Here is a 72,089-nt window from a genome sequence, read left to right as displayed (position 1 = left end):
CCACACCCAAAGTACCAAGTGGCATGCCTTCGATGCTGCTCCTTCCTTTCTCCTCTGCTCAGTTGAACTGGCGTGCCACGCCTTCGACCTGGAGTGCTACGCCCAGCATCGGAGATAGAACTGGCCTACCACGCCCCTTGAAATTCTTCAAAGATCCTTCTTTGGCCAGAATACTTAGCGTGCCACGCCCATTGTAAAGCCTTGGGATTCCCCTCTAAAAAGTGTAGTTGGCGTGCCACGCCCAGCATTGGTGTACCATGCCCACTGTAAAGCTTATCCATCCATGTTCTGGGAAAGATAACTGGCATGCCACGCCTGGCCTTGGTGTGCCACGCCCATTCTAGCTCTTTATGGAGTCTCTTCTGGAAACTGTAACTGGCGTGCCATGCCTAGCCTTGGCGTGCCACGTCCATTGAATTTCTTCATGGACCCTCTCTGGGAAGTATAGTTGGTGTGCCACGCCCATATTAATCCTTCCTATTTTGCTCCCTTGAAATAATAGCTGGTGTGCCACGCCCAGTCAAAATGGTGGCGTTTGCACCAAGTGGCATGTCCAGCACACACGCCCAGCTCCTTTTTATTGCTTTCTTCCTCTTTTGTTGCTCTTTTCACCTGAAATTCAAGCAAGACTCATTTCAAAGCAATGTCCCATAAATTTATCATATAGTTCATGTCATTGCATCAATTGAATGAGAATTCACTAATTCTATGGTCCTTTTAGATGAGAAAAAGAGGTAGATGATGCAAGTCATCAATCACATTCTTTTATTTCAGTAACTGTTGCACGTGAGTTGGGATTAGTTTTCTCTAAACTGAGTTTTGACCTAGTTGTTAACACACCCACCTCACATAAAGCATTGACAATCCTTATGTGTCGATAGGTAGCCTTCAGTATTGAAGGTAAATCTTTCTTGTATGACCTAATCTGTTTAGCTTTGTTTGGTTTAGACATTATCTTAGGGCTTGATTGGTTATCTAAGCATCATATTCTTCTTGACTATTTTGACAAAACTATTATCTTTCCTTCTGATAATGTGTACTGGATCAGTAATTTCTCATGCTTTATACCTAGATTCTATGAGAGTTACCTATAATGGGAGTGAATGTGAGGGGTGCATTCTATTAGCGGCTAGCTCGAGTGTCGGCAAAGTAAACTTAGAACAAATCTGAGTAGTACGAGATTTCTCCAACATGTTTTCTGAATACATACCTGAGTTTTTTCCTCGAAGAGAGATTGAGTTCGACATCGACTTGGTACCTGGAGCTGGACCAATTTCGATAGCATCCTACTGTATGTCTCCATTGGAACTAACAGAACTGAAGAAGTAGTTGAAAGAACTGTTAGATAAAGGTTTTGTTCATCTGAGTGTGTCACCTTGGGGAGCCCTAGTGTTACTAGTAAAGAAGGATGGAGGAATGAGACCATGCGTAGACTACCGATAGCTGATCAAGGCTACAGTTAAGAACAAGTACCCACTTCCTTGGAGAGAAGATCTAATGGATCAGCTGAAAGGTGTGGCAGTATTTTCAAAATTTGATTTGCGATCGGGTTATCATCAGATTTGGGTAAAGAAATCGAATATACGGTTATGTCGTTTGGACTAACTAATGCTTCGGCGATATTCATGGACTACATGAACCACATTTTTTGACCATATCTAGACCAATTCATGGTTGTGTTCATAGATGATATCCTCGTTTATTCCAAGACTAAGGAAGAGCATGAAGAGTATCTAAGGACGGTGTTGCAATTACTAAGAGAACGGAAGCTGTATGCGAATTTGTCAAAGTGTGAATTCTGGACAAATAAAGTGGCATTCTTAGGACACGTGATTTCTCAAGAAGGAATAGTGTTAGATCCCTCAAAGATTGAAGTAGTGGTTCAGTGGAAGCAGCTTGAGACAATCACAGAAGTTTGAAATTTTCTAGGTTTGGCTGGTTATTACCAGCAATTCATAAAGGGATTTTATCATATCGCCCTACCACTCACTCGCCTCACTCGAAAAGAAGTAACGTTCGTATGGACATAAAACTATGAAAGAAGTTTTAAGATGCTAAAGAGCAAACTAACAACTGCATCGGTATTGACACTACCAGATTTTCGGGAACCTTTTGAGGTATACTGTGATGCTTCTTTGAAAGGATTAGGATGCATGCTGATGTAACATAAGAATGTGGTAGCATATGCATCATGGCAGTTAAGACTCCATGATAAGAATTGCAATACTCATGATCTTGAGTTGGCAGCGCTGGTGTTTGCACTTAAGATATGGAGACATTATTTATAAAGGGGTTAGTTAGAAGTTTTTTTTTTATCATAAGAATTTAAAGTACATCTTTGAACAGAAGGACCTTAACATGAGACAGTGACGATGGACGGAATTTTTGAAGGATTATGATTTCAAGATGAGTTATCATCCAGGAAAGGCGAACGTAGTTGTGAACGCTCTAAGTCGTAAGAGCTTGAGTATTTCTTGGATGATGATGAAAGAAGACGAGTTAATTTCAACCTTTGCCAGTTTGAGGCTGGGAATGAAGGAAATATCAGGAGGAGTCGTCATGGCACATCTATACTTGACTTCAGATTTTAAGACAACCATTCGACAAGCTCAATTTAGAAATTCAGAAATGTCAGAACTGTTGGCCAGATTAGAGGTGGATAAACCAGGAGAAGTACGACAAGACAATGATGGATTGTGGAGGCTCAAGAATAGAGCTTGTGTATCTGACCAAGGAAGATTGTGTCAAGAGATTTTGACAAAGGCCCATTAGAGTAAATTTTCGATGCATTCAGGCACGGCCAAGATGTACCAAGATTTAAAGAATATGTTCTAGTGGCCGGGACTAAAGAGGGATGTGACAGAATATGTATCTAAATGCCTGACTTGTCAAAAGATTAAGGCAGAACATCAGAAACCCTCAGGAAGACTACAGCCTTTAGAAGTGCCTCAATGGAAATGGGAGAGAATCACCATGGATTTTGTCATGGGATGACCAAGGATGTCAGCTGTGCATGATGCCATATGGGTTATAGTGGATAGATTGACAAAGTCAACTCATTTTCTTCCGATCAGAACTAACTATACATTGGAAAAGCTTGCGCGTTTGTACATTTAAGAAGTGGTGCAACTGCATGGAATACCTTCTTTAATTGTGTCCAACAGAGATCCAAGGTTTACATCAAGGTTTTGGAGAGCTTTTTAGAAAACTTTTGGCATAGAGCTGTATCTATGTACAACTTATCACCCACAGACAGATGGACAGTCAAAACAAACAATTCAGGCATTAAAAGATATGCTGAGATCATGTGTAATGGAACAACAGGAAACTGGGACAAGCAATTGTTGTTGATGGAATTTACCTACAACAACAGTTATCAACAGAGTATTGGAATGGCCCCCTATGAACCTCTTTATAGATGATGGTGTCAATCTCCGCTGTGTTGGCACCAAGGAGAAAAATATAGTGCGTTGGGTCAGGATTTAGTGCAGGAAACAACCACTTAGATCAAGAAGATTCGCGAGAAGATTCAGATGGCACAGAGTTGACAAAAGAGCTATGCCAAAAATAGACATAAGCCTTTTGAATTTCGGGAAAATGAACATGTTTTCTTAAAAGCAAGTCCTACCACCAGTATAGGTCGCACCCTTAGAACCAAAAAGCTAGACGCTAGGTACGTTGGTCCTTTTCAAATCCTTAGGAAAGTCGATCCAGTCGCGTATCAAATCGCTCTTGCACCTTCCCTGTCCAACCGTCATGATGTTTTCCTTGTCTCTCAGCTTAAGAAATATAATCCCAATGAGAGTCATGTCTTGCAACCCAAAACAGTACAATTGCAGAATGATCTATCATATCCGGCAACCCCGGTTGAGATCGTCAATGAGAGCGATAAGCAGCTACGAGGCAAAATAGTTTCTTTGGTCAAAGTAGTATGGGGATCCAACGCTGAACCTAGACATACCTGGGAACTAGAAGACGAGATGAGGGCAGACTATCCTCACTTGTTTACAGGTAAAGGAAATTTTGAGGACAAAATTTTCTTTAAGGGGGGTAGAATGTAACATCCTGGTTTTCGCGTTAGAGTCACGTTTGCAGGTTTTACGTTTTATTCCCGTAACGTATATGATAAATTTTTTGCAATCTTTAAATAAAATGAATAATAATTTAATATTAATATTATGTTATTATTTAATTTATTTGACGAAGGACGGTCACTTGATATTTGGTTCGGAAGATTTAAAAAGCTCGACTTTACTAATGTCATTTACAATAGTAATTTATCCAATCTTTATTCTAATTAAATACCACCAACTGAGATCATTATTTGAGTTTTTACCATGTCTAATTACCTTAATTACCTTTTAAGATATTTTAAAAATTTAACCTCGCTGACTCAGCGGCTCAAAATCGCGACACGCAATGCCTAATGCGCCACGTGTCGCGACACATGCCTTCCCCTTTTAATTATGTGACATTAGTCACTAATTATACATTATATAAGGCACAAAAATCTTCTCTCTCTCCTCTAGTTTCAGCCAAGCCACGCATGGAAAAAGGGGAGGTTTTGTTAATTTTCTAACTTTTCGAGATCGATTTCTTGAGATTTGTGACCCCCACAAAAATTCTGATCCAATAGAAGTGACAGTATCTTCATCTTCTACACGGTGACGCATGTTTTGTTTGGTGAAATCGTGAGGTGGAGCTATCTCTGCCAGAAACCAGTTTGGCCAAACTAAAGGAGGGGAGAAACCACCGAGTTTTCAATATTTTTGCTCTATTTGACCGATCAGAAACCTCCTCTAGTATCTTGTTTGTGTTTTGTGCTTCACAGAGGTAGGGTTTGACTCTTTAATTGGTTAAAGTTATGAATTAATTAATATATGTGGTTGGATTATTGTTTGTTGATGTCTGTTGCTTAAATTTGTGATTGTTGGCTATTGAAATTTTAGCTAAATTGCTGCTGGATTTGTTGCTATGTTTCGGCCATAATGAGAAATTAGGCACTAAGATGTTTAATAATTGGCTAGAATTTGAATTATATAATATTTTGCAGCTGAGTTCTAATGGTTGGATTTTGATTTGGAATTAATTATAACTAAATGAGTATTTTGAATGGAGGTTTAGAGTAAAAAGGAGCAGAGGCTTGGATTTTGAGAAAGATTTAATGAATAAAATTATTTATTTATAAATATATGAATTTTATTGAAATTAATTGAGTTTGATTTTTGAAGAAAAATAATGGGTTGCAATAAAGAGTTTAAAGCGGAAGACAGTTTTAGAAGAAATATGATTTTAATTGAACAAAAAAGGTTTTATTTTGAAAACAGAAGTACTGTGCCCAATTTACTTATTTTTAATGAAGTTTTGGGTGTTTGAAAATTTATAAATATTTTGAATAATTTACAAAGTAACTAGTGAAGACTGGATCTCTTTTATAAAAGTTCAGAGTTATTGAGAGTAATTTTAAAATACGTCAATTTAATTAAAGTAACTTACAGAATATGCCATTTTTCAAAGTTTAAGCATATTTATGTATTTTATTCCCGTGGGCAGAATTTAATAATAACTCTGAGATATTTGAAAAAGTGATTCTAAAGTTCAATCTCATGACCTGCTCTGTTTTAGTTTATTATTTTGGAGAAATTGTGGTATTATGGATAAAGAATTATTATATCTTGAAATGTATTTGATTATGTGATGAGATGATTAAGGTTTAAAAAGACAACAACAATGACTCTTCTTGTCATCGATTTATCCAGCGGATTGCCAAAGAGCGGTATGGGCGTTATACCCCAAGAGTGTGACCTGTCACTTTAATCGTGGGAGCAGTACAGGAGCTATAGCCCAAGAGCGTGTACCGGGCGCTATAATCCAAGAGTGTACTGGGCACTATATCCCGAAGCGATGACAACGAGAGACAACGTCCGTAAGGATGTAATGTCAGACGCGGGGTAAAAACTGATGGATGAGCTCATTACCTACACTAGGGCTAGACATGCATCATACTTGTTTCTGCATATTTCTTGTGTGTTTTAAATCCGTTCTTGTGGTTGTATGTTATTTGCTATTTTCTCTTGATTGTTTTTTGCCCTATGTTCCTTTGTTGTGGCCTGATTGATCTGGGACACGTGGCCGATTTATGAAAAGCAATGAAGAACTGAAGATTGATGGTTTAGAAGTTGTAATAAATACTTGTTGTAAGTATAGTTACTAAACCAAGCAATCAACCTTTCTTACAAACGTTTTGGTTGTCACAAGTAACAAACCCCTTTTAAAATTGATAACCGAGTATTTAAACCTCGGGTCGTCTTCTCAAGGAATTGCAGGGAGGTATGTTCTTATTATTGGTTATGAGTTTGTAAATTAGGGGTTTTAGAAATTAGGGAGCAGTATGTTGCATAAGAAGAATAAAATAAATAAATAACTATAAAATAAACTCTTGGCAAGGTATGAAAACAGGAATTCCTATCCTGGTTATCCTTATCAATTGTAATGAGAATTGGATTTTTCTCCCACTTTGTTGACCTCTAACTATGAAGGTAAGTTAAGTGGATGAATTAATTTTTATTCCTCATGTCCTAGTCTTTCCTTGGGAAAAGTTAGAGTTATTGGAACTTAAATTAATTCTTAAAGAATTCCAATTTTTAATCAACAATGAGTTTGATAACTCAAGTGTCTCCAACGACTCAACCAAAGCCAAAAGAAAAAAATCTAAATTATTTATATAAATAAAAGAAAGCAATCATAATTCTGAAATACCTCAAATTATATTAAATAAAGAAATCAATTCTAACATGGAGTTCATAAGCCAATTAGGCAACATAACTAATACAAGCATTAAAGCATCTGAAAGTAGAAGAGAAATACAAAATAAAAGGAATATTGAACTGTGACTGAAGATGAGTTGAACTAAACTAATAGAAATCCTAAAATCATAATCCTAAGTGAGAGGAGAGAACCTCTCTCTCTAAAAACTATATCTAAATCCTAAAATTGTGAATATGAAAGCTTATGATTATGAATGAATGGATTCTCCCACTTTATAGCCTCTAATCTGTGCTTTCTGGGTCAAAAACTGGGTCAGAAACAGCCCAGAAATCGCTGGTTGCAAAATCTGCCACGCTGGTTTTTTGTCACTGCGACGCGTCTGCGTGGAGCACATGTTTGCGTCACCTAGCGTCAGGGAAACTATGATATATTATATATTAAATCGAAGCCCCGGACGTTAGCTTTCCAATGCAACTGGAACCGCGTCATTTAGACCTATGTAGCTCAAGTTATGGTCGTTTTAGTGCGAGAGGGTCAAACTAGACAGCTTAGCAATTTCTCCAACTTCTTGTATTCCTTCCACTTTTGCATGCTTTCTTTCCATCCTCTGAGTCATTCCTGCCCTGTAATCTCTGAAATCACTTAACACACATATCAAGGCATCTAATGGTAATAAGAAAGGATTAAACATAGGGAACTTAAGGCCAAAGAAGCATGTTTTCAATCGAAGCACATAATTAGGAAGGCAGATGTAAAACCATGCAAATAGTATGAATAAGTGGGTAAAGAGTTGATAAAAATCACTCAATTGAGCACAAGATAAACCATAAAATAGTGGTTTATCAAGCAACTTCACTTATTTCACCCCTACCCTACTAAGAACTTCCAAGTTCTTACTCCCTATCTTCCTACCCCCCCCCCCCTTCAGATGGAGATGGATGTCTTTTCCTATGAGCTCGAGCAACCTTATGTGTACTAGGATCTTGTCCTTCAAAGCTTCTATATGGTGACCGCGGAGCCTCGAGTCTGTAAATACGTAGTTAAAGACCATCCTTTTCAGCACTTGCTAGCTTCACCCTTTGATCTTGATGCACTGTATGCTTTTCCACTGTCGTGGTTACATCTCGATTGTGTCTACCATCCTTTTGACTTCATGCATGGAGGTCCTATTCCAGCACAGCAGGATGGTCAGACAGTGCCTGAGTCTGGCCTTGTCGTCAATAACTGATGCACGGAAAATCTGTATCACTACAAATTTTCTTCGGCAAGTATACCGAATTGTCGTCAAGTAAAAACTCACAGTAGAGTAAGGTCGAATCCCACAGGGATTGATTGGTTGAGCAACTTTAATTAGAGTTGTGTTCTAGTTGAACTAAGCAGAATTGAATTGGAATTTTGCAGAAATTAAAATGGCGGGAAATGTAAATTGCAAGAAACATAAATAACGGAAGGTAAATGGCAGAATGTAAATTGCAGAAAGCAAATTGCAGAAAATTAAATGGGAATGGGGGTGATGAGCATAAATGTAAAATAGCAGAATATAGAGAATGGGGAGATCAGAAATGGGAGGCTCATTGGGCTCAGGAGATATTGTATTCTCCGGATCAAGTTCATTCTCATCTCTTCCTCAATCCATGCAACTCATTGATCTCTTGGAAATCTTAGGTGATTGAATCCCAATTCCTTGGCAATTCAATCTCTCTAAGCTTGAACAATTATCCAATTCCTTGATCTAATTGTTCATGGGAAGAGATGAAGTGCGATCACTAATTATACCACATGTTTTCCTAGATCGAAGTATTGGGAGGATTATATGTCACTATATCCATCCAACCCCCAATCCAGTCCAACATGAGAAAGTATTTCTAGCATGATTTCCTCATTCCTCTTCCAAGGTTCAGAGGAAACCCAAGTATGAGCAATTTCTCTTCCGAGACAATTGCTCAATTGGATGAAGAGCGAAAGCTTTCAAGTAAATCAAAGAGAATGGAAAGAAGAAGAAGAATAAGAACTATAATTGATCCATTGAATTACAACAAAGCTCCCTAACCCAATGAAGGTGGGTTTAGTTGTTCATAGCTCTGGGAATGGAAGATGGAAAAGTAAAATACATTCTGAAAGTAAAATTGAATTACAGAGAAAAGTAAATACAGAGTGTTTACAATCCTGGATCCCCAGGTCCCAATCTCCCTTCTAGTTCGAAACTACCCCTATATATACTACTTCTCTGATCTTCAGTTATCTTTGCAAGTCTCTGGATGTGGGCCTTTGAGCTTAGATGAAGCAGTTACAATCTCAGTGGGCTTTCTCAGCTTGCTTGGAAGAGTTTAAGTTGGGTATCATTCACGTTAGTCAGGCTGTTAGTGTGGTTAACATCAAGTGCAAATTCCTAGTTCGAAGATGTTAGTGGCACTAACTTGGTCACTAACGTCCCCAACCTCTTTGAGTCACGTTAACCCCACCGTTAGTGGCACTAACGTGGCCACTAATGTAGCCTTTCCTAACTTTGATCATGTTAATGGTGTTAACTTCACCATTAACGTCCAATTCATCCTTTTCTCCACGTTAATGGCCCACGTTAGTGGCATTAACGTGGCCATTAACGTGGGTATACCCTAGCTTCGAACACGTTAGTGGTGCTAACTTCACCACTAACGTTGCAAACTCCCCTTTGTTCCAGGTTAGTGTCCACGTTAGTGGCACTAACGTGGGCTTCTTTGGCCATTCCTCATGTTAGTGGTGCTAACTTCACCACTAACGTTGCAAATTCTTCTTTGTTCCACGTTAGTGCCTACATTAGTGGCACTAACGGGGCCACTAACGTGAACATAATTGACCTTCGAACACGTTAGTGGTGCTAACTTTACCACTAACGTTGCAAGCTATCCCCTCTTCCACGTTAATGGCCACGTTAGTGGCACTAACGTGGCCACTAACGTGGCTCTTCTCTACTTCTTCTTACCTAAAATCAATCAAACAAAGTGCATCAAAGTCTTGCTCTTAATCATGAGATGATGCATCATTCATTCTATCATCAATCCTTGCATTATTCTCATGAAATTGTTTAGAATTCACAATGTTTGCTTGAATCAAGATATGAATGCATATTCAGCCAAATACTTGCTTATTGCCTAAGAAAATGCATGAAACTAACCTAAAACTTACTAAAAATGGCTTCTGAAACTAGCCAAGATGCCCTGGCGTCAATAACTACATCCCTGAGTCTCCTCCAGTGGATTTGGACCTGTTGATAGAGTCTCTTTCTACTCACTCCTCTGACCCTTTCACCATAGAGCCTATCGGGACTTCAGCCGCAGCTTTTGGTCTTCTTTCAGCAGTTGAGCAGATTTTTTCTAGTGGTACAGCTTTTGTAGGCGACAGCAGTGATGGTAGTCCCCAAAGTACATCAGAGGTGATCATTATTTCTGATGATGAGGACATCAAGGAGATAGAGGTTGTGGATTTAACTTCTGGGGACGATGAGGATCCTGAGATGGATATAGAGATAGTGGACTTGACTATTGACAACGAGGTAGCGACATCAGCATCTTCTTTTGGCATCTCTCTGGTTTAGTGTTCTTTTTACACTCTCACTTTTGTTTCTTGAGAGACAAAGTTAGAAGACTAGGCTAGTCTGGGTGTGGTGCACAAAATTGTGATCTCAATGGCGCCAACAACTTGGTACGCACAATCGTAATCTCAATTCTTTGTCACAACTTCGCATAACTGACCAGCAAGTGCACTGGGTCGTCCAAGTAATAAACCTTACGTCAGTAAGGGTCGATCCCACGGAGATTGTCGGCTTGAAGCAAGTTATGGTCACCTTGTAAATCTCAATCAGGCGGATTCAATTGGTTATAGAGTTTTGATAATTAAAAGATAAATAAAACATAAAATAAAGATAAAGATACTTATGTAATTCATTGGTGAGAATTTCAGATAAGCGTATGGAGTTGCTTTGTTCCTTCTGAATCTCCGCTTTCCTACTGCTTTCATCCAGTCCTTTCTACTCCTTTCCATGGCAAGTTTTATGTAGGGCATCACCGTTGTCAATGGCTACATCCTGTCCTCTCAGTGAAAATGGTCCAAAATGCGCTGTCACCACATGGCTAATCATCTGTCGGTTCTCGATCATGCTGGAATAGGATCCAGTAATCCTTTTGCGTCTGTCACTACGCCCAGCACTCGCGAGTTTGAAGCTCGTCACAGCCATCCCTTCCCAGATCCTACTCGGAATACCACAGACAAGGTTTAGACTTTCCGGATCTCAAGAATGGCCGCTAATAATTCTAGCCTATACCACGAAAACTCTGATCGTAGATCAGAAGGCTAAGAGATACACATTCAAGCTTGTTTACATGTAGAACGGAAGTGTTTGTCAAGCATGCGTTCATAAGTGAGAATGATGATGAGCGTCACATAATCATCACATTCATCATGTTCTTGTGTGTGAATGAATATCTTAGAGAAGAAATAGGCTTGAATTGAATAGAAAAACAATAGTACTTTGCATTAATTCATGAGGAACAGCAGAGCTCCACACCTTAATCTATGGTGTGTAGAAACTCTACCGTTGAAAATACATAAGTGATGAAGGTCCAGGCATGGCCGAATGGCCAGCCCCCTAAACGTGATCAAAGGATCAAAAGATAATCCAAAGATGAACAAAAGATGTAAATACAATAGTAAAAAGTTCTATTTATACTAAACTAGTTACTAGGGTTACAGAAATGAGTAAATGATGCAGAAATCTACTTCTGAGCCCACTTGGTGTGTGCTTGGGCTGAGCATTGAAGCTTTCACATGTAGAGGTCTTCCTTGGAGTTAAACGCCTGTTTGTAACCTGTTTCTAGCGTTTAACTCTAGAATAGGGCAGAGAGCTAGAGTTGAACGCCAGTTTGCGTCATCTAAACTCGGGAAAAGTATGAACTATTATATATTGCTGGAAAGTCCTGGATGTCTACTTTCCAACGCAATTGAGAGCGCGCCATTTGGACTTCTGTAGCTCCAGAAAATTCACTTTGAGTGCAGGGAGGTCAGAATCCAACAGCATCTGTAGTCCTTCTTCAACCTCTGAATCTGATTTTTGCTCAAGTCCCTCAATTTCAGCCAAAAAATATCTGAAATCACAGAAAAACACACAAACTCATAGTAAAGTCCAGAAATGTGAATTTTATTTAAAAACTAATAAAAATATACTAAAAGCTAACTAAATCATACTAAAAACTATGTAAAAACAATGCCAAAAAGCGTATAAATTATCCGCTCATCACAACACCAAACTTAAATTGTTGCTTGTCCCCAAGCAACTAAAAATCAAATAGGATAAAAAGAAGAGAATATACTATAAATTCTAAAATATCAATGAAACTTAGCTCTAATCAGATGAGCGGGACTAGTAGCTTTTTGCCTCTTGAATAGTTTTGGCATCTCACTTTATCCATTGAAGTTCAGAATGATTGGCATCTATAGGAACTTAGAATTTAGATAGTGTTATTGATTCTCCTAGTTCAGTATGTTGATTCTTGAACACATCTACTTTATGAGTCTTGGTCGTGGCCCTAAGCACTTTGTTTTCCAGTATTACCACCGAATACATAAATGCCACAGACACATAACTGGGTGAACCTTTTCAGATTGTGACTCAGCTTTGCTAAAGTCCCCAATTAGAGGTGTCCAGGGTTCTTAAGCACACTCTTTTTTTTTTTGCTTTGGACCTTGACTTTAACCGCTCAGTCTCAAGTTTTCACTTGACACCTTCACGTCACAAGCACATGGTTAGGGACAGCTTGGTTTAGCCACTTAGGCCAGGATTTTATTCCTTTAGGCCCTCCTATCCACTGATGCTCAAAGCCTTGGATCCTTTTTATTACCCTTGCCTTTTCGTTTTAAGGGCTATTGGCTTTTTGCTCTTGCCTTTTGGTTTAAAGAGCTTTTGGCTTTTTCTGCTTGCTTTTTCTTTTTCTTTCTTTTTTTTCGCCATTTTTCTTTTCTCTTCTCTTTTTTTTCACAAGCTTTTGTATTCACTACTTTTTCTTGCTTCAAGAATCAATTTTATGATTTTTCAGATTATCAATAACATTTCTCCTTTTTCATCATTCTTTCAAGAGCCAACATATTTAACATTCATAAACCACAATATCAAAAGACATATGCACTGTTCAAGCATTCATTCAGAAAACAAAAAGTATTGTCACCACATCAAAATAATTAAACTAGTTTCAAGGATGAATTCAAAACCATGTACTTCTTGTTCTTTTGTAATTAAAAGAGTTTTCATTTAAGAGAGGTGATGGATTCATAGGACATTCATAGCTTTAAGACATAGACATTTAAACACTAATGATCATATAGTAAAGACACAAACATAAATAAAACATAAGGCTCAAAAACCGAAAAACAGGAAAATAAGAACAAGGAGATTAAGGAACGGGTCCACCTTAGTGAGGGTGGCGTCTTCCTCTTCTTGAAGAACCAATGGTGCTCTTGAGCTCCTCTATGTCTCTTCCTTGTCTTTGTTGCTCCTCCCTCATAGCTCTTTGATCTTCTCTAATCTCATGGAGGATGATGGAGTGCTCTTGGTGCTCCATCCTTAGTTGTCCCATATTGGAGCTTAATTCTCCTAGGAAAGTGTTGATTTGCTCCCAATAGTTTTGTGGAGGAAAGTGCATCCCCTGAGGCATCTCAGGGATTTTATGGTGAGGAATTTCCTCATGCTCTTGTTGAGGTCCATAATTGGGCTCTCTTGATGTGCAGTCAAATGCCCTACTATTGAGCTATGGACCCTTGAGATGAATCTCTCCATCTCTCATAACTCGGAGGTGGAAGCTTTTGCCTTCCCTTTCCTCTTTCTAGAGGTTTCTCCGGCCTTAGGTGCCATAAATGGTTATGGAAAAACAAAAAGCAATGTTTTTACCACACTAAACTTAAAAGGTTTGCTCGTCCTCGAGCAAAAGAAGAAAGAGCGGGGTAGATGGGGATCCTGTGGGGTCCACAGATCCAGAGGGGTCAAGGATGTATCATCCCTGCTTCTATTGGGCATGTAAACACCCTTGCAGTGCAATCCTGGCGTTTAACGCCAGACTGCTGCCTGTTTTTGGCGTTAAATGCCCAAATGTAGCCTGTTTTTGGCGTTTAACGCCAGGTTGATGCTTATTTCTGGCGTTAAACGCCAGCTTAGTGCTTGTTTCTGGCGTTTAAATGCCAGAATGCTCTTCCTCCAGGGTGTGCTATTTCTTCTGCTGTTTTTGATTCTATTTTTAATTTTTCAGTTGTTCTTGTGACTTCACATGATCCTCAACCTAATAAAACACGAAATAACAATAAAAATAAAATAGATATAATTAAATAACATTGGGTTACCTCCCAACAAGCGCTTCTTTAATGTCAATAGCTTGACAGTGAGCTCTCATGGAGCCTCACAGATTTTCAGAGCATTGTTGGGACCTCCCAACACTAAACTTAGAGTTTGACTGTGGGGGCTTTAGTTGACTCTGCAGTGAGAGAAGCTTTTCATGCTTACTCTCCATGGTTACAGAAGGAGATCCTTGAGTTTTAAACACAAGGTTGTCCTCATTCAATTGAAGGACCAATTCTCCTCTATCCACATCAATCACAGCTCTTGCTGTGGCTAGGAAGGGTCTTCCAAGGATAATGGATTCATCCTCATCCTTCCCAGTGTCTAGGATTATGAAATCAGCAGGGATGTAAAGGCCTTCAACCTTTACTAACACGTCCTCTACTAGTCCATAAGCATGTTTTCTTGAGTTATCTGCCATCTCTAATGAGATTCTGGCAGCTTGCACCTCAAAGATCCCAAGTTTCTCTATTACAGAGAGTGGCATTAAGTTTATTCCTGACCCCAGGTCATACAGAACCTTCTCAAAGGTCATGGTGCCTATGTTACAGGGAATTAGGAATTTACCAGGATCCTATTTCTTTTGAGGTAATTTTTGCCTATCCAATGCATTCAGTTCATTGGTGAGCAAGGGAGGTTCATCTTCCCAAGTCTCATTACCAAATAATTTGGCATTCAGCTTCATGATTGCACCAAGGTACTTAGCAACTTACTCTTCAGTAATGTCTTCATCTTCTTCAGAGGAAGAATAGTCATCAGAGCTCATGAATGGTAAAAGGAGGTTCAATGGAATCTCTATGGTCTCTAGATGAGCCTCAGATTCCTTTGGTTCCGCAAAGGAAAACTCCTTATTGGTCAGTGAACGTCCCAGGAGGTCTTCCTCACTAGGATTCACGTTCTCCTCCTCCTCTTTGGGTTCGGCCACACCAAGTAAGGTAATGGCCTTGCACTCTCTTTTTGGATTCTCTTCTGTATTGCTTGGGAGAGTACTAAGAGGGGTTTCAGTGACTGTTTTACTCAGCTGGCCTACTTGTGCCTTCAAATTTCTAATGGAGGACCTTGTTTCATTCATGAAACTTAAAGTGGCCTTAGATAGATCAGAGACTATATTTTCTAAGCTAGATGGATTCTGCTCAGAATTCTCTGTCTATTGCTGAGTGGATGATGGAAAAGGCTTGCTATTGCTAAACCTGTTTCTTCCACCATTATTAAAGCCTTGTTGAGGCTTTTGTTGATCCTTCTATGAGAAATTTGGATGATTTCTCCATGAGAGATTATAGGTATTTCCATAGGGTTCCCCATGTAATTCACCTCTGCTATTGCAGGGTTCTCAGGATCATAAGCTTCTTCTTCAGAAGATGCCTCTTGAGTACTGTTGGAAGCAGCTTGCAATCTATTCAGACTCTAAGAAATCATATTGACTTGCTGAGTCAATATTTTATTCTGAGCCAATATGGCATTCAGAGTATCAATTTCAAGAACTCCCTTCCTCTGAGGCGTCCCATTACTCACAGGATTCCTTTCAGAAGTGTACATGAACTGGTTATTTGTAACCATGTCAATGAGTTCTTGAGCTTCTGTAGGCGTTTTCTTTAGGTGTAGTGAATGGATCCACCTGCAGAATGGTCCAATGACATCTTTGATAATTTAGACAGACCATCATAGAATATATCCAGGATGGTCCATTCTGAAAGCATGTCAGAAGGACACTTTTTGGTCAGTTGCTTATATCTCTCCCAAGCTTCATAGAGGGATTCACCTTCTTTCTGTTTGAAGGTTTGAACATCCACTCTAAACTTGCTAAGCTTTTGAGGAGGAAAGAACTTGGCTAAGAAAGCGGTGACCAGCTTATCCCAAGAGTTCAGGCTATCTTTAGGTTGAGAGTCCAACCATATTCTAGCTCTGTCTCTTACAGCAAACGGGAAAAGCATAAGCCTATAGACCTCAGAGTCAACCCCATTAGTCTTAACAGTATCACAGATCTGCAAGAATTCAGTTAAGAATTGAAAAGGATCTTCTGATGGAAGTCCATGAAACTTGCAGTTCTGTTGCATCAGAGAAACTAATTGAGACTTTAGCTCAAAATTGTTTGCTCCAATTGTAGGGATTGAGATGCTTCTTTCATGTAAATTGGAATTTGGTGCAGTAAAGTCACCAAGCATCTTCCTTGCATTGTTATTATTTTCGGCCATGTCTCCTTCTTTTTCAAAAATTTCTGTCAGATTTTCTCCAGAGGGTTGTGCTTTAGCTTCCCTTAGCTTCCTCTTCAGAGTCCTTTCAGGTTCAAGATCAGCCTCAACAAGAATGTTCTTATTCTTGTTCCTGCTCATATGAAAAAAGAAGAAAACAGAAAAGAAAATATGGAATCCTCTATGTCACAGTATAGAGATTCCTTTATGTGAGTAGAAGAAGAAAAGAATAAAAGAAGAGAAATTCGAACACCAAGAGGAAGAAATGGTTCGAATTTTGAGATGAAGAGAAGTGTTAGTAAATAAATAAATAATTAGAAGGAGATGAGAGATGGAAGAATTTTCAAAAATCATTGAAAAGAAAAGAAAAATATTTTTGTTTTTAATTTAAAATTAAAGTTAAAATTTGAAAATTTTAAAAATAAAAATTAAATTAAATTAAATTAAAATTTAAAACAATTAGTTAATTAAAAAGAAATTTTGAAAAAGAGGAAGGTGATTTTCGAAAATTAGAGAGAGAATTAGTTAGGTAGTTTTGAAAAAGATAAGAATCAAACAAAAAGATAAGATTAATTGAAAAATATTTGAAAATAAATTTTGAAAAGATAAGAAGTTAGAAAAGATTTTGAAATTGATTTTGAAAAAGATGTGATTGACATTTGTTTTGAAAAAGATTAAAAAAAGAAATTAAAAAGATTTGATTTTTGAAAATTAAAGTTGATTACTTGACTAACAAGAAACTAAAAGATAGGATTTTAAAATTTCAAGAATGAACCTTTCTTAATAGGCAAGTAACAATTTAAAAATTTTTGAATCAATCACATTAATTGTTAGCATTAATTTCAAAAATATGAAATAGAAATAAGAAAAAGATTTTGAAAATAAAATTTCAAAATTTCAAAATTATGAAAGAAAAAATGAAAAAGATTTGATTTTTGAAAAAGATTTGAAAAAGATAGAATTTTTAAATTAAAAATTTGATTTGACTCATAAGAAACAACTAAATTTTAAAAAATTTTGAAAAAGTCAACTCAAATTTTCGAAAATTTATGACAGAAAAATGGAAAGATATTTTTTTTATTTTTGAATTTTTAATGATGCAAGAGAAAAACAATGAAAAGACTCAATGAACAAAAATTTTGGATCAAAACAAATGATGCATGCAAGAACACTTATGAATGCCAAGATGAACACCAAGAACACTTTGAATGTCAAGATGAACACCAAGAACTTATTTTTGAAATTTTTTAAGAAAAGAAAAACATGCAAGACACCAAACTTAAAAAATTTTTAATGTTGAGACACTAACAAATTGAAAATGCATATGGAAAACAAGAAAAGACACAAAACAAGAAAATATAAAGATCAAACAAAAAGACTTGTCAAGAACAACTTGAAGATCATGAAGAACAAGAAAGAAACTCAATGCATGTGTTCTTCGAAAATTTAAAGAAAAATTAAAAATATGCAATTGACACCAAACTTAAAAATTGACACTAGACTCAAACAAGAAACACTATATTTTTGGTTTTTATGATTTTATTAAAAAAATTTTTGAATTTTTCGAAAATTAATTAGAAAAGAAAAATAAGGATTTCAAAATTTTTAATGAGAATTCCAGGAATCATGCAATGTTAGTCTAAAGCTCCGGTCCAGGAATTAGACATGGCTTGCTAGCCAGCCAAGCTTTCAGTGAAAGCTCCGGTCCAAAATACTAGACATGGCCAATGGCCAGCCAAGCTTCAGCAGATACAAATCAGACATATAACAGCTGATTAGATGAGAATCCAAGGACTCTTGTGATGATAAGTTGAAATCTCGGTCCAAAGGATTAGACATGGCTTTACAGCCAGCCAGAATTCAACAGATCATCGTGAAACTCTAGAATTCATTCTTAAAAATTCTGAAGCCATAGAATAATTTATTTTTGAAAAAAAAAATTTTTTCTTTTTTTTTTTTTTGAAAAGTTTTTTTCGAAAATAAAAAGAATAAAAGCAAAAACTTAAAATTAAAATAAAATTACCTAATCTGAGCAACAAGATGAACCGTCAGTTGTCCAAACTCGAACAATCCCCGGCAACGGCGCCAAAAACTTGGTGCACGAAATTGTGATCTCAATGGTGCCAACAACTTGGTACGCACAATCGTAATCTCAATTCTTTGTCACAACTTCGCACAACTAACCAGCAAGTGCACTGGGTCGTCCAAGTAATAAATCTTACGTGAGTAAGGGTCGATCCCATGGAGATTGTCGGCTTGAAGCAAGCTATGGTCACCTTGTAAATCTCAGTCAGGCGGATTCAATTGGTTATAGAGTTTTGATAATTAAAAGATAAATAAAACATAAAATAAAGATAAAGATACTTATGTAATTCATTGGTGAGAATTTCAGATAAGCGTATGGAGTTGCTTTGTTCCTTCTGAATCTTCGCTTTCCTACTGCTTTCATTCAGTCCTTCCTACTCCTTTCCATGGCAAGCTTTATGTAGGGCATCACCATTGTCAATGGCTACATCCCATCCTCTCAGTGAAAATGGTCCAAAATGCGCTGTCACCGCACGGCTAATCATCTGTCGGTTCTCGATCATGCTGGAATAGGATCCAGTAATCCTTTTGCGTCTGTCACTACGCCCAGCACTCGCGAGTTTGAAGCTCGTCACAGCCATCCCTTCCCAGATCCTACTCGGAATACCACAGACAAGGTTTAGACTTTCCGGATCTCAAGAATGGCCACCAATAATTCTATCCTATACCACGAAGACTCTGATCGTAGATCAGAAGGCTAAGAGATACACATTCAAGCTTGTTTACATGTAGAACGGAAGTGTTTGTCAGGCACGCGTTCATAAGTGAGAATGATGATGAGCGTCACATAATCATCACATTCATCATGTTCTTGTGTGTGAATGAATATCTTATAGAATAAATAGGCTTGAATTGAATAGAAAAACAATAGTACTTTGCATTAATTCATGAGGAACAGCAGAGCTCCACACCTTAATCTATGGTGTGTAGAAACTCTACCGTTGAAAATACATAAGTGATGAAGGTCCAGGCATGGCCGAATGGCCAGCCCCCTAAACGTGATCAAAGGATCAAAAGATAATCCAAAGATGAACAAAAGATGTAAATACAATAGTAAAAAGTTCTATTTATACTAAACTAGTTACTAGGGTTACAGAAATGAGTAAATGATGCAGAAATCCACTTCCGGGCCCACTTGGTGTGTGCTTGGGCTTAGCATTGAAGCTTTTACGTGTAGAGGTCTTCCTTGGAGTTAAATGCCAGTTTGTAACCTGTTTCTGGCGTTTAACTCTGCTTTGCAACCTGTTTCTGGCGTTTAACTCCAGAATAGGGCAGAGAGCTGGCGTTGAACGCCAGTTTTCATCATCTAAACTCGGGCAAAGTATGGACTATTATATATTGCTGGAAAGCCCTGGATGTCTACTTTCTAACTAAATTGAGAGCGCACTATTTGGACTCCTGTAGCTCCAGAAAATCCACTTTGAGTGCAGGGAGGTCAGAATCCAACAGCATCTGCAGTCCTTCTTCAACCTCTGAATCTGATTTTTGCTCAAGTCCCTCAATTTCAGCCAGAAAATACCTGAAATCACTGAAAAATACACAAAATCATAGTAAAGTCTAGAAATGTGAATTTTATTTAAAAACTAATAAAAATATACTAAAAACTATCTAAATCATACTAAAACTATGTAAAAATAATGCCAAAAAGCGTATAAATTATCTGCTCATCAGGGTGTCAGATTAGAGGCTTCCTATATGGGTCAGATCTCGAAGATGTTTTGAGTTGTGTGTGTGTGTGTGTGTGTGTTTGTGAGTTAGTTCCTCTCTTATTGCACGAAAATTGGATAAAAAGTTGAGGAGTCTCTTCAATTCAATTTTCAAACTATGATGTAGACAAATTAGGTTGAGGAATTCCTTTCTTGTTGCATCAAGAAACTGGATAGAAAGTAGAGTGATTCTCTTTGTATTCAATTTCAACCTATGTTTTTGTTTCTATTTCAATTACAATTTATCTTTTCTATTCAATTTCAATTTTTATCTTGTTTATCCTTCATTTTCTTATCAACAATGTAAAACCCCGTAAAATACTAAATAAATAATTAACAACTAATAAATAAATCAAACAAGAGCGAAAAAGGATTAGAGAATTTATATTTATAATTTGAAGGAATAAAAATATTTAAGATGCGAATTAAAATACTTATATTAAAGGTTTTGACCCAAAATTGAGTCAACAGATTAAAACAAATGAACCAGGTCCAAGTGGGTCCAAACCCACACATATAACCCTCCATTACTTCACAAAATTTATAAGTTTCACATTGAGAGAGAGAGGGAGGCGGACAAGAGAAGAGAAGAGAGAAAAGATAGTGAAACCCTAGCCACCCTCACCTTCAAACCTCCATAAATTTTGCTATGGAGCTCCAATGGTCGCACCGTTTGTGGCCACGTGAAGCTTGTCTCCTCCTCTTCATTTCTATTTAATAGTCTGGTGAGTAACTCAAAATTCCAGTCCTAGTTTCTCATTCAAAGCTAAAATTGCATTTTTGGTTTGGGTATTGAGGAGTTTTAGTGATTTTGATGTTATAGGAGTTTTTTAACTTATGTTCTTGGTGGTATCCATCATTAATTTTAGTGGGTAAAGATAAAGAACCTTTTTCTCCTCTTAGTTCATCAATTTATGAAAATTCTAGTTTTTAATATTGTGTCAAATTGTATAATATGATGTTAGATTGAGTAATTGGAAGTTTGACTTGGTGAAACTTTGAAAAGAAAAGTTTGGAAGTTTGGAATTACGATATTAAGGTACAGATGATAGTTTTGAGTAGGCTTTATATAAGATTACGTGAAAACCTAGGTTACTTGCCCGTAGGATAAGTTGAATGGAATTGATTGTTGATATGCTTGAATAATGGTTAGTATGAGTATTAAGTTGGTTGATGTGTTTTTGGCATGAAATTGAGAGTGAAAATAATAAGTTTTTGATGAATTAAGAAGTGCTATTTGATATTGTTAGATATTGTGATACATGTTGGTACTATGTTGCATGTAAATGAATATGCTTGTTGAACTTTTAATTGAGAATTAGATGTATGAATATTGTAATTTTTTAAAATTGGGCCGGAAGCCGTGATAGGGTGAGAAAATCCCCTATGAGGTAAGTGGTGTGAAATGTTGTATGAGAATGAGATATTTGATGATGATGATTGGTTGTGGATTTTGTTTTCATAGATAATCCTTTTTGCCACTCCAAACCCATTCAGAATGAAATTTGGGACCACTAAGGCCTTGAAGAAAAGATACAAAGTTGAAGAATTAATACGGAAGATTAGATTTGATTCGATTTTATTTTATTTTGAAGTAGTTTGCATTTAATAATTAGGTTTTGTTTTGTTAGTATATAAGGTTCCTAGAAACACTTTGAGAATCATTCACCATCCGGGAATCAACCCCTTGGCTGTTTTTCATATTTGTTTTATTTTGAAGTTAAGCATGAGCCACTAATCTCCTTGGATAAGGTTAAGAGCTCTGTTCATATTTTTATGGATTATTAATCTAAGTGTTTTATTTTATTTGAGATTTATGCTTTGATTTAATTCATGATTGGGTTTTTGTTTTTTCGTCCCTAAAAATTTAGAATTGTTGAAAAATATTCTAACTCCGTCTTGGATTCTAAATATTGTTTTGAAAAAAATTAGTATTTGAATTAGCTGAAAACTCTTTCACACTACTTTTTTATTACACTAGGAATAGGGTCAAAGAGTGTGCGAACTTTGTGAGTTTCAATTGTTGGGACTAGCTTGAATACATGACATATAATTTAACCTAAGGACTACTTTTGAGTCTTACTTGAAATTGAATCAGAATTGTGTTTCACCTCTTTTTCTTAAGTAATTGACTAAAAAATTAGTTGTTAATTAAGTTAAAGAGAAATTAAATTGCCAAGGAGTTGGAATTTGATTATTTATGATTCGTCGTGATTAATCTTTGTATACCTCATCTAAATAGACACAAGAATTATTTTCCTAAGGAGTGAACATCTTTGACACCTTAACTATCTTTATCATCTCACTTTCTTAACCAAATTTTGCTTGTTTTTGTTAAATTTTCTATTTTCATACTATTTATTATTGAAATACTTATTCTTGATTGTCTGACTAGAATAGATAATTAACCATTGTTTGCTTGATCTATTAATCCTCATGGGATCGACCCTCACTCACCTGAAGTATTACTTAATACGACTCGATGTACTTGCTGGTGTTTTGTAGATTGTAAAATCCGTATCAAATGTGAGGCTTTGAGCCTACATTTCTGCCTCATAATTTTCCTGCACAAAATAAAAAATAAATTGTGTTAACATAATTGCAAATGAAATTGTATGATACAACTATTAATAACCATAGATTTACATTTAATTTCTCGGACTTCTCATCCACCCACAGGGCCTTGTTCTCTTTCTTTGTAGGGGTATACCTAAAGAGCTTGAAATTAGTAGGCTCCTGGTCCTGGTCTTTTTTCTGTATAATATCAACACAAACAATGCAAGGGTTATGGACATTCATGATATGAATTTAAGTTGTTTTAATTATTGTGAAAAGTAATTTACCATCTTCTCAGTCATAAATGCAAGGCTCGCCGAACCGCCACAATAATGCACAGAGTCCCCTTTGGCTGATGTCCTCTTTGCCTTATTAGTGGCTTGGTGGTGCTTGAACCCCGAATCATGATCAAACTGGTGGTTATAACACCCTACCACATAGAGCTTCATGTTTAAGTCATAAATAAAAGGTGGTTAGACATTAAGACACCTAAAAGAAAATATATACATATATATACATAGGTTTGGATAAAATACATAATAATCACTAGTCTCGACCCGAAAAGACAAGGTCAGGTAAAAAATATTACAAAACCAGAAGTATAAAATACAATCATGTTTCTCCAAAATAAAACCTCTATGAGAAAAGTATACACTTACATGTTCCACAGTGGAGAAAAGTACTACATAAAGCAAAAATGCACTCCAAAAGTAAAGTCTTCTTCCCTTCACCAATGAGTCCTACACTCTCAATGAGAAGCGTCACGTGTTGTTATCTGAAAAACAATAATTTTCACAACAGGTGAGAACCCGAAGGTTCCTAGTAGGGTCATAATTTCAAATAGAGACTATGTAAAACTACATGAACCTGCTAGGCAATCCTAAACTCCAAATACACAAGGTTCAAGCCTAGGGCTCTAACTAATCTATTTAAGGGTAAATTCGTCTAAGGTAGTCGTACTCTTCGCATTACTATTCTCGTCAATACTAAATAGTCATCCTTATCAATATTTTCAGTTTCATAAGTCTTAATAATCTTAGTAAATCTCAATAGTCTTAACAAGTCTCGACAGTCTCAACAATTCTCAATAGTATCAAACACAAACAAAACATATAAGTCAATTATAACAAAGGCAATTAGTTCAAGTAATACAAGTAGCAGATAGATGAATAAGTAGGCAAACCAAACAATTATACACACCCAAACAATTACAAACAAATGCACATGATGCATGCCTGTCCTAGTGGTTGTGAGCTCACTTTTCGATTATAATGCCAACCCGACACACATCCGGTAGCTAACCCGAACATAGAACACCACAACACGGAGCAAGTGGGACCAAACCACAACCCTTGTATCTTACCCGCTTAACTTGGAGCAAGTGGGACAGAGCCGCGATCCTTGCATCTTACCGAGACAGGTGCTTAAAATCTCAACTCGAAGCAAGTGGGACAAACCACAATCCTTGCATCTTACCCAGGTGTCTCACATCTTAACCTGGAGCAAGTGAGACAAAGCCACAATCCTTGCATCTTATCCAGGTGTCTCACATCTTAACTCGGAGCAAGTGGGACAAAGACACAATCGTTGCATCTTATCCGATTGTCTCACATCTTAACCCGGAGCAAGTGGAATAAAGCCACAATCCTTGCATCTTACCCAGGTGTCTCACATCTTACCGCAAGCACAAACAAGCTGGATGGGACCACTGTCCTTGTCTGGTGTGTAACACCCTTACTATCAGAATGTCATGCTTTTGGCTGTGCCACTCTGATAGTAAGAATTTTACGACGACTTTCATATATTTAATATAAGATATGAGCCTTTAACTCAAAACGGTATCATTGTTTTCTTTAAAAAAATGAAAATACTTTTTATTTCAATCAAACATGCATATATAACTCAATTCAAATCACAATCCTCATATATATTTACATATACATACCAAACTTCTTATACAAGTAACTTACAAATATACATACATACATATCATTACAAATCTTATTCCTCTCACAAATATAATAATAAAGGCAAGGAAAAACTATAACTATATATACAATAATATAGAATACAATCAAATGCTCGAAAAAAATTCCTTAAACTCTTCGTCCGTCCTGAAAAGGGAAATCTGTAGGGGGTGAGAACATCGTCCTTGCTGGTTCTTAGTAAGGGATTTTTAAGAATTGTTATAAGAGGATATGTATAAAGAAAACTAATTTTAATTGCAATGATTATTACTCGTCTTATGAATCTATTCAAACATTAACATATAAATAAATCTGAAAATCCAACTGTATATCTTGAATTTTATAAAGAGTTCCATTCTTGATAAGTCACATAACATTTAATATATACTAAATGATCGATCAACCAAAATCACCAATCACGATCTCCGGCCCAAACATAATCAATCATGGTCTCCGGCCCAACATAAACATAACATCGGCCTCTGGCCCAAAATATAAATAGTCATGGCCTCCGATCCAAAGCATAATCAAACCACCACTCCAACCACCATAGTCCGAACCAAACAGTCACAATCACAAGTAATAAAGTTCAAAGACAATCAGGAGCAATTACAGCAAGTATGGCAATTATCAGTTACACAGAAATATTCACAAAGGAAAACCAAATACAATATGCACACCCAAACAATGTCACATAGATGTATATGATGCATGCCTTTCCTACTGGCAATGAGCTCACGTGTCGGTTAACTATCAGAACCCGACACATTCGGTAGCTAATCCGGATATTGTTCACTCTGTTATTTACTCGCTACATAAATAGTATAGCCTCGCAGGGTGAGTGTCTTTTACACCTCACAGAGTTAATACTTTGCATATCTCGTAGGGTGAGTGCTATGTACACCTCGCAGACAGAGGAAACCTTGCAGATTTAAGTGCTCTGTACACCTCGCAGACACACAAGCATGTATCTCTCACAAGGTGAGTATCCTGTCATATCATCGTACAACCATTCACAATTTCACCATCACTTTCCTTATCTCACAAGCAGAACAGCCTGTATCTCTCACAGGATGAGTGCCTTGTACACCTTGCAGGCAAAAAAGCATGTGTCTCTTTCTAAACTCATTATTTGTCTCGCAGGGTGAGTGTTATGTACACCTCGTAGACAGAAAATCCTATATCTCTTTCTATACTCATTATTCCGCGAGCGGGATAAAACCACCGTCTTCACAACATAAATCTTATTGCCTCTTTATTCATAATCACAATAGGAGAGAGATAATCCTCAACTCCAACTCGTCTATTTATCCCGGGATATAGTACCCGTCACACTTCTCAGTCATCATCTCGTCAAAATCTTCACTCACGTATATAACATATAACTTGGAGGGAATCCTCAACCTCCCCAATCCGTCATTATTCACCAAAAATCCTCAAAAGGTAATTCTTTATTCAAACTCAAAACACAAGCCTTTTCATATCAAATCAAACTCATAACATAGTTCCTTTCTTAAATAAATCAAACTCAAAACACAATTCTTTTCTCAATAATTCAAACTCAAAACATAATTCATTCTTTTCTTAATAAATCAGAATCAAAACCTAATTCTCTTCATAATAAATCAAAATTCAAATAATATAATTCTTAAATTCAAATCTTTCTAAATAATCACTTCAATTGAAATCTCCAATTTTTATAAAAATTTCGACAACATCTCCTCTAAAATTCGGACTTTGCCACCTTCAAAGATCTCAACCAAATGATTTTCCAACATTTTCCAACGTGTTTAAAACCAAATCACTTTTCAATAGAACACAATTTAGATTTTCAAGTATCAAATCATTTTTTATGTCAAATCATTTCAAAACTAAATCATTTTCCATATCTCAAATCGTTCCCAATAAATCAAACTCATTTTCAATATAAAAACATTTCCAAATCTCGAATCATTTCCAATAAATCATAATTACAACCACACCAACTCAACTCAAGGATATCAACAAAGTCTAGAATTCAATCAACTAATCTCATCAATGCCAATTTAAACTAACTTCAACAGTATCAATCAATAATTCAGAATTTTCAGCCTTCTCAAACAATTTCAAACCAAACCATTCTTTAATATCAATATATATAAGCCAAATTTTCAATGCAACTCATTTCTCAATATAAATATACCAATCGAATTTCCAAATCAAGATTTCATTAACTATCACAACACCAACTCAATCAATCAAGTAAATAATCACATTCTTTCAAAATAACTCAGTCAACCCATAAGACTCACATAATCACCAAAAATATATTATTTGCATCAATATCGAATTATAATAATTCTTGAGAATAAAATAAGTTTAAGGAAAGCACCCCTTCCTCGATCGCGACTCAACTATGTGGCAAACTCTTTTTCTCTCGGACCATAACAGCGGCAACCACAACCACAGCTCCAAACCACTTTCGCAGCAACCATATCAACTCTAATCGCAACATGCAATAACTGAAACTCGACCCTACGTTACCAAAACTTCAGAATTCGTAACCAAACATAACAGAATACTTATATGCTAGTGGCGAGGGTTTCAGAACAGATATACCTGTTGTAACAAAAGGGAAACGTGGAAACGGAGCTACCGTAACTCCCGTGGCAGTTTTGGTGATGACGGAAAATCTCAGCGACAACTGCAATAACAACGCAGTGACCACAATATCCTTAGAAATTGAAATGATGGAAGCCAGAACAAGAACATCCTTACCAGTGGTATTTTCCGGCGACCACAAAACTCCGGCAATGATGACAGAAGCTCCGGCGATGATTTCCAACGGCCAGCATGGCGGCGGTTCGCGACGGTGACACGTTACTGGTGCCGAGACAGCACCGACATCCTTCACACGTCACTCCCATTGGTTCTCTCTCCCTCGGATGCGTCTTCTTCCTCAACAGCGGCGAAACCAACGGCGTCAAAAATGGTGAGGCGGGCTGGACAGCGACAGCAGCGCGGCTCCTTGGTGCGTCCCTAACTTGCGCATCTCCTCTCTCCATTTGGATGAATGTTTTGAGAAAATTGATAGTTATATTATTAATGAGTTAATGAAAGAGTATAAAGACTAGAGGGACTTGATGTGTTTGTTAGTTTATTACAATGAGCTACATCATGGTCTATTTATAGGTCTCACAAGTTGGTTCATTATAATTTCTAGATATTTCTAGATCTTAGATATCGTAGATATTTCTAGATATTATCTTTTTAGATATTATTTCTAACCACTTGATTTATTTACTTAATTTCTAAACATTTTTACTTAATTTCTAAACTTTTTTATCATAATATCTCGATGTTTAATATTATAAAAATAATATGATGATAAATCTAGAGAGTTCTAAAAAACATTATTAATACCGTTGCTGTGGAAGTTAAGATTTTGCTGAGGAAAGGGTCAAAAAGGTTGGTAATGAGTCTTGAACTTTTATCCTCATTAATCAAGTTCCATTGTAAGTTCCTCGAAGGTAGATTTAAGCAATTTGTCCTTAAGGTGGCCAATTTCTTCGAGTACTCCTTCACCAAGCGGCTCTTATTCACTAACTCCAAGAAGTTCACAATCTCCATCAGTCCCACTAAATGAAAAATTTTATCTCCCAGTTATCCCTCGTACTTGATATATTTCCATGCCTCATTCATTGGTCCTTGGCATAACATCAAAAATCGGCATAAGTCTTTGAACTTGTCCATATACTTATTAATAGTGCAAGAATTTTATTTCCTTTGTTGTCCAAAATAAAACAAAACATATGACTTAAGTATCTGGAATAAATGTGTAGTCTTTACAAGAGGCTTTTCAATCTAACAAAAACACTAAAAATTAAACAAAGAGTGGTCTTTCCAAAAGCCTCACTAAACTCAAATGAAAACCAAAAAATGTAGAATGGAAAGAAAAATACAATGGTTACAAATAAAACCAAAATTGAACTCTAAGCTCGCAATAACTCAAATGACTTTTCATAGAATTTTCTAAATACTTAGCTTTTTTCTATTAGAGAAAAAGTTCCTCAAAACGCACATAAAGCTCATGTAAATTATTAGGAGGTTTGGGTTGACAGGAGGTGAAGAGCTAGATTAGAATTAGAATCTCCTTAGATAGATTACCAAAATTTATGGTTTAGAATACTTCTTTTAGTTTAAATCTGAGTGTCGGAGTTCTAAGAATGTCTCTAGCTTTTCCGGGATCTTATATATTATCTATGTGGATACCTCTACCATGATGAGAACTTCCGGTTCTCATTCCATACGTATTTGTTGTTTTTCAGATGCAGGACATGACGCGCCTCGCTGAGCGTGCTGGATTTGCTTTCTTGGAAGCGAATGCTTATCTTTTGGGACTTATTTTCTGTTTTAGTTTATGTAGTTGGTTCTCCACTTTTATACCTTACGTTGTATATCCCTCTTAGAGAATTATTTTGGAGAAATAGGACTTTTATGTTGTTTATATTTTGAGGGATGTATTTGTATACATATTTATATATTCTAGTTGCCCTTGGCTTTATAGGTCGAGTCTAGAGCTTGTTTATACTTATCCATTGGAATTCTATATACCTATCTTTTGGTTTTATGTATAGGCTTTCTGTCTTATCGTTTTTCGTGAGTGATGCATCTTTTGGTTTTATGTATAGGCTCCTAGCTATATTATCCTTGTTTTGTGTGTGTGTGTGTGTGTATTTTGTTTTTAGAGCTTGTAGCGCCTCACCACCTTTAATTTACGACCTAAGTATAAAGCTCTGTGTGGTAGGATATTACAAAAAACATTACCATCAACACCTTCATCTTCACCTCTATCTTATTATCACCCCACCTCCACTATCATCTTATCCCCACCCTATTACCTAACATAGATGATATTCTTCATCTCCAATTTTATAGTCAATAGATATTTTTAGATAGCAGCAAGTTGTTAGTTTACTCAATAATTTGTTAAGCTATTCAGGTGTGCGCTTGCCATATATAATGTACATCTCTAACTAATTTTAGCTAGCATATGTTATTCACATCATTTATTCTCTTACAATAGTGACCTCTTTCTCTTCTCATTTCTCTATTTCTCAAAATTCTATTTCTCCACTCTGCCTTTTTTCACATACCCTTGTCAACAATAACAAGAAATATGGAAAGTTGATATTTCATTATAGTATTTTCTCATTATTCAAGTAGATATATTAAAACATTTAGGTGACTATATGTTTTAGGTACAAATTTTTAGAACAATTTTTTTTAGAAGAATTGTTATGCTCTGAAGTAAGTATCAAGCAAACAAAGCTTAGTGTAAAGCGTTATGGTCTTCCTGGCCATGGTTCTCTTAATCTCGGCGAAGTGGTAATTATAAGTTAGTCGCATAGTGATATTATGAGGTCAACTAGTAGCACTATGCGAGAAGAAGGATGAAAGAGAGAGAGTTGTGATGGAAGAGAGAGCGACTGAATAAAGAGAGATAGGAGATTATGAGTGATGACAATTTGATTTTGGTGATGATGATGATGGTGGTAGTGGTGGCAAGGTGGGGTGGGTTGATGGGATGAGGTGAGGTAAGGGAATGAAAATGGCATGGGGTCAAGGTGATGACATTAGGATGTGGTGAGGCAGGAGAATGGGGAGGGTGATGATAGTAAAAAGAGAGAATATAATGGTAGATTAGTAATTTTATAAAAAAAAATATTAACCATTGGCTAAATATATTAATCATGACAAACATTTGAGTTATTTTGTCAAATAAAATATATCTTAGAGATCATTATATCATTATCATATTTTAGAATTTATTTTGTCAAAAGCTAAATCTTTCGAGTGCCAAAATGGTTAACTCTTAAATTTATTTAATGATTTATTTTGGTGTTAAATATTTCAAACTTACCAACTAACTTCTCTATTTTTTCAAAAATGTTTATTAGTCTAAATTTATGGGAGTAATTAAATGCTATTATCACACTATAATGAATAACGTACGAGAGGACGGATGCGATGATAAAGAAACGAAGGCATGATGGAGGAGGAGCATAAGAGGGAGATTGGGGATGATAGGGGAGAGGAGGAGGTGGCAGCTATTATGGTAGAAGAGGGTGTGTTAAAGAGGAGGGAGGTTGTGGAATCGAGAGATTGATTCATCTATCTCATCAAAGAGACTAATTGGTCCATCTCATCACAAGAACTAATTCGTCTAGCTTGCAACACATGGACACGTAATGGCCATATATGTGAGTTAACGCTTCATGTTAGCATCCTCCGTTAGTGACTAATTGAGCAACTTTGACAATGAATGATTTCACTAACGAAGTTAACTCTTGGGGATTATTTTATGTATTTTAAAACTAACGAGACTAAAGTGTTCGATTTTAAAAATCTCAATGACTTATTTGGATAATTACTCATTATGACATGGCCAAAAATGAGTAACATTTTTTATATGGGTGTTTGACCAAAAGGATGAAACCCAAAAGAACACCCTAAGAAGTTGAGCTCATATCTTTAAATGGAAACTAAATTAGTAAAAGTGAATTGATTAGATTTATAGTATAAAAAAAATCACCTAGTTAAAAATGAACGAAACTTTATGTCTTTTCAACAATGTCTCATATCATCCTTTTTTTCTAAACACTCTTTGAAAAGAACTTCCAAAGCAATGTCAGAATTGATACCTTAAGTTGTGGAAATTAACTCTCCTTCTTTCACTATTTTGTCTAAAAAATATAAAATAAAGAGAGAAGACTCAAAAGCACCCTTTGACAATTACCTTATTTGGTGATAGGGCTATACATGGTTTGGTTAATCTAAAAACTAAACCTATTTTTGGGTTAGCCAAAAATATAATTTGGTTAATTAACCAAATTGGTTTTATATGATAAAACTGATTATTAACCGGTTAGAAAATTTAAAAATCAGTTTTTAACTGGTTATAAAAATAAAAACTATTTTTAAAAAATAATCAATTTTTTTAAAAAGAACCGATTTTTACATAAAAAAATTAGATTTTTCAAAAAAAAATTAAAAACCGATTTTTACAAAAAAAAAAAAAATCGGTTAACCAATTTAAACACAAGAATTGCATAAAATTTAGTTTTGATTTTGGTTAACCACTTTTTAATAATATGGATATAATTTTTAAAATTGTTTTATTAAATAGGTTAACCAAAATGTGATTATAATTTTTTAACTGATTAACCACAATTTGATTATTTTTTGTACACCCCTATTTAGTGACTAATTTTGGAAGAAGATGGGGGATAGACTTAACATTGCCTTTATCAATATAGAGCAATATGTTGTTCCTCCAAATTGGTTTGGTTACTAAGTTAAGAACATAACACTATAAAAGATCTTTTCTCACTTCTCTCATCAAGATGACCATCTTTTTCACTTGCTCTTCTCTAATTCTTCTCATAATAGACCATCTGACAACTTTAAAAAGAAACACATTCATTCTTTTGTAAAAAAGCACATTTATTTTTTTGACATTGGTGAAAATTCCAACACTTATTCTTCAATATTTTTGCATTTTACTTTTTGTGTTGCTTATTTGCCAATAATAGAAATATTTTCCTTAAAAAATTTTTATGACAAATTTACATCCAAATCAATTATATTAATAAGTATAAGCAAATTAGTAATAAAGCCTTCAGGTCAGACTTGTTCCCGAGATTGATTTGGGGAAGACCAAGTCTAATTATGATGAAAAAGGCTCACATTTTAATTCTACATAACTTCCCACTTAAATGAAATTATTGTAACCCAAAAACCCAAAAAAGGACAATAATATATTTCAAAATATAGTATTTCCGTCGTTAGTGCAGTTTATTCTTTCCATAGTTTTAGGTACACAATTATATTTACACAATCACCATTTTAGGATGACTAATGCTATATCCTATATGAACTTAGTTTTGATCCGACGAAAATAGGAACAAATAGCATTTTTACACAATCTTTGTTTACAAGCATATATACATGGACAGTAATATTAGTACTCTCCGCAGTGACTACTATAAAGGCATAAAAAATGAATGTAATCTCATTAGCAATCAAGCCTTCCTTCAATCTTCATCATTTGGGACTTCGTGCCGCGGTCTATTGTACTTCTCTCTCAGTTGCTTGATCGGGATGAAATCTCCAGCAGCATCCATTCCATAAAAGAGGAAAGAGATGTACGGATGATCAAACTTTTCCTGCACATCATTAAAAGCACCATTTAAATCTCGTCCTCAGAAGATGTTATAATGTTCTATCATAAGCCCTATTTAAATTTAAAGGTATCATCTTTATTTTTGTGATTTCTTGTCTTGAAATCCCCCTCCCCAAAACCAAAAACAAAAACAAGAAAAGTTTGCACCAACGGATTGTAAATAACATCATCATACATGTCTTTGAAGTTTCAAGAATTGATCTAGATCTACTCACCATGTCTGGTTGATCAGGGATTACAAGATTATCCTCTGCGACTGCAATTAAGTTAAACATATCAATCTGCAGGTACTTTGTATTCAGAAAGAGAGTATCATGGAAACTAATACAACAGTTATAGTTATAGCATTTGGTTCAATGGTGAGTGATATGCAAAGAATATTAATAAAGCATCTTTACCATATGCTACCAATATGTTAGGATCAGCACGCACGTCGACAAGTACCTGAATGTTAGACAAAAGGGAAACCATTTAGAGACCAGCACAATTCTTAACAATGGACAAAATAAAGACAAATTGATCAACAATAAACACATTTCCTGTGTCAACGGTTTGAAAAGAGGTACTCTTGAAAAGTATGATTTATCTGAAATGTGGATTTGGAATGAAGAGAAACAATTTAAACAAGCAAATGGTCCCCCCTCCCCCCTAGATGATATCACCAAAGACAATCATACAATAATGTACACACAACAATTGGTGATGAAATATATTCTTGGAATAATTGAAGCAACATTATTCATAATATGCTGATTTTGCAAAACAAGATGCACTATGTAGATGGGTATCGATTGATATTTTTACGCTGACTGAACAAATATGGATTGATCAGAATTGAGAAGTACAAGACGAATCAACTGTTTAGAAAGTCAAAGTATAAGCTAAAATTAAAATGATCCTCATGGAAAACAAGAAAACAATATAAATGAAAATTTCATGCTGAGGTAGACGAACCTGATAAAATGGTTGAGCCGAACCACGAGATAACTTCTTAACCTGGGCAGTTTCCATCCATGAAGTTGATTCACAACATACTGGATCCATTCCAACTATCACAGCTCTATAGCCTGCCATGAAGGTTGAGTAATCAAAAAATGTGGTGAGGTAAGGTCATAAGGAAATCAAATCTTCCATTTTTATGGGATATTTCACCCAATATGCATGCATTCATATCAGAGACACCAAATTACAAGGTGATGCTAATCAAATTCTTTTGAGTGAATAACACAGATTTGATATCCTCCAAGGCATTTGGGATTGAAAATTATAGTTTCATAATCATAACTATGCTCATATCTTGTATAGTAAGATATATGATCATTAACTAATATTAACATGAAAATATGTTACCTGTAAAAGTAACAGAACCCGACCATACTTTTGGCATTTTAAAGACAAACAATGCAATATATAACCCTAAAACACTAAACACTAAAAGAACTTGAGCACAAACACACTAAACACTAAAAAGGTCATCATAAGTCATTAGTAACCTGTGAAGTTTATTAAGGTGTGTATAAAGCAAATGAGTAATTGTGAAACCGATATTTCAGAACAATGAAAATAAAACAATAGTAGCCAACTCTGATGTGATACCACAATTATAAATGAAAAAAAAAATCAAGCTATGACAGTTGATTATTTGTAAAGAAAAGTTCGAAACTAAAAGACTAAACTGTATCGTTGAATTGCATAGGTAATACAAATACACCAAGTCATACTTGTACCACAAGATACATATGTATTTAAGATAAATATCACTAATAGGTTAAATTGTACCTAATCATGAGATATATATCGTGAATTGTAAGATACTACCATGCTTCAGAGTACAACCTAGTCGCAGCATTGTCATTAGATTCCACTGTAAAATGGAAATGCAATTAATAATAATTTGTCTTATTCAATGCAATCCATTTTCATAAGGAACATTGGTGACTTTTGATTCATGTATTAGACCCCACTTGGTGAAATAAGGTTTAGTTGTTGTATTCAATGGAATGCATTTCACTTACCAAAAACTTTATGTCTCACTTTTTGCCCCAACCGAAATGCAAATTGCACATTTTTATGTGCTAAAGCTTTAGCTGACACAGCTAGAGACTCTGCCTCAAGTTTCGAAATCTCATTGCGTAATTCAGCAGCCAAGGCATAATCTTCATTCTCAATAGCTTTCTGGAGATTAGAACTGCAAGGGCAGACAGAACCATTTGCTGTCAGTGATTAATTTGACCAACACTTTACGTGGAAGATGAACAACGAAAATATATAAATATATAAATTGATGAAAACAAGTCAGTTGGATACAATGGACAAAGAAACCTTACCGAAGAGTTATAATACTCAAAGCTTTATCTTGAGCTTCACTTTTCGATGAGAGTCCCCTTTTTGACAGTTGTTGATTGATGACCTCTGCTTCAACCTTCCAAAAATACTTTTTTATCAAGCAAACTGCAAATAATTCAATGCTACAAGTCATAAAATTCAGAAATATAGATTAAGAGAGACACACTGACACGTGCTATAGCTTCATGTTATATACTTACAGTGAGGCTATAGTCATACGCATAAACTCAAGGTAGAGAAAAAATGCAATAAAAGAAAGCCACGAACAGAAACAGAAAAATGTCAATTCTACTTTAATCAAGCATGTAAACAAAATTCACAAAACTTGGTATCTTTTGTAAGCTATGGCATTGTCCAACAAAAAAATTATTTTTTTTCTTTTTTATTTTCAGCTGCTCAAACCATGCTTTGAAACTACAATCATGCTTGAAATATAACTCAATGCTTAAACACATTGACATGAATTGAAACATAATTTACACACTCAGACCACATTTTAGTGCACAAAATGAAATCCAATTGCTACTAACCTCAGTAAGTTTGTTCCTCAACTGCTTCGCAATGTCATATTCCTCCATGTTTAAAGCATACTGACATTCAAAATTTCTCAAACAAATGAATCATTAAGATAAGCTCCTGAAAATCTAAGCAATGCAATAAATGATTGACTTGCCTATAGAAGTATAAAAGAAACCAGACCTGAACTCTTGTGGCTAAGTCTAGCTGAAAGAAGAACAACAATATATCCTCATTAGCACTCTCACTGTGCTCAGAACTTGCATCCAACCCTTGCTCACCCCTTCCAAATAACCACCCAGCTTCGGCCTTAAAATCACGATACCTCAACACATAACAAGGGTACCCAACTAAGAACAAACTCTGAACACAATGATTCCAAACACAGTATCTTCCATTGACAGAGGCCATTTGGGATCTCCTAAATGGCTTAAAAGGTTTCATCAAAGATGGGGAGAAAAAACCATATTTCATGCTCTTTCCACAATTTGCCAAAGTGCTCATTGTCACAATTTGCACCATCCCTCACCAAGAAAAAAAGGGTATGGCAGAAAGAAAATTACAAGAAAACACCTGCATTAATATCAAATTTTCAATACATGAAAGGGAGTTATGAAGCTTCAAAGGCATATAACATGCAGTCTCAAACCCTAACCACAATAATAGTAAACCAATGAAAGGTTTGCTTTTGATTTTGATTTTCCTATCTAAAATTAGCATAATTTTGGACCAATTAGACTTCATTTTAACAAATTCTTATCCGAAGGAGATTATTGATGGCTGAACTCTGAAGTAGAAAAATAAATCTGCCTATTGTGCGGACCAGTACTTTTTTCCTTTTACTTTCTTCATTTTTGCCAACAAGAAAATAAAAGATTGGGTGGTTCAAATGCATCATCCATGAAGCTATATGCAGTGAAAATTTCTTGGAGCAGCAAATTATATTTTCTCGGGAAACAAAGAAAAAAGATTACCACAAGAAAGCAAAGAAGAAACAGTTGGAGCAGACGAATTTGAATGGTGTCAATGGCCTCACAGAATCAGTAAGGGAGGAAAGAAAACTACGGAAGGTTGAAACTTGAAAAGAAAAGAGGGAGATTGCGGTGACATGGGTTTCATTGGCGAACTTCTAAAAGGAAAAAAAAAATTTAATGACTCTTAAAAAAAATTAAAAAGAAAAGTAAAACTAACGGTAAAAGAAAAGGTAATTTTTTTAATCTCTTAATCAAATTTATTAAATACATTTTTAGATACAAATTGACAAATTTTAGATACAAATTGATAAATACATTCTTATTCTATGTTTATAATGCGAGAATATTAAAATTATCATAAAAATTTATATAAATTTATTCTCTTGATTAACTGCTATTCTAAAATTACATTAATTAATAAAATTTATATATTAATATTGAGATATTGTTGTTTGAAGTATATATTTTATAAATATCAAAATAAAGTGTTAAATTATTTTTTAGTAATTTTAAATTATTTATTGTTTATTAAAAAAATTATTCTTTATAAATTTTTAATAATTTATTATTATTAATTTTGAATTAATTTTAATATATTCTTACTAAAATAACATACAAATATTTGTTGATAGATTTGAAATTACTTATTGAACAAAGTAAATTAACAAAAACGATTAATAACTATTTTTGATTTAATACACTTAAACAACCTATTAAAAAAACGAACAATACATATTATGTTATTTTTTTATTAATTAAATTATTACAATTTAAATTAATTTTAATAAAATAACTTAAAATTATCATTTCAATTTTATTATGTACACGGTACAGATAGATTTGCTTTTTTTTTATTAAATATATTTTTTTTAATTATTAAATAATTATTCAATATTTGTACTTGTATTCTAAAAATTTCAAAAATTAATTAGGTAATACTCATAATTAAACATACGAGTACAATAATACGAGTATATTTTTTTTATTAGATTAAATTAGATCGTTAATTTAAATTATATTTATCTTAATTTTAAATTAAAAATTTTATAATTTTTAAATTTTAAATTATTTAAATAAAATTAAATAAAATAAAAAAATCAAACCAATACAACACTATTTAAAACATTATATCAACGTTATTTTTTCTTATATAAAAAGTCACAAATTCTATAATTGGATCGAATTATATCGAATTTTCAAAAAATTTCATGTAATCTAAGTCATACTTTTTTGTCTTATAATCGAACAAAATCGCACAGTAAACACCTTACTTTTTGTGCGTGGGCGAGACTGGTTGCAGGCAAAATCATGCCATGTGTGGCCCTTTTGTGCGCGCGAAAGCTTGGTCAGTGACTCAGTGTGAAAACACTGCGTGAGAGTCTTCTATGTGTGTGCATGAGTCGTCGCATTTTTGAACCCTAACACTCATCTCTCTTCTCCCTCTCATCGCGCAGGAGTGCCTCCCACACCCTACCTCTTCTCATCTCCCATTAGCTCGCCTCTTACATCACTTACCTCAGTTTCAGCCTTATCGCCCTCACTCTCAGAATACAGAACCCGTAGCATCCGTTATTTTTTTTTTTCTCTGCCTCCATCATCAGTCCTGACGACATTCCGTCGACCACTTCTGCTGTCTCTAACTCCAACGATATCACAGCACCCTTCTTCATCTTCTCTTCTTCCTCTGTTCTTATTTCATCGTTCCAGGTTAATTATACAATCATCTTTTATTTCTTTGTTATTTAATCCCCTGATAGTTAATTGTAGGTTGCTTAGGATAATTTTTAGTTAGTTATTGGAATGAACTTAGATTTAACTTTTTTCAGTGAATTTAGGTGGTTAAGATAGAATTAGACTAGACTATTAGTAGGGTTATGCAAAAAAATTCAGATTTTAGATTTTAAACCCAAAAAAACCAATATTAAATGAAAAAAAAGTCCAAACCAAATTATATCCATTTTGGTTTTTTAATCCAAATCATTTAAATCCTAGATCCGGATTGAAATTTAGATGCAAAATTAAAAAAAAAGATTAACTATCAAAAATGCCTCCGAGTTATTTAAATGCTGACAAAAATACATCTGAATTTTATTATTGACAAAAATATCTTTAAATAATTTAAAAACGCGACAAAAATGTCCAATAATAAATATATATTTTCAAAAAATGTCTTAAAATTGAATTTTGATGTAATTTTTTACAATCATAATTAAAAAAATAAAATATTATTATTTTTAAAATTTGGTGATTTTTTTCTAAGTATATATTTTTTTTATGATTTTTTAAAAGTATTATTAGTTGTTAACAAAAAAATTACAAAAAAAATATATATACTTAACGAAAAATCACCAAATTGTAAGGATAATGATATCTCATTTTTTCAATCATGCTTACAAAAAATTGTATCAAAAATCTCTAATGTATTTTTTGAGAAATACATATTTAATGTTAGATAATCTTGCAAAAAAAAACTAACATTAAATATTAAATATGTATTTCTCAAAAAATATATTAGAGATTGAATTTTGATGTAATTTTTTGCAAGTATGATTAGAAAAATAAGATATTATTATTCTTAAAATTTGGTGATTTTTCGTTAAGTATATATTGTTTTGTGATTTTTTAAAAGTATTATTGGTTGTTAACAAAAAAAATTATAAAAAAATATATACTTAACAAAAAATCACCAAATTTTAAGTATAATAATATCTTATTTTTATAATCATAGTAAAAAATTGCATCAAAATTTAATTTTTAAGGTATTTTTTGAAAGAGTAATGTTATATGTACACCAAAATCAGCCACTAAAGTCACCCACAAGTATAAAATATATGTTGGAATATAAATACACATTAAAAATAAATTAAATTATTGGCTAGTTTTAGTGGCTAATTTTAGTGTACAAATAGCATTTTTGTTTTTGAAAATATATATTTACTGTTGAATATTTTTATTGTATTTTTAAATTATTTGAAAGTATTTTTGTCGATAGTAAAATTCGAGTATATTTTTGTCAATATTTAAATAATTTGAGGACATTTCTTAAGCTGAGTCCAGTTCACACTTCACACACACAACCTCATGGTCTTCTCCTTTCTCTTTCTAGTTTCTTCTACCATTGAAACCAGAATCGTTACCTTCCACTGGCGCTTATTGTCTCCATTGCAGCTGGCACCGGAGCATGCAGCTGGCACCACAGTTTCATAGCTGCCACCACCACCACAAGCGCGTTGCGTCTCTGGTCATTCCTCCGTTGCTTCTGCTCTTGCTGCCGCCGGTGCGCCTCTTTGGATCGTGGTCACGCCGCCGCTTTGTTCCGCCATCTGCTGTTCCGCTGTCCTCCTTTCTACGCCGTGACCCATCTTTGTTCTTCTCTGTTTTCTAGGTAGCGTTCGTTTGCAAGACAGAGACCAAAAGACAGAGACAGAGAGACAGAGACAAGAGACAGAGACAAAAATAAGTATTAGTATTGTGTTTGGTGTGGAAGTGTACAAGACTGATTTATGTCTCAGTATCCTGTTTGGTTTGAAATAAAAGTAGAGACTAAATATTTAAAATTACAAAAATGCCCTAACCCCCAAATCCAATTTCATTTTCCTCAGCATGCAACCCTAATCCCCTTTCTCCTCTCCTCTACCCTTTCTTCTCTCCTCTCCCGTGAACGAATCCTGGAGTCTGACCCGCCGCCGATAGCACCTCCAAGGGTCCGAACGACAACGACGACTTTCCAATTCTCCATTGATTCATCTCGTGGCGCCAGTTGCTCCCCTAGGTTTGTGACATTGCTGCCGTTTGCGCGCCCGTGGGTTTGCGTCGCCACCGTCTCAGAGCTGTGCCTCTGGTCTCCACTGTTTTTCTGTCAACCGACCTGGTATCTTCTGTCAATTTAGTTTATTTGTTTGTTAATTTTGTGAAGTTCAAAGTTGATAATTTCATAGAGAGATTTTTTATTCCCTCATTTTCTGATTTGTGAAACCCTCATTTTCTGATTTGTCCTCATATGGATGAGAATGTGTAAATCCCTCATTACCTGATTTGAGATTTGCCCTGATTTGCTTAAATTGCTGATTTGTGCTTCATCAATTGTTGAAGATTTCTGAAGTTGTTATATACGAATTCTTATTTGCCCTCAGTTGTTTTATATTTCTGATTTATGTGTCATCTTTTTTTAAGATTTGAGAATTTGTGATTGCTGAGTGTTGATTTCATGGTTTGCGCATTATATAAATTTTTTTTACCTTACTTGTGCTTGTTAATTGCTGATTTGTGAATTTGTAATTGTTATATTTATAAATTTATTTATGATGATTACTGTATAGAAAAAGAAAGAAGATGATTTGAGAACTATTTATCATAATTATGTTCTTATTATCACTCTTTTTCCTTATCAAAATTAGTACACACTGGTGTGTTATCTTGAATTGGAAATGTATTTTTACTATTGTCTAACATATTAGGAGTGTAAAAATTTATTGGAAGAGCTAGAAATACCAACATTAGATTTTAAATATGACAAAGACATCTCTTCCTTGGAAAGAGAATGATCCCTCTCCTGGCCATCGAATTGTAGCATCCGCCGCCCCTTGACTTGAGAAGACGTCTCCCTCCCCTCCTCTACTTCTTTTTGTACATCATCCGAAACTGAAATCCAATATTTCCTTGAATCAAACCATGATAGTTTATAACAACAATTTCTAAAGCAAAAAGAACAATGTAACAAGATGCAAATATCGACAAGACATCAAAACTGAACTGCCTTACCACTAATGTCAACATTGTATACCAAATCATCACATGCCTTAACTGGTGTAGTTTCATCTTCAAACATGTAGGAAATATCTTGAATTGGAAAATTTGTTATGATTAACTTCATTAAATAATTTTATTTAGACTTGTTGATTCATTCTTGTGTTGTGTTATTATTTCTTGATAACTTGGTAAATGAATTTTGCTTACTGTTACATGTATAGCAGCCTAGTTAACAATGGTTTCCACAAGTAGAAGATCTATAAATGGTTCGTACGGTAGCGGGAATGTAACGAGGGAATGTTTTTGTGAGTATGGTTTAAGAGCTCCATTACAAGTCTCAAATAGCATTGCCAACCCCGGGTAGAAAGTATTACGCCTGTCCTGTAAGACGATGTGGATGGTTTAGACGGGCAGGTCCAAGTATCCAACATTTTGACATTGGAGATGATCGCTCTTGTCAACTGAATTCTAATTTGACGACGATCGAATGAGTTGAAAATCTTCATACTGATGTTGTATATCTGAAATTGTTAGCGTTCCTTTAACTTGTTGTTTTCTATAGTCTGTGTTGTCTTGCTCATAGTATTGTTGTTTAAGTTGTAATTTGACTTTTGAATTCAAATAGGCAAATGACAAATTGTAATAACTAGTTTGAGAAAATATTTCAGTATATTTCATTATTAAAATTAAAATGAGTACAGGTTCAACATCTCTTCTTCTCTTTCTCACTCTAGTCTTTTTTACTTCACCAGTGCTCTCACTATATTCTTTTCAAATAAAAAATAAAATGTTGGTACTATCATTCATATACCCCAAGGAACCAGCATCACATTCTTCTTCATGCTCTTCTTCTATCTGATCACATATGTTCCCTTCAGTAAGTTCTTCTTGAATTTGGAGCAACTCACACAAATTAGCAAAGGCATTTATGTTCATTCTCAACTCCCAAATACAATTCCTATCACCCTCACCAACAATACGCTCTAAAGTCTCACGTCTAATTCTACTATTCATTCTTCCGCCAAACGATAGTTAGCCACTAGTTCTATCCCTAAAGTAAACAAATAGCGTAAGCACAAAAAACAACATCAAATCTTCATGCTTGGATCTCATCTCTTCATAAAAATACACGCATCGCTTAATAATTTTCGACTACTCCATTTTTTCCTAGCAAAGTCATTACATTAAAAAACGCATAAACATTCAAATAAATCTAACACTTCTTGATGCAAAATCTGCTATATCTTCTTAGAACCAAAAACAAGATCAAGAAACTGGAACCAAAAGACCGTTAACACTATTTACTTCTCAATTTTAATTTATTTTCAATTGGAAATCAAAACAGGAAATACAATAGAAACACACATTAAATGAAAATATCGATTTTTCTCTCTCATTTCATATACTGAAAGTGACTTTTTCAGATATTTTAAGCAAATCAAAGTCTTCCAAAAACTGTTGTGGTTTAGATTGTGTTAAGAGTTATTACTTCGAACCATCCATGATTATCATACAAATTATATTAATGTCGTTGAGATTATTCATCGTAAGAAGTTAACCAAGAAAACGTGAAAAGGCTATTAGACTTGTGCAGATTCTGAAAAAATAGTTGGGCTTATACTAACTAACAAAATCTTAACAAGTCACGCAACTAAAAAGAAAAAAAGTTAATTAGACTTGTGGAGATTAAATAATTCAAATGAACTTAATAATCATTAATTTTGAAGATTCAATAGACTCAAGACTATCGTACCTTTTACCCTTTAAGCTAAAATAAAAATTCTACTTCATTTGATAAGAGAGGGGTTTAGTAAAGATAACAGTAACTTAGCCAACTCCTAAAATATGTTAAATTTGCAAAACTGATGCTGATTAACATGTTCCCCTAACAAAGTGCAACCCAATTTCAAATAAAGTGCTTGGTGCAGTTGTATAAAATTTATTAGCTATAGTTGAATATCAAAGTATATTACTGGAGTGCCACTACTCTTTAAATTACAACTAAGCTAACAAAATTTTCATCCATAGCAATTTTAGAAATCACCGTGAGTGAGCTGGTTATAGCCACAACAATCATACATTTACAAAATAATTTATACAATTTCACATTAAACAGACGTAAATTATGTAAAAAGAGCATGAAAAGTTCAAAATCAAAAGCTGCATAAACATGAATTCCAAAAAAATCAAGTATGACCAAGACCAATTCATAAGAAGCACAGCACAAACAAAATTAATGAAATAAGACATGAGAACATAGAACCAAATCCATAGAAGCTATCTCCGCATCTATACATTAGAACAAAGAACCGAATCGCATTGAAGAGAGAAAAAGAAATATTCTTTCTATGCATCTAGTAGAACAAAGAACCAAATCCACAGAACGTAAGTTGCGACATAAAAAAACGAACAAAATCAGTTAAAGAAATTTGGCCATAACTAACCTAGGTTACACAACCTATGACGACGGCAAGGAAGTTGTTGAACTCGACAGCAACAGCGGAGACTCTTTCAACTGGGTTCCTCGAACGTTGTCCTGTGAAGGAGAAAATGAAGACATGAGAACTCGTGGCCTAGGAAGACGAACTTCGACGGCGACTCACTTACTTTGCGGTGGTTACGACGGCGGCAACGTGGTGGTTGTCCTGACACTGGCAATGCAGAGGCTGCAACCTAGACTTCGAAGAACAAATGAGAAGATGGAGTGAGGGGCTGCTCACACTGAAGCCCTAATCTGATTTGAAGAAAGGGTAAAGTTGACATTAGTTAATTAGGATAGGAGTATTTTAGGTACAAAATATTATTAAAGTTTCTGTTTTTGTCTTTAAAAATCTCAGTCTCTAGCATCCTTACTTTTTGAAAATACTGGAATACTAAAATCTTTTAGACAAAAACACAAATTTAAGTATTAATCTCTAACTCAATAAATATAATACTGAATTTTTGTCCCCAAATCTCAGTTACAGTTTCTGCAAACAAACGTTACCTAAGAAACCAGAAAAACCAAACTTGGAAACTTCGAACCACCGTTTTCCAGCTTCCCGTCAAACTTCACAAAGAAAGAAAAAAGAAGAGACCCAAAGAAATGCAAAATTCGGGTTCAACAGCAGCAGCAGCACCAACGCCACCACAATCACAACCACCACCACAACAACATCAGTGGTCTTCAATCCTCACCTCAAAACCCATTTTCTCCACCCTCTTCTCACTCAGAGACCCTAAACCCAACAACAAGCCCACCCTCCTCCTCTACACTTTCCTAGCCATCTCACTCCTCTCCATCACCTTCATCTTCTCCCTCTGCACTTCCTCATCCTCCACGGGCCCACATTCCGGGCCCGACCCTTTCCTCTTCCCGGCCCACCAGGCCCACAACCACCGCATCATCTACGACTCTACCAAGGCCAACCCTCCCCCTCCCTCCATCGCCTACCTCATTTCCGGGTCACGTTCCGATTCGGGTCGGATCATCCGACTCCTCCACGCCACCTACCATCCCCTCAACCAGTACCTCCTCCATCTCGACCCTTCCGCTTCCCATGCGGACCGCGAGCGCGTGGCTCTCACTGTCCAGTCGAACCCTATTTTCAAAGCCGCACAGAATGTTCATGTTATGGGGAAACCCGATTTCGCGTACCAGAAAGGATCCTCGCCCGTTTCGCTTGCGGTTCACGCAGCGTCGATACTAATTCGGTTGAACTTGAAGTGGGATTGGTTTGTTAGCCTTAGTGCTGATGCTTACCCGCTTGCTACCCAAGATGGTATGGTATGGTGTATTTTTATTTGCTGCATTTGTGGCTCTTTTTTTGGGTTCGGTTATGTATGTATTTGTTTATATGAATTGGTGCATTGATTTTTATTTTTTTATTTTTTGTGTATTGTCAGATCTTCTTCACATCATGTCATTCCTGCCTAAAGATATGAACTTTGTGAATCATTCAAGCTATATTGGCTGGAAAGAGTTAGCTAATGTTCAGTTTTATGCGTTTATTGTTTTAAAATTGCATTATACTCACTAGTGTAGTGCCTATTGATTCACTCTTTTATGTATTAAATATGTATAAAAATAATAAATGTTGGATTAGTTGAGTTTATAATTTGACTACTGGAATTCAAATCTTGGAAATAATAATTCTTTTTTGTAAATTATATATAATGAAAGGTATTTTAGGAAAAAAAGTTAGACATCAACACTTTCAAAATCCTCATTATATATAGTATAGATACAGATACTCAATAGAAGTATAAGGGAAGCCTGGTACGAAGCATCCTGGATTATGGAGAGTCCGGAAAAGGACCATAGCCAAATGGATTATAATGCAGGCCATCTAACTTGGCTAACTGCCTTCAATCCATGTCTTCGAGATTATATAAAGACAACTCAATTGTTGTTTCAAAGTTCTCCTTCTGTTAATTGAAATTTAGAAGGTAGGTATTTATCATGGTTAATAGTTTCTCACCATGATCCCAAAACTAGCTTACATTATGAAGTTATTTTATATTTGCTAGTGTGTGGAAATTAAGTCTTTTTTATTGTTTGTAGTGTTTTGGAGAGGGAATTGCAATTCTCAAGTGTTTGATGCTGAATGAACTATAGTCGTGATACTTATTTTTCATAGCTTTTAATGCTGTAGGTCGAGGAGGTTGAGACCCATTATTGTTGATCCAGGCCTGTATCTTGCTGAAGGGACTGACATGTTTTATGCCACTCAGAAGAGAGATCTCCCTAGTGCTTTCCGCGTTTTTACAGGTATGATTTTGTTGAATGCCTTTGCTCTGAGTCTGCATGTACTTTTAGCTTTTCATTTTATTGGTAATAGAGGCTATAAACTTCAACATCAATAGAAAAAGATATGATTGTGATTGTTGTTAAACAATTGACATAATTTTCACTTAAATCGTGCTTGATGTTGCTATCTTCACAAACTGCAGCATCAGTTTTTCTGAATGCACCTAAAGCTAAAGCTTATGCTAAAATAGTGATTTCATTTCCAGTAAGGTGTATCTGGTGCAATGAAATTATGGAATTTTGCTTTCAGATACAGTAGAGGTGGAATATAGGATAAATTAGAGTTCTGAAGGAAGCTTTGGAATCACATGGTTTCCATTTATGAACTGAAATAGTGTACGGAGAATGTGAGCTTAGCAAGATGAGCAGTAGAATCTGGTTAGAGATGAAAATTGGAAATGAAAACCATAAGCAAGTCACATACTGAAGTTATCTTGGTGCCCCGTGTACCTTACTATTAACTAGTGTCTGTTTATGTCTTTTTCAGTTTGATGTACTATCTTTGAAGGGTGATTGTCTGTTTTATCTTACATAATCCTGGCATGTTTAGGTCATCTTCCTTGCCCCAACCATCATAAGTTACTTCTCTTAACTTATTTATATGAGTAATCTTATCTACTGCAGCATCCTCATCTGTGATATTCTTCCTTTTGGCTGTGATTGCAGTTCACTGCCTAGAATTCTGATCCATACAACATTGCGGGTCGAAACTCTGTTCCAATAAAAAAAAACTTTATCTTCAGCCAATTATATTAGAGTATAGATTTTAAACTATAAATTAGCTACTACTTATAAATACTTGACATTTTAACTGATCCATTTTTGTTGCTCTTGTCCTTATCTAAACTTTACTTCAATTTCTTATCAATTTATGGGCTATTTTTGGGCTGTATCCTCAAGGTTAATCCCTCACTTTAGAGGAGCCAAATCCTTTGTTTTTGCCTTCTCTTCCGTGGTTTTCTCATAATTGCTTAAATTACTTGATATTTTTTGTACCATTTTTTTAAAAAAGAATTATTATCATATATATAATTTCATCTAGCAATATTCTTTTTTCTTCGGAGATAGTTGTGTTAATTGTACTAACTCCTTTTTGTGTAGGTTCCTCTTTTTCTATCCTGACTCGTTTTCTGGAGTTCTGCATCTTGGGAGCAGACAACCTCCCACGGCTACTGCTGATGTATTTTGCAAACACACCCTGGTCCCTGTCCAACTATTTCCCTTCTGTTCTTTGTAATTCACGTCAGTTCAACAGGACAGTCATAAATCAGAACTTATTATATGGTATGTATGACAACCATCATCACATAAGTGATCCTCGACCACTTAATTCCAGTGATTTTGATGACATGATTTGCAGTGGAGCTGCCTTCGCTCGGAAATTTCAACCAGATGATCCTGTGCTTGATCTAATTGACCAAAACCTTCTGAGACGGAGTCCTGGATCAGTTGTTCCTGGTGGATGGTGCTTAGGTGAGTCTGGAAACAGCACATGCTTAACATGGGGAGATGCTAATATTTTGAGACCTGGCTCAGGTTCTCAACGAATTGAGAAAGCGATAGTCAAATTGCTTTCAAATGGCACTTTTCGATCGCATCAGTGTGTTTGAATGGACCGACTCTAGAACCATTTTACTCACTGTAGGTCGGTAACAGAAGAGAAACACAGCTTGAGAGAGTTTAAAAGTTGGTAAGATCGAAGAACCAGTTGCTTGGTGGTGGTCCTATCTATTGTAAATCTTGTGCCAAAGTCACGGTATGAATATCTTTTGGGTCGTCCTTTATACAAGTTAGGTGAGATTGCTGATTCCATTGACTAAAAGTTTCCTTTGCTAACTCGGTGGCATTTTTTGTAATTTAATTTGGTTGTTAATATGCATGTGTTTGGCTTAGAAATGTTCAGATTTGTTAAATCATATGAATTCTAATTTCCTTTTTTCTCGGGACTTTGGTCCCTAGTTTTATCATATGATAAGTAAACTATCATTTCTATTTATAAATATTATAAATATTTAGAATGTTGATAAATATATCTTAAAAAATGAAATTAATTTTGTACCTATGAAAGATAGCCTTCAGTTAACAAAAATACCTGAACTTGTAATTATTCAAAATTCTTAGACTAACTTTTTGAATCTAACCTACCCCACCAAATTCTAACTCTTCACCATCACCGCCACTCTAATTCCGAATCCTTTGCCACCATCATCCAAAATCTTCCAACTCTCATCTCTAGCGACTACCACCACCGCTACCATTGTCACCACTACCACCACTGCAGCCTCCTTTCCTTTACCACCAAATTAGTTAAGGTCCACTTCAACATTTATGTTACTGTTGTCGTCGTTGTTTCTGTTCTGGTCGTTAACCGTCGAATCCTTGGCAGTATTAGAGAACGAGTAGACAGTTACCCCCCCCCAACCAACTCAACTCTTGTGAAAAGAGGTGGCAACAACACCACCACATACGCCACTGTCGTTATTGCTGTTGCTACTGCTATTAGTTTTTTCAGTCCCTTCCACAACCTCTCCTTCGCTAGATCTCATCCTTGGAAGCATATAGTAATCTGCTAGACCTGTGTCCACACCAAAACCGTACGATAACCGCAATAGCACTAGCAACCAAAACAACGACAACAATGATAATTTTCACAAAGACAAATAAATCAAACGAGTAAGAAACAAAAATGGTCGACAAGAAGATCTCGCGAGATGAAGTACAATATTATCAAAGCCAACCCTAGGAGCCAACACTCTAATAATTGTCGCATCTTGATATGAATACAAAGCGATGAAGCAAATCAAAAAATGAAATTGGAAGATTTAGGTAGCGTTTGTTTTGAGGTAATGAGACAGAGACTGAGACTCAGTATTATGTTTGTTGGTTCAGAGACTGGTACTAAAATTTCTGTCTCTGTCTCTAAAATTTCAGTATTTCAGTACCTCCAAAAAGTAGGGACACAGGGGACTAAAATTTTTAAGGATGGAGACTGAAACTTTAATGACATTTTATACCTAAAATACCCTCATTTTAATTAATTAATTCTGTGCAAATTAAATTAGAGTTTTATTATTGTTTCAATTTCTGTCTCCCATTTTACACCAAACAGAATACTGAGATTTATTTCAATCTCTATCTCTTAGTCTCTGTCTCTCAATCTCAGTCTTTCCGTCTCTATCTCTCCACCAAACGCTACCTTAGAGTGTGAAAATGGAATGAAAGGAAAATGAAGCAACGTAATTGAAATTTGGGTTAGAAGCAAAGGAGAAGAGTGAGATATGTGATTTGAAGGAGGGTGAAAAGGAGGCGGTGACAGTGGCGAAAGCTGGGGATGAGATTTGGATGAGAAAGGATTTGAATGGTGGTGGCAAGGATTGGGGTTGGGGTGGGGGTGGTAGTGGTGGTGAAGAATTGAGAATTAAGGTAGCATAATTTAGGTCACTAACATGGCTCTGAGAATGAGATTGAAACAACTGATTCGAACCAATTAATTAGGAATTGACATCAAACGGGTCTGGTTCAAGGTAAAACTCGCTTGGGAAAGAAAGAACTGCTCAAAAAACGAAAAAATTTGTCAAATCCGTTAACCAATCCAACTTCTGCTACTTTTTAGTAGTTAACCGATTTAAATAATAAATCACAAAAAGTAATATATTTTTAAATTATATATTTTATACATAAATATTTTATTATATTCGAAAAAGCTCTACATCCATGTAAAAAATACATGGATGTTATCCAAGCAACTTCCTTCACACGCGCTATCCCTTACCCCACAGTCGTTTGTTATACACGCGCCTCATATAACGTATATAATGTAAACCTTTTCTTCATGATAAACTTTTCTGAACGTAAACCTTTCTCAACGTAAACTTTGTTCTCTTGTCGCGTTTTCGTTCTTCAACCTAATAAAATTCCTTGTTCTCTGCATTATGGATCTGGATTGACTTTGACGTAATTAGCTTCGTCGTTCTTCTTCTTCTTCTTTGTTTTTTCTTTGATATGGAGTTTTGAATTGAAACAATCAATGAATCAACTTCAAATCAGTTGAATGAGTGCGATTATTCTTTGGAAATGCATCAATTTAATGAGGTTTGGATTATTGAATTTTGAATCGAATTTAATGGAATGCAATTGCTAATTTTATTTGAATTGAATTGAATGTACGGAGGTGATCTGAATCTGAATTGAATTGATACTATCTAAATTGTAGACAGAGTTGTTTTGAATTTGGTTTTGTATAATGGATTATCTTTCGTTTACTGTTAGTAACCTTTCGGTTCGGTAAGTATTATAGAATTGTTTCACCGTTAATGAAGTTTTCGGTTCACCGTGCAGACCAGCTGTGTTGTGGATGAAAGATTTGTCCCAAATGTGGGGATGATTTTTGAGACACTATAAGAAGCTGCAAAGTTCTACAAACATTATTCCAAACTTGCCAGTTTTTTTACAAAAATAAGGAAAAAGACTCGGGACGGAGACAAGATTAAGAATCAACTAATTGTATGCACCAGAGAGGGGAGGTGGAAATCCAAGATATCTCCAACTCTGAAGGCAAACCCCTCAGCTGGGTTAAACTGTCCAGCCAGGATTTATGTACACATAATGAAGGACGTCGGTGTTTGGACAATGTCCAAAGTTGTTCTGAATCACTCGCATCCTTGCTGTCCAGACCAGGCTGAGATGCTCAAACAACACAAGGAGCTTAGCATGTTTGTGCGTCGCACCATCGAAATCTACGAGGAAGCCAGAATCAGACTGAGCAAAACTTACCAATAATTTGTGGCAGTAGCTAGCAGCCACCGTGAACTAGGTTTTATTGAAAAAGATGTGAGGAATTACATCATAAAGGAAGTATGGAATATTTCCGAAGAAGATGATGCCAAAGAATTTGGGAAGTACCTAGTAAGAATAAAAGAGAAGAACCAAAATTTCTTCTTTGAGCTCAACCTTGAAGGCGATCACTGCATTAAACATGCATTCTGGGCCGATGCAAGAAGCAGGGCTGCATTTGAGTATTTCGGAGATGTGGTTTCATTTGACACCACCTATAACACAAACAGGTAATCGGTTCATTCAAATATATTTTGATGTTCAGTGCATGTATATATTTCGGTTCACCACGGTCTGCTTGTTATTTATGCAGGTACAATTTGGTTTTAGGTTCTTTTGTGGGCGTGAATCACCACGGCCAGTCGACACTTCTCAGATGCGCGCTGATGAAAAATGAGGACATCCAATCATTCAAATGGCTATTTGAGTGTTGGCTACGTTGTATGGGAGGAAAGGCACCAAAAGGTATTCTTACCGATCAATGCACATCAATTCACCGCTGGTGCATCTGGCACATTATGAAGAAGATCCCAAGCAAATTAAACGGCTACAAGGGACACATTGATATTGAACAAGAGATGAGCCATGTTGTTTAGAACTCGTACACAAAAGACGCATTTGACAGAAACTGGAATGATTTCCTTACAAAGTATGGCCTCGGAGGCAACAAGTGGCTTTTAGGTAATTGAGGTTTCAATTCGAATTATTTTCATGCTCATATCTTTTTTTCCCAAAGCATGCACTGTTTTCGGTTCACAATACCTTATGGGTTTGGTTTGTTTTGCAGAGCTATACAAGGATCGGCATATATGGATTCCAGTTTACTTGGATCACCACTTCTAGGCTGGAATGAGAAGCACACAAAGGAGCGAGAGTATGCATTCATTTTTCAACAAGTTCATCACACGGAATAGCTCCTTGAGACAATTTGTGAAGCAATACGACAATTGCCTAGCAAGCAGAGAGAGAATTTGATGATGCAGATTTTCACACCCTGATACCGTGTGCAACAAAATCAGCAATAGAGGCACAGTTTCAGCATGTATATACCCATGAGAAGTTCAGGGAAGTTCAAGCTCAATTTAGAGGTAAAGTGAACTGTATCACAAGATTAATGTATTCCACCCTAGGTTTCACAACATATGAAGTCATAGAACAGGTTTCCAACTCCACATTCCACAAGTTTGTCGTCACCTACGACGCAGTATCATGAGATGTGAAGTGCCATTGCTTGCTGTTTGAGTCTAGGGGCATATTGTGCCGCCATTCGCTAAGCGTTCTAAACTTTGAGCGAGTGGATAACGTGGCACCGAAATACATATTGGATCGCTGGAGCAAGAACATAAAGAGGAGGCATACACACATCAAGAGCAGCCAAGATGAACCTCTATTGGAGCTGAGAAGTAAGAGATTTGATGAATTGGTGTTTTGGTCGCACAATATATGTGAATTTGCATCCGAGTCTGAAGAGTTGACCAGAATTCTACACCTCATTTGACAAGGTCATGGTGGAGATGGAAGAATATCAAGAGAGAAGCAAAGGAAAAAGTTTGTTAACACACGAAGAAGCGACATTAAGCAATGTGAATGACCTTCAAAGCCCACCACGTGTCAAAACAAGAGGTCGGCCCAAGAACAGACTTGGATCAAACCTGGAAAAAAAGATCTCAAATGCCATGAAGAAAAAGAAAGAGACAGCTCCAAGCGAGGTAAAATTGACTTGCTTTTGATTAGTTAAAAATTCAATTGTTCATTTTGCTAATATATAATTAATTATGTCTTTTGTAGTTGAACCTTTTAGACTCTGCATCATCGATTCAGTCAAGCTCCACTCTTTACAATGCACCAGATATGAATTATCCAAGAGAGGATTGTACAAATTTTAGTTTTTATTAATGTAAATTTTTTTTCACCCATGAGCAAATTTTGGTTCACCATGGTTATAGCAGGGGTAATTTCTGACTGTTGTTACTGTTTCATGAATAGTCACTTTTTTTGTGAAATTCTATATTGATATATGCAGTTTTTTGATTCGGTGTATTAATTTCTAAGTTGAATAATTAGAATTTGTTTTGAGAAACGGGAATCAGGGTTCATTGTTTAGGGTTTAGGATTTAGGGTTCAGGGGTTTAGGGTTTAGTGTTAGGCTTTAGGGTTTTAAGGTTTAGAGTTTAGGGTTTAGGGATTATAGATTAGGGTTTAGGGTTTAGGATTTTAGGGTTTAGGGTTTAGTGTTAGGCTTTAGGGTTTTAGGGTTTTAGAGGTTTAGGGGTTTAGGGTTTTAGAGTTTTATGGGTTTAGAGTTCAATGTCTTTGAAACTTTCGGTTCGACTAGTGTATTAATTTCGGTTCACTGTGTTTCTTGGTGTTTCTAATGTATTTGTAAATACACTGATTGCAATCACTGAGAACCTGAAATAAAACAGCAGCCAGACAGTTCCAAGAGATTTATAAATTAACATCTCAGATGAGTACTTGAATACATTGAAAAAATTATTGATATTAAGATTAGATGCATAGATTAGCATTTACATTAATATTCACATATGTACATTGCTTTTTTAAACAAGTTAAACAAAATATTGTCAAATACAACCAGTGAATCATAGTATATCCTATTTACTATCTAAATCCTCATATGTGAATTTACAATACGGGCTAGAGAGGGCAGCAGAAGGCTTTGGCAGTCTTATTGCTTCAGATTCCCAAATCACTTGCTTTCTGATTTTGTTCATTTCATGCAACAGAAGATTTGGACCATATTGGTACCTGAAGTCATCAATCTCTTCCTACATTTCAATTGAAAGGAATTAGTTACATAACAAATGAACTCAACTGAAATAAGAAAAGAAAGAAGTTTATTAATTTAGAAAGTACTTATTTGTGTCCAAGCTCTATATTTATATCTCTTCCCGCTCTTGATCTTTTGTGGATCGATTGTTTCAAGCCATTTCATGACGTATATTCCACAATCATAGCTAAGCAAGAATTCAGTATAATGCGATTAATAGTATACAAAATAAAATATATTAAATATAGGACTATAGAAGAGAAAGATTCTTATTACTCTGTACGTTGACCATTCAGTTGGATATACTCTGCTTCTTTTCCCAGCCCATCTTCCATTAAGGGTTCCGCCCCAGCGTAAACCCTCATCTGAGAAATTATTAATCCCTGAAAGGGACACAAAAAAAAAAGCATCAACAATGAATCGAACTCATTTCATGTACTAAATTATTTGAATAATTTACAAGAAAAATAACTTACAACAAATTTGTTCAGCATCACTCTTGATTCAGGTATATGTTTTTTTGGCTTATTGATAGGGTCAAGCACATAGAATTTCTTTTTCTTGACATCAGCAATCCACAACCACCAATGAGCTCCGTTGCAAATTGGCACAAATAGCTGAATTGTGGATAAATGATAGAATATTTCAGTGGAAACAAATAACAGATGAGAGAATTATTGAAGAATTTTTAGAAAGTACAACTTACAAATGGATGCGAAGCAAGTTTTTCTTTGTCAAGAAACTGGCGGTGGTGGGCATACTACTCAATATCAAACCGGTATGCCTTGTTTGTCGTTTTATCAATGTACTCCACGCCATGTGTTCCCAACATAAAATTCTGCAAAACGAAGATCAGTTAAATCAAATTTTCACCAAACCGAACACAATTCATATGCTGAATATGACGTGAAAAATATTCATTCATGAAGAAAAAAGTTTTCTTCATGCAAAAGAACTCAACAGAACACATAAGAATCAGGTGAACCAATATTAACATTCTGACTGAACTGAACAGGAATCAGCAATGAATAAAAAATTTAGCTTACCACAATATCTAGTGGCACAATATATATTTGTTCTTGATACCGCCAAACTTTGATTTGGTTGAGAATAATGATATGTATACTGACAACCTACACGAAGAAAAGTTATGAGATATACTGTATAAGAGTGTTTAGAAAAGTTATTATTGTTAAAGCAATTTGGAAAGAATTTACCGAGGCATGCACTTATTCTCTGGGTATTAGAGACATGAAATATTCTCTTAACCCCTCATAAAGCGCCTCATGTTTCAAGACGAATATTGCATCATATTCATTGCTACTGTTTTTTGTCCTTTTTACATGTGTCATCCAATGATAACACTTTTTGATAAACTCTTTTGAGATTTTTATTTTTTTTTCTGGAGTTTTTAAAACTGCAGCAGCTGACAAGTAGGGGTGTTCAAAACTGATCCGGACCGAACTAAACCGACGAACTGAATCAAAATAACCGAAAACCGAATTAACCGAAAATCGAAAAAACCTGTTTTTCTATTTTTTTTGCGGTTCGGTTCAATTTTCGGTTTTGACCATGAAAACCCTAACCGAACCAAACTTAACCGAACCGGTTAGGAAAAAAAAGCCTAAAAATGACTAACCCCACCCCCCCAAACGAATGAAAGCTGCTGCGCAAGTGTGAGCATCCCTGACCCTAACCCCCAAATCCCCAATCCCTAACCTAGCTCAGTACTCACTACTCACTACTCAGTCGCTCTCTCTTCTCCAATTCTCCACACCTGCGCACCCAAATGTCCCCAATCTCTCACTACTCAGTCGCTCTCGCTCCTCCGAATCCCAACACCGAAGCCTTCCTCTTCACGGAGATGCGGACAGAGCAGAGATCCCAACACGAAGCTGTCGCACATCAGGCCAGCACGCCACCCACTGACCCAGAAGGCCAGCAACACGCCACCACCCATTGACTCAACAGGGCAGCACAGCACCACACCGTCGCCGTTGAGACGCCACCACCCAGCATTGTTTCTGGGTTCTCTGGCCACGATCATCAGTTCAACCCACTCCCAACACCTCCCAGTCTCCCACTCACCCTTCCTCCCAAGTCAATATGGAGCCCGAGCCACCGATTCAGGTAATTTGAACCATTTGATGTTTACTGGTACACTGTTGATTTGTTGCTACTTGCTGTTTATTTACTGGTGCATTGTTGATTTGATGAATTATTTTATTGTTGGTATTTTTGCTGGCTTGCTGCCTTGCTGGTTGCTGTTTAAGTGTTTATTGTTCAGCTTATTGAAATTAGTTTATTGTTCATTTTATTGTTCATATTATTGTTCAGTTTATTGTTGGTAATTTGGTATTACTGGTTATTGAATTATTGTTCAGTTTATTGAGATCAGTGTATTGTTCAGTTTATTGTTGATAATTTGATATTGTTGGATTGCTGGTTATAGATTTATTGTTCAGTTTATTGCTGGATGCTGGTTATTGATTTATTCTTGAATGTTGATAACTTGGTAATTGGTATTGCTGGATTGCTGGTTAATGATTTACTATGCAGTTTATTGCTGGTTTTTAATTTATTTGTTGTTGTGTTTCTGGCCTTGATTTATTGTATTTATTTATGTAGTTTGACGTCAGTTCAAATGAGAATATGGGTGAATCTGGATTGCCGCCAGTTCCTCTTCCGAATGAATCAACAAGTATCAGATCTCCGACTGCATTGCCTCCTTTCCCAACTCCTCATTGAAACACAAGGAAGCTTGCTAGTAGAGGCCAAGGGAAAAGGCGGGCTGTTGAAGAAGCTCCCATTGATGACTCCGCTGAAACTGAGACCGATGAAGGTAAGAGAAAATCTTGTAGACCTAGGTCTTGAACATGGGATCACTTTACTAAAGATGAAACTAGTAATCCACAGTATCCTAGAACTAAATGTAATTGGTGTGAGTATCAAGACTTTGTTAGCTATTGTGTATTTCTGTTTGTCAATTTCAATGTTATGACTTTGCATAATAGTATGGTAGAATTTTTTTTGATTTGATTGAAAAAACCGAACAAACCGAACCAAACTAAACCGATTTCATTGGTTTGGTTTGGTTCGGATGGCCTTGACAAAAAAACCGAACCAAATCAAACCGTAGTTTAATTAGATGATCGGATCGCATGACTTTTCCCTCAAAAACCGAACCAAACCGCACCGCGAACACCCCTACCGGAAACGGTGGCTCGGAAGTTGTTGCTTCAGCAAACTTTAATGCTGCCGTCACTCCAGCATCTACCACCGCCTCTGCCAGGACTTCAAGTTGTGAAACAGGCGGCTCAGAGGGATCAGTTGGTTGAGATGCTGGTAGACTTATCCCAAGGTTAAAGGAAGGCATATCATCTTCCCTTTGGCTCGGTTGCTATTCTTGTTCGACAGGGCTGCTGCATTAAACAGATAACAGTTCAAAAATAACTCATTTAAATTAATAAAAAGAACTTTTAGGGCTGCTATATTAAACAGATAACAGTTCAAAAATAACTCATTTAAATTAATAAAAAGAACTTTTATGGTCAACTTACTCATCATCAGAAATTTTATAGAAATATTCATCTTTCAATAATTCTTCAATAACATAACTCGTAAGAGAGAATGCAGGTTTTGGCTCTGTTTTTCTCGGTGAAATATTTCGACAGCCTGTTTTTTAGGTTCCGGAGGGCAGCTGTAAGAAACAGAAGAGATAAAACTTACAATTAAAACATGTAGTAAACTGAAATTATTGAGATTTGTATAAGCAGTGAAACTTACACATTAACATCTACTTCTACTTCTAATTGCTGCACTATTGCTTCTTTGCTGGGCTGGTGTTGTAGTTCCAGAGGGCTGCTGCATTGATAGATGTTGAAGTGATTTAAAATAACCCTAAATCCTGAACACACTATCTATCAAGTGATTTAAAATAACCAAATCCAATAATCTAAATTAAGCAATGTGATGAATAATGGTAAAACTTACAATTCAGGTTGTTGTTGTTGTTGTTGTTGTTGTTGTTGTGTAGAGCTGCTGCATTAAACAACAAATATATCAGTAATGATTTAAAATTACCAAGCCCACAGAATCGAACAAGATTCATGTGGTGAACAAATATTTATAAACTTACTCTTTATCAGAGGTTTGTTGTGTTTGACTCTCTGGAGGGACACAGATAAAGTCATCATTGATCAACTCTTCCTGAAGAGAACTTGGAAGAGACAACGCAAGAGGATTTCTAAGGAATGTAAACAAGGAAGAAGTTAATATTGAATAATTAGAGTTTGTTCTAAGAAACGGGAATATGGACATTGAAAAGCTCACATCTTCAAAGGTTCAAAATGAGTTTCTTGTTGAACCTGAATGATTTGTAGATCAGAATTGGGTGTAGCGCTATTGACGTTTAAACACGTTTTCTGTGAGATTAATTAAACAAAATTTAATTACCTAAATCTGATAGAGTAACATAAATATTTTTAACTTACACTGGTGGACTTTTAAAAGTCTTTCTTGGATGAATTTTCTTTTTTCTAAAATATTTTACCGTGGATTCTGGGGTATTTTTCCTAAAAAGAAAATATACAAATTAAAATTAGAAACCAGGATTAAAAGCAGATGTCTAGAAACATATCAAATTCATTTTTTGGAAAGCACCGAATCGAAAGTAAAGAGTGCAACAAACCTGGTATTGTCTTGGGCATTTACAGACGGTGCGCAGCTTCCCTAAGTCTGCAAGAGTGGTCCACTTTTTAGATTTACAGTTGGCAGTCTAACCAAGATAAATAAATATTATTAATTGAATCTAGAGGAATTACAAAAGGTTCTATCAAAAGTAAGCAAAGAAAGGAAAAGAACTTGGTATAAGAAATTGAATCTTACGTCTCAGAGGATTCATTTCGTGCCTCTGTTGAGGCAAACTGATCCGGAGCAATGTGTGTTGATTGAGCTCCATCATTTTTTTATCTCTTTTCTCTTATCGTCTCCAACGCTTTCCTTCTTCTTTCTGCAGTGTTGTCTTTTGCTTGTTCAGTTCTGAAAGTTCATAAAATAAGTATCAATACACCTAAAATGAAAGTATCAATAAGATTCGAGAAACTTACTCCTTGTCAGATTGGGTTTGTTTTTTTGCCACCCTTTAAGGTTGTTTTCTTTTTATTATGGGTGTTTTCTCAGTTTCTTTTTCTCTGCAAGACAAACAAACACATCAAATTTATAACTGAGAAAAATATAAGCGAGAACAAGAAAATAACAATCAATTTAACCAAATTGACAGACACCACCGAACCGAAAACAATTAAAAGGAAGAACCGAAAATTAGAAGACCACCGAACCGAAAGGAATTCATTTGCTGAACAATACTTACTGGCCTTCAGATTTGCTTGTGCTCTCTGAATCTGTTGGCACAGGCTTCCTTTTTTTGGTTTGTTTTTTAACCACCTTCGGTGGTTGTTTTCTTTTCTTTGTTCTAGTTTTTTCGATTTCTTCTTCTCTGCAATACATAAGAACAAGTGTATAAGAACAAATTTAAGATACAAGTTAAATGAAATCAATATGAACATTAAACTTACTAGTTTTCGGATTCACTTTTGCTTTTTGAATCCGTGGGAATGCTTTCAATTTCACTTGTTGATTGTGAATCCTTCTCAACAAGCACCTTCTTTTGTCTTGCTCTCTTTGCCGGTGGTCGTTTGTCGGATTCAGATTGAGATTCAGATTCGGAAAATCTTTCTTCTTCCGAAGAAGAATCCAGATCGACAATTTTCTTTCTTTTTTCTTTTTTATCCAACTTCCTTGTTTCTAATTTTCATTAATTTTTTTCTTTTTTGTACAGAAGTCCCTAAAACAGAAACAAGAACTCAATTATTTAATGAGAAATACAATAACAACTATTTAATCAACATGAGTAACCCAGTTTATCGAATGATACTAATGTACTGAATAAAAAGCCATAAAACATGATAATTATTTAATGATCAAAGAAATATTTTTGTATGCGCAAGGACTCAATTGAATACAGTAACAATCAGCTGAAGCAAAATGCGAGCTCACCGAACCGAAAAAGGTTCATATGGTGAACAATTACCAGTATGACAAATAAATTAATTATAACCTAAAACAGAAGTTTATTTAGTTAGTAGAGTATTTTAAAAGCATTTGAAAACAAATTGTAGGGGAAATTTTAGTAGAGTGTTTACCAATGGTTCTGTTGCTTCTTTAGAAATCCGTTCAAGCATCATTTGCTTTGTCCAATGAGCCACCCAAGGTGCTGGGGGAGCATCAGGTGCGAACGGGTGAAGGAACTTAGTTTCGTGAAAGTATATCAACATCAACACAAAAATACAGCCATCAACAGACTGTTTCCTCCCCTTTCTCTTGTTTTCAACTCCTTTCATCAAGAAGTTGAGCACATGCTTTGCCCAATCCCATTCCCGAATGTTGTCGACATGAAAGATCGGTGGCTTATGGATTGGGGAGGCCACACTTACCGTTGTGGGAAGCAAGAAGCACTTTTGGATGAAGACAACAAAAGTCCTCTTGAATTTTTTCCAGTTCTCCTCCCCTTCTACGCTCATATCCAGCACATTCCTTGTCTTCTGGATTTAGATTGTTGTAATCAACCTTATCATCAAAATGATTCCCTTCAATATTTTAGTAGCACAAATCAGTAAAAAAGGCTCAGTTTAATTTTTTATAAACCAATGAACTGAAAATAAGCAGTAAGTGGAAAGTGTATTACCTCCGTTGGTTATGCCGAGGGCAGCTGCTACTTTTCGAGGAGTTATGTATATTCTGCCTTGGAGAGTTTTCAGGCATCCTTTCTCTTCATCAAAGTGATCAATCAATTCTCTCAACAGGGCATGAGAGACATTCATTTTTGGGACATGTGCCAGGGCACCAAATCCCATTTCTTCCACTATATCTTTTTTTTCTTGAGTCATATCCCTGTACACTGTTGCCATTGCCTTTGTTTGGCATCTGCAATAATGAGTTTTCTACAAGTTATGAAACAGAATGTGAGGATATATTTATAACAGAAATAGATATTATTCGAATGAAAGCGGATAAATATATTTAATGTGCTTACGTTATAGTGTGGCTTCTCCTTCATTGTTGCCATTGTCTTGTTCTGTTTTGCTGTAAGAAAAAAGTTTGGTCAATACTTCACTCAATACACCAATAAGCACAAGCATGTATATCTTAATCAAGTCAATTAATATACCACGAGCCACCGAACCGAAACTCATTCATGCACATAACCAACATCACAAAGGTCACCAAACCAAAACTCATTCATGCGAAGAACCAGTAAGAATGATCAACTTTTAATCAACAAGAATAGTATTCCTCCATGCAAAAGAAGTACTGAAGATAGTAACAATCAATTTCAAAGCTCTAATTAAACTATCCATACCAGTAAAAACAAGCACGTATATCTTAAAGCCCTAGTTACACTATTCACTGAATTGAACGAAAATAACAACAAATTTCATTCCAAGCCCTAGTTATACTGTAAAAATGCATGCACAATAGTTCCATCTACTAAACGAAGCAAATCAATCCAGTAAAACTAAATGCAACTAGGAGAAACGCGACATTGCATGATTTCAAATGAACAGTAGTTTTCTCATACCTTTCGTAGTCTTTGTTGCTATTTTCGTTCGTTTCTGGTTGTTGTTTGCAAAATCTTCTTCCGTTTCCTTACTAGTAGTGGCTTCCGTAGAGAATGTGATTGAAGTTTGAGTGATGTTGAGAGAGATTCGAAGAAACGAAGTGGTTTCGTGTGTGTTGAAGAAGAAGGAACGTTTTTTCATAATGAAGCGCGAATGAAGTAGTCGTTTCGTTTGTATGGGGCGCGTGGAAGTCACGTTTTTTTAATGAGATTGGAAGCGCGTTAGTTGTTTTGGGTTTGTGCCAACTTGGTTAAATGGTTACATGGATGTGTAGGAGGCCCGTATTTTATTATATTCGATTCAATTCTAGTTAAACCTTGATTAAATCATTGAATCTTTAATTTTATTAGCTTGATTTTTAGAATTTTGGTTAGGAGTATTAATTTAATAAATTTAGATAATTCTAGACTTGAGTAATTTTATTGATTGAAGCATATTTTTTATAGGTACAAATTCTTTTATTTTTTTTCTAGATAGATTTGTAAATGGTAGTTTACTTTTATTGTTTAGGATTGCAGAAATGATTATTGAGAATAATTTTTTTGAGAATTACAATCATACTAGTACTGGTGTGAGTACCTTTTAGGTATGTGGCTGAAAAATGCCTCGTATTTCATTAACTAAAAAAAAATTTTTTTAGATAATTTTTAAAATTTAAAAAACTTTAAAATAAATCTTAAATTATTGATTAGATGTTGGTTCTATACAATGAATCGTGAATACCTTTGTGCAAGGAATCTAATTTAAAAATAAATAAATAGATTCCTAATTTTTTGTTCTGCGGATATTTTTGTCTTTACAATTTGAAAATACTTTTAAATTCTTAACCTCTTTAAAAGTTGGACATATGAGTCGCTCTATTCATATGGCATATGGGTTCGTCAGACCCAACACAAACATTTGATGTGACTCCCGTTGTGCTAACTTAACCGTTACTGATACATCCATGGAGGGAATGCCCATGCATGCATTCAGAGCCTTGGTAAAATACTAAACCTATATTCACAAAATGAGAATAAAAAAATACCTCAAGATTCTCATTATGCACTCCATTATCCTAACCATAAGAGCCAATAGTATTGCCAGCTGTGTATAATTTACTGGATGGATTAGCTATGCTACTTAGCACATTGGAGCATAAGAGAGAAACCAATGCGACTAGACCAATCGCAAGTTGTCGAGAAGAACCAAATAACCCATACACTAATAGGGGAACGAATCCAGAGTCTTCCTTGCAAAGATAAAATAACATTAATAACAAAATATTACGTAGATCTTCACGATATAAGCATCAAGAACATGACACACAAATAATGCAAGCTACAAAAGTGATGAAAGAAAAAATAAAGCATTTTTTAAGATCAGTATGGTATGAACAACACTTGATTCGTAAGAATCAAACTCTGAGAGATACTTGGAAGATACGGTATATATTTATTTTGTCCACAGATGGTTTGATATAAAAAAAAAAAAAAAGAAAACTACTTTTGAATCTAAATCAAATGATATCAGAAAATTGAGTTCTATTGGTTTTGTCTAAGTTGAAAAGCTCATTTATAATTTTGTATCAATTTGCTCATTTTTTTTCTTTCTCATTTGCTATTTTAGTTCTTCCAGTAAAGAAAATATTGTGATTGGCCTCTATCACCTTTTCTCGAGTGGTGTGCATAGTTGATAGGTGACAACAAACATAAGAAGTTTGAAGTGAGTCGCAAAGCTACCAAGGTGGTCTTATTTGTCCCGTTTTGAAAAGGTTCTCTCTACGTGTGCATCCGTAACGACTAGGTCAGCACAACGGGAGCCACATCAGATTTTTTTGTTGGGTCTGACGGACTCATATAAACGGAGGGACTCATATGTCCAATTTTTAAAGAGATCAGGGATTTAAAAGTATTTTTAAATCGTCAACGACAAAAATATTTACGAAACAAAAAGTCAAAGACTTCTTTATCCTTGGACTTCTTTATCCTTTTCTAGAGATACTGGAACAAAATTATGTCACTATTACACTTCACATGAGGCTCCAACCAGACTCTTTCTTCATCCCAGTCCAATTCAACGAGCTCCTAATCTTGGCCACTTCTTCCCACTGTCCTACATCTGCGCAAATATTAGAGAGACAAACATAAGCTCCAGCATCACTTGATATGAACTCCATAACCTTTTTGGCTGCTACCTTTCCAAGCTCAAAATCACCATGGACTTTGCAAGCAGCAAGCAGAGTTTCCCATATTAAAGCATCAGCTTCAATAGGCATCTCATTTATGAAACTTTCAGCCTCTCGGACTCTGCCGGATCGGCCTAGCACATCGACAATACAAGTGTAATGTCGATGACCAGGTGTAATGCCGTAGTCTTTGAGCATTGAATTAAGATAGAAGAAGGCTTCCTCAACCAGCCCACTATGGCTACAAGCTGATAGAATCCCAACAAATGTTACTGCATCAGGTTTTACTCCATCTTTTCTCATTAGTTCATAAGCTTCTAAGGCCTCTACGCCTTTACCATGATAAGCATAGCTCACAATCATGGATGTCCAACCTATTACATCTGGCTTCTCAGCATCATCAAACGCCTTTTGGCATTCTAAAATACTTCCACATTTTGAATACATTGTCATTAGCGAACTTCCAATATAAACATTTGCTTGTAAACCCAATTTTTGGACGTAGGCATGCAATTGAGTTCCGATTTCTGATTGATACGAAATTGCAGCAGCTCCGAGAATGGATGAAATTACGGAAGAGTCCACTGATACATCAGCGAAGAGCATCTCACGGAATAACAAAAATGCCTTTTCAATTAGGCCCCTTTGGGCATATCCTGCAACCATCGAAGAGCATGCAAATGCATCCTTTTCGGGTAGCATATCAAACACTGTCCTTGCCAAATTCAAGCTTCCACACTTTGAATACATATTTACCAATGCTCCACAAAAGGCTGAGTTTTTTCCTATTCCTAAACGAAAAGCATAACCATGAATTTCTTTACCCATCTGCAAGGACTGAAGAGTGGAACAAGCAGATAGAGTTGGTATTAAGACCACATGATCGGGGAGAATTTTTTGATATATCATATCTCTAAACAGCTGAAGAGCTTGCTCTGCATATCCATGCTCTGCCAAACCAGAAATCATGGAGGTCCACGAGACATTGTCTTTTACCGGAACTTGCAGAAAAACTTTATAAGACTCCTCCAAATTGCCACACTTTGAATATATTGTGAAAAGGGAACAGCCGACCGAAGCTTCAGTCACGAACCCAGACCTTAAAGTGTAACTATGCATCTGTGTCACTAAAGTTAAGCAGCTAATAATACTTAACACACTACTAATACAATACTCATTAGGTTTCACTCCTTCTCTTAACATTACCCGGAATAACTCAACCACCCTCCTAGACTTTTGGTTCTGTGCAAAAGATGACAGGATGGCTGCCCATGTGCTCTGATCCTTCTTATTTTCCATCTCATTGAAGGCTAATTCTGATAGTTCAACTTCTCCCATTTTTGCATACATGTTGATCAAAGCAGCCCCAACATTAAGGTACAAATAGAACCCTAATTTTAATATCAGGGAATGAATTTGGACTGCCAGATCAATCATCCCAGGTTTTGCACATGCAGAAAGCACACTCGTAAGGGTATAGCTATTTATCTCCTGCCCTATTTGCCTCATATCTTTGAAAAGCTTTAATGCAGAAAAAATATCATTGTCTTGCACAAACCCAGAAATTATTGCAGTCCAAGAAACCACATTATGGACTGACATATGTGAGAATTCTCTAAAAGCTTCATCCATACACCTAAATTTGGCATAAAAATCAACAATAGCAGTCTTGACAAAGATATCAGTTGCACAACATTTGACAACACAACCATGAACAACTTTACCCATCTGCATATCTTTAAGGATACAACATGCTGTTAAGACGCTTGGAAATGTATAACTATTTGGCATCAGATATGCTCGCAACATTTGGCGAAACAAATTCAAAGCAACGCAGCTTTCTCCAGTTTTAACTGCCCCAGAAATAATAGTATTCCAACATGCCACATTAGTGCATGAAAGATAATTAAAAAACCTAAGAGCCTCCTTAAAGCCATGGAATTTGGAAAACGTTTGTAACATTTGAGTCTGAACAAAACCACTGGAAAGGAACCCATTTTTCAAAACAAGTGAAAAAACTTGCTCACCAAATAAAGGACCTTGCAGAGCATCACAAGCCGAAAGAACACTCCAATAGCTAAACTCATTAGGATCGGCACCAACCGAATGCATCCTACTAAACATCTCCCACGAATTCTCAAACATTGAATTATGCCTATAACCAGATATCATGATGTTCCACGAAACATCATTTGGAATAGGAATTGAATCAAACAGCTTGCGGGCAACAACCATGTCAGCAGATTTGCAGTGAAAATCAAGCAAAGAATTCACAGCGAAGATATCAGACTGCAAATCACAAGTTTTAATCAAATGGGCATGCATGAATTTTGAGTTCCAAGCAGTGTGCTGACCTGAATTCTTGTAAGCAGGTAGGGACTCAAAAGGACTTGAAAAATTATAATTGTCTTCATGTTTAACATAACGAACAAATGGGCTTTCAATGAAACCGAGCGAAGTGGTGAATTGGCAAGCAAGTCGTGAGCTTGTTTTGTGGAAGCTTTGAGTAAGTAGAGAATTCATAAGAATCATACGAGGGGCAGATAATGCTACCATCATTACCACTCTCATCTAGAAAATTGAGTGTACTGAATGCATTATTTGATTTGCATTGAAAATTCGTGCTAATGTGCAGACGAAGAGGAATTGCGACAAAGCAAAACAAAAAGACTTGCATATTGTTCTGGTTTTCCAAAGTTGCAAAGCTTTTTGAGATAATGTTTGTTTAGAACTGTAGATCAATTTCTTTTTTGAAAAAATATTTTTTTTAAATCAGGTACTTTTAAATATTAAACATGTTTTTCGACAATCTACGATACTTAATTTTTTTTTTAAATTTAATAAGAATACAATAACAAATATGTACTTAATTTGTTTTTTACAATTTAATATTTAATAAAGTATTTTTATTTAAATATTTAAGCGCTCTAGGTCAAAACTAAAGTTTTAAGGCTTGTTTGGTTTTGTCTTAGGGAAAAAAGAAACAAGTTTGAATTAAAACATATTTTGACTGCTTTATTTTTATGTTTGACAATTTTTTTTATCTTTTAAAAGTAGAGGTGATTTCACTTCTAAAAATAGTAAGTTAAAAGTTGTAATTTCTGAATTTATGTTGGCGGTGGTTTTGTTACTACTAAAAAATTATGTGAGAAATTTATTTCTTTCCTACTAATCTTATGACAAAGGATTTGATGGTCTCAAAACGTTTGGACTATTAAATAGTCTTAGAACAAAGCATGTTTTTTAAATTTTTTTAATAACTGCTAAATAGTCCTTATCTAATTTTAATTACAAATTAATCCCATATATTTTATTAAATCATAAAAACTATTTTTTATTTTATAAATTATTATTTTATCATTAATCTATTATGTTTATTAACAATAAAAAACAAAAACAATAACGAATTAGATCTTCCATTGATCGTAATAAACTTTTTGGCAATTCCAATCGATTAAAAGATTATATTTGATCCGTGATGTTCGTCCAGGGCTGTGAAATCGTGTTTCTTTGAAAATCAATTGATTGGATTATCAAAACAATCGATTGAATTTCAGGTTTCCCATAACTCAATCGATTGGACTGCAGGTTATTATCACAAAACAATCGATTGAAAATTGCAAGGCAGCATGGTTTTCGCAAAAATCAATCGATTGGTCATATTACCCAATCGATTGAACGATGACTAAAATGTGGGTTTTTAATAATTCAATCGATTGCTTATACTACCCAATCGATTAAATGCTTCAAAACAACCTGAGGTCTCACAATTCAATCGATTGATTGTGTTACACAATCGATTGGTTGTGCTACCCAATCGATTGAAGTGTGTACTACGCCTATTTCAATTTTGTTATCGTTTTTATAACTTATTGTCTTATTATTCATCTATCTTATCTTTAAAATTCTATCTTCAATTTTTAAGATTTTATTTTGATTTAGATACTGTAATCTTATTCTTTCTTCAAATGAATGTGAAAGAGTAGCACTGAAGAAAAGTTAAGATTAGAGTGTCTAAATAAAAATAAAACCTTAAAAATTGAAGATAGAATTTGAAAGATAAGATAAATGAATAATAAGATAATAATTTATAAAAACGATAACAAAATTGAAATAGGCGTAGTACACACTTTAATCGATTGGGTAGCACAATTAATCGATTGAATTCGGCAAATCCATATTGTTTTGATGAATTCAATCGATTGGGTAACACAACCAATCGATTGAATTGTGAGATCTCAGGTTGTTTTGAAGCATTCAATCTATTGGGTAGTATAAATAATCGATTGAATTATAAAAAATCCACATTTTAGTCATCGTTCAATCGATTGGGTAATATGACCAATCAATTGATTTTTGCGAAAACCATGCTGCCTTGCAATTTTCAATCGATTGTTTTGTGATAACAACCTGTAGTCCAATCGACTGAGTTATGAGAAACTTGAAATTCAATCGATTGTTTTGATAATCCAATCGATTGATTTTCAAAGAAACACGATTTCACAGTCCTGGATGAACGTCACAGATCAAATATAATCTTTTAATCGATTGGAATAGCCAAAAAGTTTATTACGATCAATGTTATTGTTAATAAACATAATAGATTAATGATAAAATAATAATTTATAAAATAAAAAATAGTTTTTATGATTAAATAAAATATATGGGATTAATTTGTAACTAAAATTAGATAAAGACTATTTAGCAGTTATTAAAAAAACTTAAAAAATATATTTTGTTCTGAGACCATTTAATGGTCCAAACGTTCTGGGACCATCGAATCCGGTGCCCAATCTTATTAACAATCTACTTTTACAACAGTTTTTTTTGTAGTCCTTCTTTTCATCAATAACTTAAAAATTTGTTTCAATCATTACTAAAGTAAATATTTTATTTTATTTTTTATTTTAGTACTCTCTTTCATATTTTAATTTTTATATTTTTATTATATTTCTTTTATTTATATGATAAATATTTTTTATATTATTTTTTAGCATTCTGATTTTTCATGCATGTTATATTTTTATTATTCTTATCACTTCTTAGTTTATATGAATTTTTTTATCATTTACTATACTATTTTTTTTATATATATTTTTTATGAAATCTTTTTTATTTTTATTTGGCTTTGTTTATATAATTTTTTACTTATTTTTATTATATTTTTTATTCATATAACAAATATTATTGATCTTTTTATTTTTTTTAGTACTCTATGTTAGGAAATTATTTGATTTCCTAACTTATTTGTGGGCAATACATATATTAATTATAATAACAAATTATGTTATTTCAAATTAAATGACTTATATAATGATTCATGTTTATGAATTCAGGTACGCTTCCGCATTATGATATGATATATTTTTGATGATTTAATATGGATGATCTGAGTTAATAAAATTATTTATTCTAACAAGTAGTATCAGAGCTATCCATAATTTAGTCATAAAAAATATCAGTTTTTTTTGTATCATTCTTTCTATCGAGAGATATATATATGTATGCGTGCGTTATATATATATATGGTACTGAGGCACGAACACAGGATTATTTTTTTTAATGCAAATATTCCGTATTGTAATTCTTTATACACATACGTTTACTATGGGTGTGTTACTGTGCATACATGTATGGCTTTATTAAACCTTTTGGTGTGGGTTTAATATGATTGCGTGTATATATATATTATTGCCCGCGCATATATATATTTTACTGTATCTATTTTTTTTTTTTGATATGATAATTGATTTATTCTATTAATTGAGTAAAGGATATAAGGATTATTATGTATATATAATTTCGGAAAAGCTCTGCATACAAGCTATTAGGGCTTGTATGCTTTACAAGCTCATTAAACAATAAAACGAAAATACGCGCTGCTCCACATACGTTGATTACACGCGCTATATAAGATCCCGCGTATATCTAACTACCAAATTTAAAATATTTGTTTCCTTCTTCGTTTTCGTTATTTTGAGATTTGGTTGTTCTTCTTCTCGCGCGTCTTCCCTCGTTCTTCTCCATCGTTCTTTTCCTCTCCCTTTCTCACTGGTATGTTCTTCGTTTACGTTACTTTTTTCTCTCTCTGCAACTCGAGCTTCGTTTTCTATTTTGATTTGTTATTTTCTGAAATCAAAGTTTGAACTCGTTTTGAAGATAATGGATCATTCCACCTCAGATTCTCAGCTGAATCCAGGCGAAGTGGATTATAAATTTGAATCTAACGAAGTTCCTGAGGTTTGATTTACATAATGAATTTTCTTTCAGTAATTTGTATAGCATTGTGTAGTTGAAAAATTGCTGAACATTGACTGTTAAACTAACACGTTAACATGAATCTGTCGATTCAATGTATTAGTTGTGATTAATTACCTGGAATTTATAGCAGACGCTCGGGTGTAGATCAGGTCTTTTTTTGGGTGTATTTTTGCTAGAAGTGTGGGTGTATCTACACTACTGGTTTTGTTATTTTTAATTGAGTTGTTGTTGTTCAGGTGTATTATATCAGACATGATTGGGTGTGTTTTTAGTTTTTGACATGGTGTATTCTGCAGCTTGTGTATTTACAGTTTATGGCTTTAAAGGTCATTGTGTAGTTGAGTTGTTGCAGTTCGGCTGTATCATATTAGGCATGATTGGGTGTATTTGAATCATATCTATGGGTGTATTCACAGTTTCTGACACGGTGTATTGTGCAGCCTCTCTCGGTTGTTGATGACGAGCTTGTTCCGAAGGTTGGAATGACCTTTACCACCCTTGAAGATGCTGGAAAATTTTACAGGAACTACGCCAAGGCTGCAGGTTTCTCTACAAGAGTTTGGTGCACAAATAGGAAGGGAAACGAGATTAAGAATCAACTGATTACATGTAGCAGAGAGGGAAAATGGAAATCTAAAATATCTCCGACCGAGAAGACCAATCCTACAGCCGGTTTAAACTGTCCTGCAAGAATTTATATACACACATTGAAGAATGTCGGTGCTTGGATTATTTCAAAGGTTGTGCTCGATCATTCACACCCCTGCTGTCCAAGCAAAGCAGAGATGCTCAAACAGCACAGGGAACTAAGCATGTCCATTCGTCGTACAATAGAGAATAACGAGGAGACCAGTATCAGACCAAGCAAAACATACCAATCATTTATTGCGGCTGCCGGGGGTCATCGCGAGTTAAATTTTATCGAAAAGGACGTGAAGAATTACATTACAAGGGAAGTGCGGAATGTTTCCGAACAAGAAGATGCAAAGGAATTCGGGAAATATTTGTTAAGAATGAAAGAGAAGAATCATAATTTCTTTTTTGAGCTCCAACTCGAAGAGGATCAATCGATTAAGCTGGCTTTTTGGGCCGATGCAAGAAGCAGAGCCGCCTTTGAGTATTTCGGAGACGTCATTTCATTCGACACCACCTACAATACAAACAGGTAACAAACTGCCCCTGTTTATGATGCTAAATTAATTTATTTTTACGAATTCGCATCAGAGGTGTATATTGGCTGTTTCATTGGGTGTATGCGAAGCATTTGTTAAGGTGTAACTAATGATTTTGCATTCTGGACCATGGTAATTTGTTTCAGGTATAATTTGGTCTGTGGTTCTTTTGTCGGGGTGAATCACCATGGTCAGTCAACACTTCTCGGATGCTCTTTGATGAAGAACGAAGAAATTGAATCATTTAAATGGTTATTTCAATGCTGGCTTCGTTGCATGGGAGGAAACGCTCCGAAAGGGTTTCTCACCGATCAGTGCGCATCAATGAAAAGGGCTTTAGAGGCCTGTATGCCAACAACAATTCACCGTTGGTGTATTTGGCACATCATGAAGAAGATTCCAAGCAAATTAAACGGGTACAAGGGACATGCCGATATCGAACAAGAAATGAGCCAAGTTGTTTGGAACTCTCATAGCAAAGACTCATTCGATAGGAATTGGAATGATTTTCTGCTGAATTTTGGTCTTGCGGACAACAAGTGGCTTTCAGGTAATGTCTTTTTAAAATCTGCAGCAGAGGTGTATATTGCATGTTCTCTCGGGTGTATTTACAGTCTGTGTTTGGGTGTATTATGCAGATCTGTACGAAGACCGTCACATATAGGTTCCTATCTATCTGGATCACCACTTCTGGGCAGGGATGAGAAGCACACAAAGGAGCGAGAGCATGCATTCATTTTTTAACAAGTATATCACCCGGAACAGCTCACTTATTCAGTTCGTCAAACAATACGATAATTGCCTCGGAAGCAGGGAGCAAGCAGAGAGAGAATTAGATGCTGCAGATTTTCATACGGTCATACCGTGTGCAACCAAATCCTCCATTGAAGCTCAGTTTCAAGAGGCGTACACTCATGCAAAGTTTAGGGAAGTCCAAGCGCAATTCAGAGGAAAGGCGAA

The 72,089-nt window shown here is 35.3% G+C and overlaps 3 protein-coding genes and 1 non-coding gene across 4 annotated transcripts; 2 read left to right on the top strand and 2 right to left on the bottom strand.

Annotated features, from left to right (window-relative positions):
* The first annotated feature begins 15,820 nt into the window (after positions 1–15,820).
* LOC112787284 (small nucleolar RNA R71) lies at positions 15,821–15,924 on the top strand. The gene has a single exon (XR_003194705.1). It is a non-coding gene; the product is annotated as a small nucleolar RNA R71 (small nucleolar RNA).
* A 16,504-nt stretch (positions 15,925–32,428) lies between these two features.
* On the bottom strand, positions 32,429–36,861 carry LOC112784623 (clp protease adapter protein ClpF, chloroplastic). Its single transcript, XM_025827891.3, has 9 exons — positions 36,689–36,861; positions 35,898–36,287; positions 35,729–35,788; positions 35,180–35,274; positions 34,868–35,040; positions 33,807–33,919; positions 33,251–33,296; positions 33,068–33,108; positions 32,429–32,835 (listed from the first exon to the last, which is right to left on the bottom strand). The coding sequence occupies exons 2-9, from the start codon at positions 36,234–36,236 to the stop codon at positions 32,704–32,706; spliced, it is 999 nt and encodes a 332-aa protein (XP_025683676.1). The 5' UTR covers positions 36,237–36,287; positions 36,689–36,861; the 3' UTR covers positions 32,429–32,703.
* Positions 36,862–44,391: 7,530 nt separating this feature from the next.
* On the top strand, positions 44,392–48,162 carry LOC112783674 (beta-glucuronosyltransferase GlcAT14B). The gene is made up of 4 exons (XM_025826714.3): positions 44,392–45,198; positions 45,323–45,398; positions 46,072–46,187; positions 47,328–48,162. The coding sequence occupies exons 1-4, from the start codon at positions 44,523–44,525 to the stop codon at positions 47,834–47,836; spliced, it is 1,377 nt and encodes a 458-aa protein (XP_025682499.1). The 5' UTR covers positions 44,392–44,522; the 3' UTR covers positions 47,837–48,162.
* Positions 48,163–63,540: 15,378 nt separating this feature from the next.
* Positions 63,541–66,252, bottom strand: LOC112785102 (pentatricopeptide repeat-containing protein At1g74600, chloroplastic). Its single transcript, XM_072230932.1, has one exon. The coding sequence runs from the start codon at positions 66,250–66,252 to the stop codon at positions 63,541–63,543; it is 2,712 nt and encodes a 903-aa protein (XP_072087033.1).
* Between the last annotated feature and the right edge of the window lie 5,837 nt (positions 66,253–72,089).

The sequence above is a fragment of the Arachis hypogaea genome, chromosome 20 (genome assembly GCF_003086295.3).
Source record: "Arachis hypogaea cultivar Tifrunner chromosome 20, arahy.Tifrunner.gnm2.J5K5, whole genome shotgun sequence".
In the NCBI taxonomy this organism is placed as follows: domain Eukaryota; kingdom Viridiplantae; phylum Streptophyta; class Magnoliopsida; order Fabales; family Fabaceae; genus Arachis; species Arachis hypogaea.
The sequence above is the reverse complement of the archived record's forward strand: the minus strand, read 5'-3'. Positions and strand labels throughout refer to the sequence as shown.

Excerpts from the sequence above, each read along its gene's own strand:
- LOC112785102 (XM_072230932.1), bottom strand. The coding sequence starts at position 66,252 with ATGGTAGCATTATCTGCCCCTCGTATGATTCTTATGAATTCTCTACTT.
- LOC112784623 (XM_025827891.3), bottom strand. The coding sequence starts at position 36,236 with ATGGTGCAAATTGTGACAATGAGCACTTTGGCAAATTGTGGAAAGAGC. Across the intron at positions 35,789-35,897 it reads ACTTAGCCACAAGAGTTCAG|TATGCTTTAAACATGGAGGA; the intron begins GTCTGGTTTCTT and ends TTTGAATGTCAG. Across the intron at positions 35,275-35,728 it reads TGAGGAACAAACTTACTGAG|GTTGAAGCAGAGGTCATCAA; the intron begins GTTAGTAGCAAT and ends TATTTTTGGAAG.
- LOC112783674 (XM_025826714.3), top strand. The coding sequence starts at position 44,523 with ATGCAAAATTCGGGTTCAACAGCAGCAGCAGCACCAACGCCACCACAA. Across the intron at positions 45,199-45,322 it reads CCCGCTTGCTACCCAAGATG|ATCTTCTTCACATCATGTCA; the intron begins GTATGGTATGGT and ends GTGTATTGTCAG. Across the intron at positions 45,399-46,071 it reads AGCTATATTGGCTGGAAAGA|GTCGAGGAGGTTGAGACCCA; the intron begins GTTAGCTAATGT and ends TTAATGCTGTAG.